This window comes from Monodelphis domestica, chromosome X, assembly GCF_027887165.1.
Source record: "Monodelphis domestica isolate mMonDom1 chromosome X, mMonDom1.pri, whole genome shotgun sequence".
NCBI classification, from domain to species: Eukaryota; Metazoa; Chordata; class Mammalia; order Didelphimorphia; family Didelphidae; genus Monodelphis; species Monodelphis domestica.
The window spans coordinates 48947423-49019511 of NC_077235.1; the positions used below are offsets into that span (position 1 = coordinate 48947423).

At 38.9% G+C, this 72089-nt stretch overlaps 1 protein-coding gene across 1 annotated transcript; it reads right to left on the reverse strand.

Moving 5' to 3' along the window:
• Positions 1-24096: 24096 nt before the first annotated feature.
• PHF6 (PHD finger protein 6) lies at positions 24097-59391 on the reverse strand. Its single transcript, XM_001364034.4, has 11 exons — positions 59126-59391; positions 54804-54987; positions 54502-54603; positions 42331-42464; positions 42022-42065; positions 34268-34437; positions 33963-34106; positions 33106-33210; positions 29863-29996; positions 27583-27712; positions 24097-27287 (listed from the first exon to the last, which is right to left on the reverse strand). Exons 2-10 carry the CDS (start codon positions 54939-54941, stop codon positions 27583-27585), a joined length of 1101 nt encoding a protein of 366 aa, XP_001364071.1. The 5' UTR covers positions 54942-54987; positions 59126-59391; the 3' UTR covers positions 24097-27287.
• Between the last annotated feature and the right edge of the window lie 12698 nt (positions 59392-72089).

Sequence of the window (72089 nt, forward strand, 5' to 3'; positions counted from 1 at the left end):
CAGTAGAATTGCTTGTCAGCTCCAGGAGGGCAGAGGGACAAGGGGAGGGAGAGAACGTGAATCATGTAACCATGGAACAGATTTAAAAATAAATACATTTAAAAAATTAAAATGCATAAAACAGAACAAAAGAAAGCACAAAGAGGATGTGGATTTAATAGATAATTTAATATTAATATTAAATATTAATAATATTTAGAAATCTCTTTTTTTAAACCTTTACCTTCCATCTTAGAATCGATTCTAAGTATTGGTTCAGAGGCAGAAGAGCAGTAAAAGGCTAGGCATTTGGAGTTAATAAGTGACTTGCCCAGAGTCACACAGCTAAGAAGTATCTGAGACCAGATTTGAACCCAGGACCTCCCATCTCTAGGCCTGGCTCTCTATCCACTGAGCCACACAGCTGCCCCTTAATATATGCTTTTCTAAAGCCAAATATATGAAATGTAGACTCACAGTTTCACATACAATCCTATTTTTCTGTACTTCTGTGTATATGGAAATGCTCTTTTTTTTAGGAGGAGGCATTTAAGTTCAAAATTTTTAAAAAGCCTCCACAATTTTGCTCCAATTGACTTTTCCAGTCTTATTTCCTCTTACTACCCCTTTGCTGATTCTATGAATCATTAGCTGTCTCTGAGAGACAACATTCCATTCTCTCTTTTGTGTATTCACACAAATCTTGCCCGTGTCCAGAATTTGCTCTCTCTTCATCTCCACCTTTCAGAAAGTTTACCCTCATTCTGTGGCACTTTGGATGCCATCATTTGGGAAGACTTTCTTGATCCTGATGTCATCCCCCTTCCCAAATGATTTTTTATTTATTTATCTGCATATATGTTGCCCCGCTAGAATGTAGGCCTTTTGAGGAAAGAGATTGTTAGGCTTTGCATGTAATAAATAATATAATGAATAAAAATAAAATAATACACATAACAAATTATATATAATACAGATAATAAAGAAATAACAATTCAGCCCAAACTTTATTACCTGTTTTTTAAGTAGCAAAGTCAGAATTATTGGACTCTTTCTTTCGTGAGGCTAACGTAGGGCTTTAAATGGGTCTGATTATTGACCTTTTCCACCTAAGACCAAATAAATATAAAGGTCACTTTCACTCTAAGAGATGATGGATCAGGCTTAAGTATTCCCATCCCCCTCCTAGGGAGTCAGCTGTCTCTGTCAAATCTGGGCTCTGCCAGATGTGCTCCTTGGTCAGGTCACTAGATCTCTTAGCAGCTGCCACATGCAAATGACTTGCCAAGCTTCATATGACTCTCTTGAGGTCCTAATTCTAAGCAAAATATATCAAGTAGACCAAGTAAACGAGTATCTATATTTTGAAGAGCATAATTCTGAGAATGACATACAAGATGCCCGCTTTTTATGTCCATTTGATGTATGTTAAATTAGGAAAGAGTGAAAGCGAAGGGCCATAGACTTCTCCACCAGTTTCTTCCCTTCATCTGACATCTTGGCCATGGAAATGTGTACAATTTCCCACGGGTTCAAGCTACGGGTGCTCCCTTGATCTCCATCACTTTGCTCCACCTTTCAGTCTTGAGAAGGCAGTGCTACTTCATGGAGGAGCTGAGTAGAAGCTGTACCAAGTGTCCAGGTCACAAAGTCTGGAAAATATCTTAGAGGTCACCTAGCCCTACCTTGAACGCTCAACAACATCCCTTACAAGTGGTCGTTCAGTCTTTGCTTGAACCCATCCAGTGATGAGGAACTGGCTGCTTAGGGAGGCAGCCCACTGTATTACTGGCTAGTTCTTCCTATTATCAAGCTGATATCTGCCTGGCTATAACCCATCAATCCGAATTCTGCTTTCTAGTACATCACGGAATAAATTGAACCCCTCTTTCACATTAAGCCTTTTGCTAAGAAATAATCATGAGCTCCCTTTAGTTGTCTTTTTGCCAGGCTACACGTTTCCCTCAACTACTCATCATCTGGCAGTTTCTAGGGCCCTCTCCATTTGGTTGCTATCATATGGACATACTTGAGTTTGGCATTTAAATACTGGCAGGATCTATGATGATGATCCTCTCCACCAAAATAGATTGCAAACCTATAACAAGGGTTTTTGATCTTCTTGTGTCACAAACCTGTTTGTCGGTCTGCCTGGTAAAGTTTATGAAGCCTTTCTTAGTATCATGTTTTTAAATGCAGAAAAGAAAATAAATAGGATTAGAAAAGTAGCCAATTATATCGCAGCACAGTGATCAAAATATTCAAAAGATAATTTCACAGACCTCTAGTTATGAATCCCTGCTATATAAATATAAATAACCGGGTTGATGATGTTTAGGAGCTGTCATAGCTGAAAAAACCATCACTATGGCCACCTTGGTGTCCGTTTGCCTTTCATTTTTGTCTTTGGTTCCCAGAGAAAGTCACTGTACCTTGCAGATAGTAAGTGCTTTTTTAGGTTCTATTCTACTTGATTCAAAGTGAAGTGAATATCCTAGCTTCACTCTCTAAGCAAGGCTGGCTTTGTTTACATCTTCAGGGTGTTAGGGATAGGGATAGGGTGTTTCTTTTCTAATGCTATCATCCTGAGGCCCCATTTCTGGTGTTTTCTTCTCACTGTTAATCACCAGTGACTAGTGTCACAGTTTCCTTTGACCAATTAACATCATTTTGTTTTTGCAAAGGGATATTTACTTCAAAGATATAACAATAACACGTCTCCACCAACACTTTGGGGGTGTACTCTCCTCTGTACCACTTCAGTCCATGAGGACAATGTGTTCAGACTTAACATTATTCCTACAAAGCACAGGTCCCGCCATGTTCACCACAAAATTCTGCATTGCTGCTAGATGAGCTCTTGCCTCAGCTATCACTGGGCTGGGTCCCAGAGTTTGCTCCTCACTCTTCAAGGCCTCCAAACTAGACACACATGAACTCTAATACTGGACCTCTCCTGGCTTTCCAAAACTCACAAAGGAACTTGAAGCCGCCAATCTCCACCTAACACGAAAGAACAAACACTGAGGAAAAGAACCACAGCCCATATTCACTGGCCACATGTTGGTTTAGGATGGGGAGGGCCTTCTTCCCTTACAGTATTGCTTTTCTTTTCTCACCAGGGGGGACAAAGTCAGATCAAAAGAAGGGGCAGGCTCTATTTGACAAATATCTTTTGAACGCATACAGTTCTTTTATTCATTTATTTATTTTACTTCTTCCATCCCTTTATTTTTTGGAGAGAAACTACATTCTACAACTTCTACACCTTATGCCTTCCAGAATTTCTACTGTCATCGTCTGGTTTCCTTTTCTGACTAAACCAACTTATTTTTATTTGAAGGAGAAGCCAAACACCTTTTGGACAATGTTAAATTTAACCTGTACCCAATAGAAAACACTTTCTTAAGTAGAGAGAGCTTTATGTGTTTCTCAGCAAGATAGGAGAGCATTTAAGCACTGGGGCGAAGGTCCAACTACCCCTATGCTGAGTGAATTCTGGCTGTCAGTAAGTGAATTTTCAGAAGTTTAGTAAGCATATTTAAAGCTCAGTTTACTTTCACATTATACTGAATGCTGCTAGTTCAGGGCATTTAAATACTGAAATCATCTTCTGACATGTCTGAAGCAGAATTTTCTTAACTCACTTGGATATGACCACTTTTAAACTCTCATCCCAATCTCTTGGATAACACAATGCCAACAAATAATCTAGACTATTAAATCAGTTAAATGTCGAATCATTTAAAACTATAAAAATCAGCAACAAAACAAATTTATCATTTAACTATTATAACAACATTTACACAGCACTTTCAAGTCAATGCATATAGTTCTGGCTACACGGTTACACCCAATTAAATGTTATCACATGATTAGCAGAATGAAATTAGTTATAGAAAGTCTATTCCAAAGACCATGCGAGGAAGGACTGTGCTAACTGGCCAGTCCTGTTCCAAAAGGATTCCCATGATCTGACAGAGCATATTCACAGTTGGTTCCCTGCATAGATTTTATTCAAATGTACAAGGACAGAGAAACGTTAGTCCCCAAATGACATTAAGTTGGATGAACTCTTCTGAAGAGCTCCCCTGGCCCTGAGACCCTTCTAAATCCCAGATATGTTACTGTTGGTGCCAGGAGTTTGCTCCACAAAGGGTGGACCTTTTATTAGAGTTGAGGAACTTGCCCTTTTGGAAGGGTAAACAGCTAAATAGGGATGCTATACTAAGCATCACATGCAAAGGAGGCTTAGCTGGAGCTCCACCTGATCCATCCAGGTAGTGTTAATCCCACAGTATTTTCTCCCCACTGGGTTTCAAGTACCAGGCATTTTCCAAGGGTTGGGCAATATGAAGAAACCACCATGGCTCCCAACCTGCACCTGCTCCTACAACAGCCCTTAATAGATCTTTGTTTAACAAAAGTGTTCCTTAGTATCAAGGGCCTGGAAATTCAAGAAGCATAGATTTGTATACTGCTTCATATCAAGGGCTATATAAGTTGTCAGTTTAATTTTTAGAGCCTTGGCTGGAATTGGAGAAAGAGAACCTAGCCAAAATGTTTTTGCGAACTGGTTTTTGATACAAGGTATTTACAAAGGGCTAACCAGGAGACTTGAGCATAAAATTACCTTTTGGAAGGGCCAAAGAGAAAATTATTAGAATTTTCCTATAGGAAAATTTACATCACCACCTTCCCTTTTTTAAAAAATCCTCACCTTCTGTCTTAGAATCAATACTGTGTATTGGCTCCAAGGCAGGAGAGTGGTAAGGGCTAGGCAGTGGGGGTTAAGTGACTTGCCCAGGGTCACACAGCTGGGAAGTGCCTGAGGTCAGATTTCAACACAGGACCTCTGGTCTCTGGGCCTGGCTTTCAATCCACTGAGCCACCCAGCTGCCCCCAACCACTTTCCCTTTTAATGGTCATGTTTTCATTCTTTACAAAAAGATGGCTTTCAGTTTCTTTTCTTAGACTACTATCCAATAGTCTATCGTGTGGAGGAAACACTTCGGAAATTTAAGTTGTCTCCAGATTTCATATGTGCTAAGTACTCAGACTTCAAGGACTTATACTTTGTCCTTTTTGTTGAACAATTAATTGTGTTGCTATTTGTGCTAAATGATGTCTATTGATATCACTTTGTTGGCTAGAATAATCAAAAGCATCTATATGTGTCTAAGTCCGGATCCATGGTTGGAACTGACTTCCACTGAAGAGTATAAAATATCAATTTTCATATCAATGATACTTTTCTTTCTTATACAGGAAGTCAATGATTAATAGCAAAGGACAAAATGTCTCACAATGGTTCCTAAACATTTCAGGGTTGGGCATCACCTTATAAAAAAAAGTACTAGCTCTAACATTGATAAAGCATTTTAAAGTTTGCGATCCTCCCAGTAACCCTGTGAAAAAGGTATTATTTTTATCCTACATTTTTATTGATGAGGAAACTGAGGCACGGATGGGTTTATTGACTTGCCCAGGGTTACTTACATAGGTGGTAGATATTTGAGGCAGGTTTGAACTCATCTTTCTGACTTGTTTCGGCAGTAGAGTTTCAATCCTAAACCTCATTTTAACACTTCCTATATACAACTCTTACAAACTAGACAAATTTATAAAGTTGTTCCCTTAATACGAGAGTTTTTAACTTGGGGTCCTTGAATTTGGTTTTTTTTTCTCTACAGTAATGTTTTATTTCTTTCCTAATTACATGTAAAAACAGTTTTGGGCATTCGTTTTCTGACATTTTGAGCTCATTTAAATGTTTTAAGTATATTTCAATAAATTGTAATGGCCTTTCTTTATAATATCATGTTTTATTTTATACATTAAAAAAGTTATTCTGAGATGAGGTCTAAAGGCTTCTCCAGATTACCAAAGTGATTCAGGATTCCAAACAAGGGATTATTTTGTAATTTAATGGCCATTCTTTATACCAACTAAGCAGTATAGAATTTAACATTTGTTGAGCAGCTAGAATTTTCTTGAGAAGTAGGACTCCAACTGGGGTTGCATTTTTACACTCTGTAGGAGGGAGAGGTCACCCCAGTGTGCCCCAGCCTGCAGATGCCATTACAGGCATTGCCTTAAGCCTCCTGCTTCTGCCTGACATTTTCCCTATCTAAAATGAATGGAAATCTTCTAATCTTCCTCTTTCTTACAATTGCTGCCTCAGACCCTCTCACTCCTTGACCTGCCCTCTCTGTTGCCTTTTGGGCAGGGAGAAGGAGATGAAATGCCTGAGAAAAACTCTGCTGGAGGACTGTAAGGGAGATTTTTAAGTGGACTACAGAAACTCTCGCCCCCATCCCAGCAAATTTTAAGAAAACATTCTTCTTTTTTCCTCAGTTCCCCAACCGTGAATTCATGGAGATGAGAGCTCAAAGAAATATTTTCTGCTAATGCTAAATCAAAATTCAATTTATAACCTATGCCTGCTATGCAAAAGTTAAATATAGGTCTCTTCACTGAGGGCGTAGTGGAAAGAACAGTGGCGAAAGAGTCAGGCTACGGAATCTGGGACTAATTACTTGCGTGCCACAATTTCTACTTCTGAAAAACAGGTAAACAATCCTTTTACTATCTAATAGAAAAGCACCCCAGAAGCCCCAAAGTACTCTGTAAAAATGAGCTATATAAACCTCCGTAAAGAATAGGAATATTTGGAAGTCAGCTTCTCTAGTGAGCCATTTATACAGATATCTTTATTTTATTTTTTAATTGAACATTTTAATTTAATTAGTTAATTTAGAATGTTTCCATGGTTACATGATTCATGTTCCTTCCTTCCCCTCCTCCCACCCCCTCCCACATCCGATGCACAATTCCACTGGGTGTTACATGTGTTATTGATCCAGAGCCATTTCCATATTATTGATATTTGCACTGGGGTGATCGCTTAGAGTCTACATCCTCCATCATATCCCCATCAACTCATATCTTTGAATACAGTAGAATACAGAGTTTGTCACCTATCATTTTTTTTCAAATTGAATTAATTTATTAATCAATTTAGAACATTATTCCTTGGTTACAATAATCACATTATTTCCCTCCCTCCCCTCCACCCACTCTTCCTGCAGCCAATGTGTAATTTCATTGGGTATTACTTGTGTCCTTGATCAGAACCTATTTTCATGTTGATGTTTGCATTAGGATGTTAATTTAGAATCTCCATCCCCAGTCATATCCCCTCGACCCATGTAATCAAGCAGTTGTTTTTCTTCTGTGTTCTTACTCCCACAGTTTTTCCTCTGAATGTGGGTAGTGTTCTTTCTTGTAGATCCCTCCAAGTTGTTCAGGATCACTGCATCGCCACTAATGGAGAAGTCCATTACATTAGATTATACCACAGTGTATCAGTCTCTGTGCACAATGTTCTCCTGGTTCTGCTCCTCTCACTCTGCATCACTTCCTATCATTTTTTTTAACCTTCACTTTCCATTTTAGAATCAATACTGTGTATTGGTTCCAAGGCAGAAGAGTGGTAAGGGCTAGGCAATGGGGGTCAAGTGACTTGCCCAGGGTCACACAGCTGAGAAATGTCTGAGGCCAGATTTGAACCCAGGACCTCCCATCTCTAGGCTTGGCTCTCAATCCACCGAGCCACCCAGCTGCCCCCCAAATTAGGAACCCTTCCCGTCAGGGAAGTGAACCCCGGTCTCCTACATGACAGGCTGGGATACTCACCATTATACTAAAGAGAAAGGTCTATCATTTTAAGATATGAAGCATTCAGAAAACAGTCACAAAATGAATAAAGATTCATTTGGGGGAGAACTAGGAAAAATGCTGAATTAGGAGGGTGCGAAATTATCTCCAAAGCCACTCCTTTTTTTCTTCTTCTGAAAATCTTTCCTTCTGTCTTAGAATTGATACTGATTGATTCCAAAGCAGAAAAGTGTTAAAGGCTGGGCAACTGGGATTAAGTGACTTGCCCAGGGCCATGGCTAGGAAGCTTCTGAGGCCAGATTTGAACTGAGGACCTCCTGTCTCCAGGCTTACCACTCTATCCACTGAGCCACCTAGCTGACCCCATCCCATTATCCTTGAATTAGAATTATGTTCACTATAGAATGGGTGATTATATATATATATATATATATATATATATATTTATATTTTTAGATCTTTGTTGATGACTTTCTTGGGGGCATAAACTGGGTAATGGGATTGCTAGGTCAAAAAGTTAGATAGCTTAGTCACTTATGTTGTGTATTTTTAAATAGACATTCCAAAGAATTAGATCAACTGAGAGCTCCACAGTCAGTGTGCTAATAGCTGGGCTTCCCATAGCCTCTACAAGAAGGCGGCAAACCTCAGGTTTGTTTTAATTTGCATTTCTCTTACTATTAGTGATTTAGAGCATGCTGGGTGTCCCCAAAGTCTTAGTGACTTTATATATAAATATAAATGCTAATATATATTCTATATATTTGTTATATGTCATGTATATATATATTTTATATGTCATATATTATATATAAAGCCTATATAAATGGCTTACTAGAAATTAAACTTTTTCATGGTTCACTGATCCCTTTTTTAATATAATTTTTATTTTATTAAAAAATTTTTTTCCATGGTAACATGATTCATGTTCTCTCCCTCCCCTTTTCCCTCTCCCTGCCAGGAACTGACAAGCAATCCCACTGGGTTATACATGTATCATCATTCAGAACCTAAGAAATAAAAAAAAAAATTTAAAGAGGGTCTGATTCTTCTTTTATTTATTAATTTTTTTAATTTGGAAAATTTTATAAATTTTATTTAATTAATTCAGAATATTTTCCCATGATTACATGATCCATGTTTTTTCCCTTCCCTTCCCCCACCCCCTGCAGTAGCCAACATGCAATTCCACTGGGTTTTACATGTCATTGTTCAAAATCCATTTGCATATTATTCATATTTGCAATAGATCTTTTAATGCCAAAACCCTAATCATATCCCCATTGAACCACATGATTGATCATATGTTTTTCTTCTGTGTTTCTGCCCCCACAGTTCTTCCCCTGAATGTGGACAGTGTTCTTTCTCCCGAGTCCCTCAGAATTGTCCTGGATCACTGCATTGTCACTAATGGAGAAGTCCATTACAATCGATTGTGCCACAGTGTATCAGTCTCTGTGTACAATGTTCTCCTGGTTCTGCTCCTCTCACTCTGCATCACTTCCTGGAGGTCGTTCTGGTCTCCATGGAATTCCTCCACTTTATTATTCCTTTTAGCACTATACTATTCCATCACCAACATATACCACAGTTTGCTCAGCCATTCCCCAATTGATGGGCATCCCCTCATATTCCAATTTTTGGCCACCACAAAGAGCGCAGCTATGAATATTTTTGTACAAGTCTTTGTGTCCATTATCTCTTTGGGGTACAGACCCAGCAGTGCTATGGCTGGGTCAAAGGGTAGATATTCTTTTGTCGCCCTTTGGGCATAGTTCCAAATTGCCCTCCAGAATGGTTGGATCAATTCACAACTCCACCAGCAATGCATTAATGTCCCTACTTTGCCACATCCCCATCAACATTCATTACTTTTCTTTGCTGTCATGTTAGCCAATCTGCTAGGTGTGAGGTGATACCTCAGAGTTGTTTTGATTTGCATCTCTCTGATTATAAGAGATTTAGAACACTTTTTCATGTGCTTGTTAATAGTCTTGATTTCTTTGGCTGAGAACTGCCTATCCATGTCCCTTGCCCATTTATCAATTGGAGAATGGCTTGATTTTTTGTACAATTCATTTAGCTCTTTGTAAATTTGAGTAATTAAACCTTTGTCAGAGGTTTTTGTTAGGAAGATTGTTTCCCAATTTGAGCAATCTAAATTTTTAATGTTAGCTAAGACTTTGGGGACACCCTGCATATACAACCAAGAGCCATTCCCCAATAGATGAGGGGGCAAAGGACAAAAGTAGGCTTCAAAATAATACAAACTATAAATAATAATCAATATACATATTGATTATATATAATATAAATATATATATAATATATATATAAATATAAATAAATATCAAGAACATGCTCCAAAACACTAGTAACAAGGGGAATGCAAATTAAAACAATTCTGAGATTTCATTTTGCATGTTGCCAATAAACTAATAAGGCTTAAAAATGCCCTAAGACTTTTCAACATCCCACGTTCATGCTAATTTCCTGTATATCTTATATATTGATTTTTTCAGCAATATTTAGCGCAAGTATTTTCCAACATGATAATATTTCTTCTTATTATATCTATTGATTTTCATACACACAAAACTTTAAGCATTTTTATATCATCAACAGATTTAGTCTTTTATATACTTTCCGCTATCCCTTGTTTGGTTAAGAATCCCCACCCCACCCCATCCCTGGCTATGGCCATAAAAGGTTCCTTTTCCTCTAATTTTTTAGGTGAATTTTTATATTCATTTGAACTTATTATGGCAAATGTTTTAAGAAGTTGAGCTAAATTTCAGTTCTGCCAAACTGCTGTCCGGTTTTCCCAGTTCTTGTCAAATGAGTCTATAAAACACTCGGCAACTATTATTTTAAATCCTCACCTTCTGTCTTAGAATCAATACTGTGTATTGGTTCCAGGGCAGAAGAGTGGTCAGGGCTAGACAGTGGGGGTTAAGGGACTTGCCCAGGGTCACAGAGTTAAGAAGTATCTGAGACCAGACTTGAACTTAGCACATCCTGTCTCCAGGCCTGTCTCTCTATCCACTGAGTCACTCAGCTGCCCCTGGGCTGTTATTTTCGATTGTTTCTAAAACTTTTTGCTTATCTAGTTTGTTCCAGTGATCTATCTTTCTATTTCTTTTTTTTTTTTAACTTTCACCTTCTGTCTTAGAGTCAATACTGTGTATTCGTTCTAAGGCAGAAGAGTGGTAAGGACTAGGCAACAGAGGTTAAGTGACTTGCCCAGGGTCACACAGCTGGGAAGTGTCTGAGGCCAGATTTGAACTAGGACCTCCGGTCTCTAGGCTTGGCTCTCAATCCACTGAGTCACCCAACTGCCTGCTTCTATTTCTTATTATCAGGCTCTTGTGAAAAGTCCTCTTCATCATTCCTTATGGCTCAGTAATGCTGCATTACATTAATATACCATAACAATGATTTATTATATGCGTTTTGATGAATTCTTGTCTTGCAAAAATTTATTCTCTCACTTTTATACTTTCCCTCCATTGATTAATTTAAAAAAGAAAAAGAAATCTTTATGAGGAATGTGCATAAACCAGCAGAACTGATTTCCACATCAGCCATGGCCAAGAATATATATCTCATTCTTCATGCTAAGTCCTCTTCTCTCTGGCAGGAGGTACGAGGTGTGCTCCATTTTCAGCCCTCTAGAATCATGGTTTGTAATTACATCACTTTGATGTCTTTCAAAGTTGTATTTCTTCATAAAGCTTTGTCATCAATATAAATCTTTCTCCTACTTCTGCTCATTTCACTCTGCATCAGTTCAGATATCTTCTGAGGCTTTTGTGAAAATGTCCTTTTCATTATTTCTTATGCCATAATATTCCACTGCACTCATAGACCATATTTTGTTTCATCATTCCCTAATAGGTAGATATCCCCTTCATTTCCAATTTTTTTAATGCGATGAAAAGAGGTACTATAAATAATTTTGTATATGGGTACTTTTTGTCTTAAATATTTTTTTGAGGTATGGACTTAGTGGTGACATTGTCAGATCAAAGGGCATAGAGCAGTTTAGTGACTATTGGGGCTAGTTCCGAATTGCTTTCTAGAATGGCCGGCCCAATTCACAGCTCCACTAACAGTGCATTAGTATGCCTATTTTCCTGCAGTCCCTCCAATATTTGCCATTTTCCTTTTCTCATCTTTGCTAATCTGATGGGTATAAGGTGGGACATCAGGGTTGCCTTTATTTGTATTTCTCTATTTATTCATGATTTAGAGCATTTTTTCATGTGGCTGTAGCAATTCTTCCTTAGAAAACTGGCTATTCATATGCTTTGGCTGTTTATCCATTAGAGAATGGCTTTCAGTCTTACCAACTCGAATCATTTCCTAAAATATCTATCAGAAAAAGTTACTGCAAAGCATCCCCCCCAGTTACCTACTTCATTTATATTTTGTTTGTGCAGAACCTTTTAAATTTTGCACAATGAAAATTGTCCATTTTATCTTTTGTTATTCTCTCTATCCCTTGCTTGGTCTTTACCTTTCCGTTTTTTAACCAGTACAAATTAATGTTGCTGTTGTTCAGTCTTTTCGGTCACATCTGACTTTTTGTGACCCCTTTTGGGGTTTTCTTAGAAAAGATACTGGAGTAATTTGCCATTTCCTTCTCCAGATCATTTCATAGGAAAATGAGGCAAACAGGGTTAAGCAACTTTCCTAGGATCGCCCAGTTAGTAAGTGTCTGAGACCAGGCATGAACTCAGGTCTTCCTGACTCCAGGCCCAGTGCTCTATCCACTGTGCCACCTGGCTGTGTATGGGTATTCAAGGAGGACTGGCACATCTAGTGTGAGGGCTTGTTGAGCCCTTTTAAGGGCTATGCATCCACCTTTGGAATCTACCTGGAATTTAATTCTCTGCTGTGGTTCCAAGAAGCTGTAACATGCATAGTGGTCACCCTATGGTAAGCTGTCTTGGAATATGGGCTAAACAAGGTTGAGGGTAATGAATGAGCCTTAAACCCATCAATGAGTTGGGGGTGGGGTCTATCCTAAGCATGTGAAGACTTCCTCTGGAGGAAAGGGTGGATGAGAACAATTTGTTCCAAAAGCCACATAGTAGGCACACTATGGAGAGCATAGCTAGCCATTGAAGAAGCCAAAGTCATGCATTTCATCTAGGGCCATTTTGACTTTTGTCCTGCCACTAGACTTGGATGACTGGAAGAGAGAGTTAAGCTAATGACTTTGGGCAACTCTGTCTCACTTCAATCCAATTCAGGTCGAAGACAAGACATCATCCAGGGGTATCATTAGCTCTCTTCTAAAACAAAGGACAAACAAACAACAACAAAATAATGCTTATGTTTACTACTTTATAATATAGTTGGAAGTCTGGTAATGCTATATCCCTTTTTTTAACCCCTTACCATCTGTCTTAGAATCAATACTGTATATTGGTTTCAAGGTAGAAGAGTGGTAAGAGCTACGCAATGGGGGTCAAGTGACTTGCCCAGAGTCACAGTGAGGAAGTGTCTGAGGAAAGATTGGAATCCAGGACCTTCCATCTCTAGGTCTGTATCCCTTTCAATCATACTTTTTTCCTAATGTTTTCCCTTGAAATTCTAGACCTTTTATAGGATGGGTATTTCTTGAATTATCTAACAGGCTCTGCCAAGGAGGGGGTGGCGCATCTACCTTCCCAACAATTTGCTTCCTTCCCCTCCTCTCTACCAGTCATCCTGAGTAAGAGAGCAAGACCACTTGCATAAGGCAAGCAGATTCTCTCTCCATCTGCCACCTACTATTATCCCTATGGTTCTTCTTATTTCTCTCCATATGACTGTAATAATCACAGGCCATTTAGTAGAAAACTATCTCCTGTCTCCTCCTTTTGTTTTCTCATCACCCCCCTCCCCTCCAACTCCACTCAAGTCACAATCCACAGTAACCAATAGAATTTCCATTTCACAGAGAATTAATTACCCTTCACCTTGGGCCTCTTTCACTCATACTCTGTCACCCTTCACGGAGACCCTACTTCCCTCTGATGACAATGCATCTCTACCTATTTTCTCCAGCACTGGCTGGACTGCTCTCTTCCTCTCTGTCTTACACCATGGTCTAGGAGGAACATCACAATACTATTGGTTCCCCACTACTACTTCTGGATTCTCCTTTTGCCTATGTCAGTAACCTTTCCTCTTTTGAAGTCCACACAATTAAACTTTTCAACCCATTCAAAATTATAGTAGTAGTACACTGACCCCAAGTTGTATACCAATTCCCTTCTTTCCTAAGGAGTTTACTACTTAACTCACCATTTTCCTTTCCTCCTACTCTTATTTATATCAGGGGACTTTTATACGTAGTAGATGGTCTTTCCAACTTCCTAACCTTCCATTTACTTAACCTTTTAAAGCCCCATGACCTATTCCTTTATTCCACCTCAGTCACACATGGGCATGCATGGTCATACACTAGATCTGGAGATTACTTTCAAATGTTCCACTTCCCTAATTAGAAACTCAGACATTCCCTTATCTGACCATAACCTCCTATCATTCCACCTCTCCCTATCCTTCCCTCCTCCTCCACCTGTTCTCCCCTGTCACTGAGATATCTATTCTCTCCACCACTCAGTATTTTCTCAAGCCATTGCCCCTGCCCTGACTCTCTCCAAACTAAAGTCAGTAGTTTGTTGTTCCAACTCTACCCTCTACTTTGCTCTTGAATCCCTTAATCCTTTGTTCTGTTATCTCTCTTCTTTGTCAAATTTTGGCCCTAGATTATGCCTGTCTTTGGCCACTGCCACTTCTACTCATGAGCCACTGAATGAAGATGGAAGAAAGAACAAAATCCTCCTTGCTTGGATATATTACAAATTCATGTTCTCTAAACAAGACTGGGCCCTCACTGCAGCAAGGCAGTTCTTTTATTCCTTGATTATCTATTTAACTCTATATAGAAGCTATTTCATACAGTTTCTTCCATCCTGAAGCCCCCTACTTCTCTTCCTTACTCCTTTTCTCTCAACTGAGAACCTTGACTCTTTATTGAAAAAAAAAAAACTGAAGTCATTCAATGTGAGCTCCCTTTTTGCTCATTTTCTTTATCTCAGAACCCCTTGATACTCTCCTTTTCTCCCAGTTGCTTACAGAAAGGTGGTTTTACTCCTTTACACATATTCTTGAGCCTATTCCCATTCATCTGCTCTAGAAGATTGCATCCTCAATCATCTCCCCTCTCTAGGCCCCTTGAATCTCCAGCCTTTATGAACTGGTTTCTTGTTTGCCTTAGAGCATGCCCATCTCCCTCATCCTTAAAAAAAACCCTTCAGTAGGCCCTTCAAGCCTCCAAGCTATCATCCTGTCTCGCCAATATTTCTCATTCAAACTCCTTGAAAAAGTTATCTACATTCACTGCCAGTACTTCCTCTCTTCTTACTCCTCAACCCTTTCTAATCTGACTTTAAACCTAATCATCTAACTGAAAATGTTCTCTGCAAAGTTACTGATATTAATCAATGTTCAAATCGAATGATCTTTTTTCAGTCCTAATCCTTATTGATCTTCCTGCTGCATTTGATGCTGTTGACCATCTTCTCTACCTGGATACTTTATCTTTTCTAGGTTTTTGTTACACTCTTCTTTGCTGGTTTGCCTCCTACCTGACTGACCACTCTTCAGTCTTGTTTCCTGGCTCATTGTCCACATCACATTCCCTCATTGTGGGTGTCCCCCAAGGTTCTCTCCTGGGTTGTCTTTTCTCTTCATATTCTTCTTTTCCTCCTTCATACTTTTCTCTTAATAACCTCATTAGCTCTCATGGGGTTAAGTATCATCTCCTTAAACTCAAAGTTTCTAAAGCTGAACTCATTATCTTTGCTCCTAAACCATTGTCTCTTCCTGCCTTTTGTATTTCTGTCTAAGGCACAACCATCCTTCCAGTTTCTTGGGGCTTGTGATCTTGGCATTATCCTGTACCCTTCACTCTCCCTCACCACATATATTTAATCAGTGGTCAAATTTTAGTATTCCTACCTTCATGATATCTCTCAAATTCAACCCTTTCTCTCCATTCACATATTATCTCTCACTGTAATTGAGGTCTACATCACCTCTCACTTAGATTATTGCATCAGCCTCCTATTTGTTCTCTCTGACTCAAATCTCATTACTCCACCATTATCCTCACACTGCTATCAAAGTCATTTTCCTTAAGGTCAGATCTGACTATGTCATTCCTTCACTCAGTTAACTCAAGTGGCTTATTGCCTCTAGGATAAAATAGTCTAGCTTAAAAAAAAACCCTAATGGTCAAAGGATACGAATAAGCAATTTTTGGATGAAGAAATCAAAGCTATCTATAGTTATGTGAAAAAATGTTCTAAATCCCTCTTGATTAGAGAAATGCAAATTAAAACAGCTCTGAGTTACCACCTCACACCTAGCAGATTGGCCAATATGACAGTAAAGGAAAAGGATAAATGTTGGAGGCGATTTGGCAAAATTGGGACACTAATACACTGCTGGTGGAGTTGTGAATTGATCCAACCATTATGGAAGGCAATTTGTAACTATGCCCAAAGGGCTTTAAAACAATGCATATCCTTTTATCCAGTAATAACACTACTAGGTCTGTATCGCAAAGAGATAAAAAAATGGGAAAAGACTTACTTGTACAAAAATATTAATAGCTGCCTTTTTTGTGGTGGCAAAAAATTGGAAAATGAGGGGATGTCCATCAATTGGGGAGTGGCTGAACAAATTGTGGTATATGTTGGTGATGGAATACTATTGTGATATAAGGAATAATGAGATGAACAGGAAGATTTCAGAAAGAGCTGGAAAGACCTCCATGAACAGATGCAGAGTGAAATAAGCAGAATCAGGAGAACTTGTTATACACAGTAACTGACTGTGAACCAATCAAATGTGATTGACTTTGCTATTAACAACAACACAATGATCCAGGACAATTCTGAGGGATTTATGAAAAAGAATGCTCTCCACTTCCAGAGAAAGAATTACTGATGTCAAAATGCAGATCAAAGCATACTATTTTTCACTTGTTTATTTGGGTTTATGTTTTGGGGTTTTGGTTTTATATAAGATCATTTACTTACAAAAACGAACAATATGGATTGCAAGATAATGCACGAATAATCCAGATCAAATAACCTGCCAGTACCAGGAAGGGGAAGGGAAAGAAGGGAAGGGAGGGAAGGAGATAAGTTGGGTCATACAACTCATGAAAACTTATGTGGAAATTTATTACATATAATTGGCAAATAAAAAAGTATGGGAAAAAACCCTTACCTTCCTTAATGGACTCTCTCAGGCTCTGTGATCCAGCCAAACTGGCCTCCTCTTCTAGTCCTCACACATGCCACTTCAACTCCCATCTCCATGCATTTGCCCTAGTCATCTCTTGTGCCCAGAATGCAGTTCTGCATCACTTGTGCACAGAGTCTCTCCTTTCGATCCATCTTAAAATAGATACTGTGTATTGGTTCCAAGGCCAAAGAGTGGTAAGGGCTAGGCAATGGGGATTAAGGGACTTGCCCAGGGTCACACAGCTAGGAAGTGTCTGGGGTCAAATTGGACCTGACTATCCACTAAGCCACCTAGCTGCCCTCTCCCTTTTCTTTCTTTAAGGCACAGTTCAGATACCATCTCCTGGATGATGCCTTTCCTGATACCCCCAATTACTAGTACCCTTCTTCCAGACTACCTTGTCTCTATTTAGTGTTTGTATAGATGTGTATTTATTAACTCTCTATATGTACAAGTTGTCTTCTTTGTTAGAATGCAAGCCTTTTGCCAGTAGCTATTGTTTCATTCCTTAAAATACTAGTATCTACTGTGCTTAGTATGGAGCCTGGCACATAGTAGGTGCTTAATAAATGCTTGTTGATTGAAGATAGCATTATCCTTTGCTTGTTTTATAAGTACATAGCCCAAACTAAGTGAATAAAAGAAACTTTAAAAAAGGCCAATAAATGAAAATGCTCTTTAGAGGAAATGGATTTTTTCCTGGGCATTTGGCTTTGCTAAAATCTTTTGCTGAAAAGTGAAAAATTTCACCAGCCAACGTGTTTTGAAGAAATCCCATTATTTTTTAAAGTGACCAGTTGTTAGAGGTAATGGTAACCTTAGGAATAAGAAATATCGCCCCACACAAGAGGGTCATTTGATCCTTTGACTGGAACAGTACATAGCACTCACTTCAAATGTACTGAACAGTTGACCACATTTAATTTTGCACGTATGGAGCAAAGAGTCTATATGGGCTAAGGAACAGCTGCTGGGTAATTTGTTCCACTTCAGGAGGGAGGGGGAAGGGAAATGCTCCAGCAGCTCCCTGCTGCCAAACCTTAAAATATTGCTGTTAATAATAAATAGGAGAGAAAACCTTTTAACCTTAACCCTTTCATAGACAGAAACGAAGGCTTCAAGACTTAAAAATGTATTCTAGTTCCTAGAGCACTGACTAGTTTGGAGGTTTAAAGCATTATATTTTCCCTTGCTGAAGTAGTGGATTCAAGAGCCAGATCTGGAGTCAGGAGGACCTGAGTTCAAATTTGACCTCAGACATTTCCTAGTTGTGTAACCTTGGGCAAGTCACCCCTTTGGGGGCCATCTGCTGAAACCTATGGCCTCCTCAGAATCATGTTTTTCAATAATTAAAGGAAATGTGAAATTTCAGTTAAAGGTTAATGAAAAGAAAGATGTAAAATTTTGCCCTTCCAGGTACATGTACGCCGTAAAATTTATTTGCAGACCCCGGGGCCCTAGAATTCTTGCTCTAGTCTGAATATTTATGGGGTGCGGACCCATTATTGGAAAACTATTGATAAGAGTCCTGATCGCAGTATTGGAACTGAAGTTTTGTTGAATTAAGACCTTTGAAGAAATGGGTTTATCTTCTCTGGTATTTGGTTAAATGAAAACAGAGTAAGTCCCTTATGTGCCTCAGTAGTGAGGGTGTCCTTTCATTACAACCCATGGCCAGAGGGAGACAGGCAGGGTCGTAATAACAGATGAACAGCAGAATTGAGTTACTGGCTGGTCCACTGGCTACATATTGCACACATGGTTGAAAATCTAGTGATTATTATCTAATAATAATATTTCCAAAGCGCTTCCTATGTGCCAGGCACTGTGCCAAGTGCTTTACAATTAGCATCTCATTTGATCTCATAACTCTGGGAGGGAAGTGCTAGAGTCACTATCCCTATTTTACAGATGAAAAAACAGAGGCAAACAGATAAAATGACTTGCCCAACAAGTATATATGGCCACATTTGAACTCAGGTCTTCCTGAATCCAGTCCCAGCATGGTGCCACTGGGCTTAATTTCCTTAGGCTGGGTCTTTGTACCAACAAATGTACTTGTGGCCAGGCTCATCCAAACCAGTTTGGTAGGGAGCTGGTAGAGTTTGTGCTCCACAGGCGTACACTTAAAGAAACCCAGGAAGAGGCACTGAAATCGGATCCTTTAAAAGGCAAGCTGAATCAGCACACTGGACAGGCTGAGAAAGCTGTTCCCCTCCTAGAGATGGCCCAACTTCTCTAAGAAGAGCCATCAAACTTTTGGTCAACTGCAAAATGGGGGAAATGAGTTAGATGACTTCTATGATCTCTTTGAAATCCAAGATGCTTTGGAATATGCCTTTATTGACCAACGCTGACTTTAAAGAAAAGTAGATCTTCCAGTAGGTCGAATCAACGAGCATTTATTAAGCACCTACAACATGCCCCAAACCCTGACCTCCTTGCTAGAGATACAAAGAAAGGTAAAAATTGTACCTGCTCAGTAGAAGTTACCTATGGATAGGGGAAGATTTCATGAACAGACAAGAGACAGAGAGGCTCATAGGAGATAAAAAGGATAATTCTGACTGTAAAATAAAAAAAAATCTCTACTAAAAAAACTAGTGCATCTAAAGTTAAAAAAGCAGGAAATTTGGGAGGCAGCTGGGTGGCTCAGTGGATTGAGTCAGGCCCAGAGATGGGAGGTCCTGGGTTCAAATCTGATCTCAGACACTTCCCAGCTGTGTGACCCTGGGCAAGTCACTTGCCTTGGCCTAGCCCTCACCACTCTTCTGCCTTAGAACCAATATCCAGTATTGATTCTAAGATGGAAAGTGAGGGTTAAAAAAAAGGCAGGAAATTTGGAAAAAATCTGCAGCCAGTTTCTCTGATAAAGGCACTATTTCTAAAATATAGAGAACTGAGTCAAATGTATAAGAATAAGAACCATTCTCTAATTGATAGTCAAAAGGATATGAACAAGCAGTTTACAGAGGAAGAAATCAAAGTTATCAACAGCTAACTGAAAAAATGCTCTAATTAATAATTTGAGAAGTGCAAATGAAGACAACTCCGAGGTACCACCTCACACCCATCAGATTAAGATGGAAAATGACAAACGCTGAAGGAGACACGAGAAAAAGGGCACACCAATGTATTGTTGGGGGAGCTGTGAATTTGTCCAATCACTCTGGAAAGAAATTTGGAAAATATTATTGAACTGTGCATACCCAGCAATACTATTACTTGAGTTATAACCCAAGGAGACCAAAGAAAGAGGAAAATACCCCATATGTACAAAAATATTTAAAGTAGCTCTATTTGAGGTAGGAAAGAGTTGGAGACTGAAGGGTGGTGTCAATGTCAGGAGAGAAGGGGGCATATCTGAGAGGGTTTTTTTTAAATCCTCACCTTCCATCTTAGAATCAATACTGGGTATTGGTTCCCAGGTAGAAGAGTGGTAAGTGCTAGGCAGAGGGGGTTAAGGGACTTTCCCAGGGTCACACAGCTAGGAAGTATCTGAGGCCACATCTGAACCCAGGACCTCCTGTCTCTAGGCCTGGCTCTCAATCCATTGAGCCACCCAGGTACCTCCTCTTTCCTTTTTAAGAAATATTCTTACCTTCAGGCTTAGAATAAATATTGTATATTGGTTCCAAGAGAGGAGTGGTAAGGGCTAGGCCATGGGGGTTAAGGGACTTGCCCAGGGTCATACAGCTAGAAAGTATCAGAAGCTAGATTGGGAAGCCAGGACCTCCTGTCTCTCAATCCACTGAGCTACCTAGCTGCCCCGAGAGATGTTTTGAAAAGAGAACTGACAGGGTTTGGCACATGCTGGATATGGGGTGCAAATGAGAGTGAGGAATTGGGAACAACATCCAGGTTGTGAGCCTGGGAAGTAGGAGGATGGTGGTGCCCTGGAAAATGAGAGGGAAGTTTAGAAAGGGTGAGGGTTTAGCAGGAAAAAGATAACAAACTCAGTTTTAGACACGAGTTGAAGGTGTCTGTGGGACATTGACTTGATGGATAAAAATATATATTGACACACAGAGATTTTTAATGGGTAGTTGGTGACACAAGATCATACCATAGGAAAGAGACTTGGGGTTTTATATGCGTAGATCAGGGAATCATCTCGATCCAGAGGCCTAATAGTCAAATCCCTGGGAGCTGATATCACCCCATGAGATAGTATACAGGGAGAAGAGGGCTCAGGATAAGACTTATAGGCCACCCACAGTTATTGGGTATAACTTGGATGAATATCCAGCAAAAGAGACCAAGGAGTGCTCAGTCAGTCTGAAAGAAAAAGAGGAATGCAGTGTAAAAAAAAAATTCAGAGAAAATCTAAGAGAAAAGGGTGATCAACAATGCCAGCGGCCGTAGACAGCAATGATAATTTTGAGAAAGCAGTTTCAGTCAATTGATGATATCAGAAGCCAAACTGAAGAGTTTAGGAGAGCAAGGAGAGATAGTGAAGGCACTGAAGGTACAGGGCCTCCTTAAGGAGTTTGGCAATGAAAGGGAAGATAGTTAGCAGGAACGGTGGCATGATAGAAGAGACTGGGTGGGCCTGTTGGTAGCAGGGAAGCAGCCAGTAATCAGGGAGAGCATAAATATGAATGAATGATAATAATAGAGGGATGGTGTTTTTTTTTTAATTTCCAAATTAATTAATTACATCACAAATTTAATTATTTTTCCATGGTTACAGGATTCACGTTCTTTCCCGACCCCCTCCCAGAACCCATGAGCAATTCCCTTCGGTTTTACATGTATCATTGTTCAAAACCAATTTCCATACCATCAATATTTGCAGTAGAGTGTTAATTGAAAGTCTACATCCCCGGTCATATCCCCATTGAACCATATGATCAATTATGTTTTTCTTCTTCGTTCCTACTCCCAGTTCTTTCTCTGGATGCAGATAGCATTCTTTCTCATGAGTCTAGAGAGGGTGTTCTGCTGGAGAAAATGAAATGGAAATGGATAAAGGGTTTAAGAAGGGGTGTTTTGGGGGGCTGAAAAGTTTGGAAAAGCTGCTGTGGTGAGTGGAACCATGAATTCATTAGGGAGATGAAAAAGGCCACCTCTTTGGGAGACAGAGATGAAGGAGTGGGATATGACATCTGGGTGATGCGAGATGAAGATGGGAGAACAGGGAGTTTTCAAAGAATAGTCTTAATTTAAAAAGAGTGAAATATCAAGTTATCAATATTAGCTGAAGCGGAAAGAAGGGGTAAAAAGGTTTGGAAAAGCCATTGTAGTGAGTAGGATAGTGAACTAGGGAAGTATAAAAGGATGGCCTTGCTGCAGTGAGGGCCCAGTAGAGATTATGTCACATAAAGTTGTAATGGACTCAGCATGGTTTCATGATTTTTTCTACCTCCTTTCAGTAGTGTATGAATGGAATTAGAGGAGCTAATGGAGGCTGAGGTTTAGCAAAGCATGATCAGGGAAGAAAAAGAGAGAAAAGGTATATAAAGGATAGTGTAGAATTGAGCCTGATCACCAAGGGGCTGATAAGAAAAGGATAATACTGTAGCCAGTGCCAAGGGTAATGGCCTGGGAAAACTGAAGGGTGTAGGGATTGGAGGGCAAAAAGTGCAGGGGCTTGTAAGATATAGAGAAATATGGAACGATAAAAATTATGATCAGATAAAGGAATTTCAGTGTTCATGAACAAAGAAGTGAAACACTTGTGGGCCACAGAGAGATCAAGGCTATGACTATGTGTAGCTGAGGTGAGGTGGTGGAGTGGGTCATTGGAAATGAGTAATTGGTGAAATAAAATGTTTGATGGAGCATCACTATTTATGTCAAAGTCCCCTAATATGAGGACAGGAGTTTGGGTGGAGGCGCTTGAACTCACTGAGGAAGAAATAACGTCCTGGGACTTGGTCATTTTGGCTACTAGAATCTTGATTGGGTGATAAATATGGACTGAATGAGCTTCAGAGAAAGAGAGGTTGTTGAGTGATGGTGGTGGAGGGAGAGTCTAAAAGTGGCAATGGAGTATTTTGATCCTCCCCCAACAATCAGTAAGTTGATAAGTATGAATGAGTAAGTCCTGAAAAGGGCAGCCAGGGCTGCTAGGTCAGTAAGAGAGAGTAAGAATTCTTTGAGAACTAGAAAAGAGAAGGAAGATGAAAGGAAAGGGTTTAAGATGAAAACAGATTTGTCAACTATGGAGTGGTAGGGGTAAGCAGACTCGTAGTGGGTCATTGAGGGACTAGGACTAAAGGAGATGGAAATAAGGGAAGGAATAGGTGATAGGAAATGGGGTTTGAGCAATGGCCACTGGGGGATTCAGAATCACTGGGATGAGGAAAACGTGATGGAGTGAGACTATGCTAACTATTGAGGAATGAGTTCAGGCACATCACGAGTGAGTAGAGAGAAGGCCATTGAAGGAGGCAAGTAATTAGACAGTAGGCTCATTCAGAGTTGGCTTTAAAAAAAAAGAAAAAAAAACACTCAGCTGTTTAACTACCCATATTTTGACTGCTCATTAAAATAAGATCAAAATAAGATTTTCACACAAAACATCAAGAAATTTTCAAGCATTAAAGCATACCAGCACACAGCAAGACACTGTCATGTTCTTATGTTAATTAGGACCAGTTCTGTATAATTTGTAGCCTTGATCAAATGAGTGTACACCTCCTTGGGTCAGTCAGCAAGGACAGGTGGGGGAAGAATCAGGGGAAACATGAGGGAGAGCCTAAAACATTTGTTCCCTATCTGAAATTCTGTCCCCAAGAACACCCAGTTAGTATATCTAAATCCATGCAATGACAGGCCAAGATGTAACGGAAGTTAGGAGATGGGGAGAGCAAAGTGAGGTAGGAGGGGGACCTTCCCTATGTTTTCAAAAGAAATAAAAACACTTTATTTGGTCCAAAATGATAGGATTCTAATGCTGATGGATAGAGAAAGAGCAGTCAATTTTTCAATAGTGCTTTCTTTACATTCTTAACCGTTGATTTTTCCTTCCTCCCACACACGGTTAGCAACCAATTATTGAACTCCATCTCACCATAGAATAATGCATGACTAAGAGGAATTCGGCACACAATGGCTCATAGAACTAACCCATAAGCTTCATTATATGCTCTCATAAAAAAGACATATGCCAATAAGAAAGTTTTAACTCATTTATTGAATATATGCAAGAATACCAATAAAAAGAAACTAATACTGCAAACTACAATTTCAGAAATAAATTCCAACAGAACAAGAACAAAATATACATAGCATAGTGGAGAGGAATGTTTTTGTTTGTTTGAAACCCCATAACACATTCCTTGTCTTAGTATTTATGGAAGATGTACGTGAGAGCAAAAGCTACAGGCTGTGGTCTAAACAAACTTCAGTGCTTTCCAAAAAGCACCGTGCCAGGATCCTCTCTACTTTATTTTGAGATAAGATTGATATTTCGCTGCAGATGATTTCATGTGCATCTATTTATGTATACAAAGGTTGACTCAATGGAAGATCTATATTCTTATTTGCCTAGTAATATAATGCACTCCTGAGCAAGAAATGACTGAAATCTTGAAATTATTAGAGATCTTGGAAATAAATGATTTTCAGTTGTGGTCTTTAAAATTGTGAGATGAAAGTAAAAGACACCCATTAAATTGTTTTCTTTTCCAGGAACAAATAGATCTCATTTAAAGTACAGAAACTCAAGTCTATCTTTCTACTATAAAGAACTTTCTTTACTAACATTTCTGGTAAGGCAGTAAATGCTCCAGAATAATCTTCAATATATGCTTGCAAAGATTACACTGTTTAAAAAAAAAGAAAAAGGAAAAAAAGACACTTTAAAATTCCAAGCTAAAATACGCATAAAAGACAGTAATGGCAGTATTGTTTGCTTTTAAAATTATATCGATGCTGTATACTGATCAAATAATTTTCATGCTTAATAAAAGTACAGTTAAGGACATAGGAGATGTATAGTAAATACACTGCTGAGGTACATTTCTCTAAATATTGACACCACAATGTAATTACTACCCAGAAGATGATATTGGGAACATAAGTACTGTACAATTTTTACATTGTAAGGCACTTTGACTCAGCATATGACAAAAATATGAAGAGAATTAGAATATTGTAGGTTTATGACCCAAAGTGATTTTTCATGTGACCTTAAATTACATTTCGTTACAAATGAAAAATCATTTAGCCGAATCATCACACCACAGTGAAAGAATAGGTAGCCAGCCACTTGTTCTGTCAACCAAAGGTAAAGTGCTATTCTGGTTGCTAGTGGCACAGAATGGGTTGAAGAAACCCACACACACACTTCAATTTCACTAAAGACCAAATCCAGCAATTAACACCGAGAGTATTGAAAGTCCTTGTTTATACAATAATTATATTAGACTGGCCAGAATACCCCAAACACCTTGCATTTTCCTTAATTCAAAGCAATACAGTAGTTGTCCAGAAATGAAGGTGTTCTGTTCCATGGGTAAGCCATGCCTGTGGCACACAATATAAAAAAGGGATCTAGACACAGTGATTTCAAGATTTAGATTAATCCATTTTCAAGCTGTTGTAAGAAACTGAAGTCCAGATCTTTTAGGGGAAAAGTCACATACCTTGGTAAACAATTATCTAGAGATCTGTCATTGCAATTCAAGTCATGTTTAATTTGAAAATCATATTTACAAAAAAAAAATCAATGGCATATTTAGGAACAAAAACATTTAGAACCTACTAAAGTTACATTATCCTTCTAGAAGAAAAAAAAGAAAAAGACAGACGGCTGACTCATCATAATTGGGTCCCTTGTTTTAAGTATATGCGTGAAAATATAATCGACAAACGTGGCTTTCAAATACTAACAGTAAAAAAGCAACAGAATCTTAAACACAGTGTAAGTTTTCACCTGTTACATAAAAAAGAACTGTTTATATCAGCTGCAGAATAATCTTCTCAATGTACAGTCAAGTTGTCAATGAATCTTGCTTGTCGGTTTGCTTCAAATGTAGAAAGTCAGAATTCCTACCTTGCTACTGAGGTGCTATGGTAGTATCAGGCAGACCACAAAGGTTTTTTGGTTTTATTAGAAAGAAATATACTCATGTGCTTCAATCAGTAAATGCAAGAAGCTATCCTTATCGCTCATTAGAAGGGTCAGTGGAAAAATACTCTGTTAAAAGAACCGAGCAGTTAGCCACTGATTAACCCCAACCGAAGGAACCACCAATCAGGAGCACACGGAGCCAGCCCTACACACACAAGATAACAGTAGGGCTGGAAAATCAAAGTGATGACTCAAAAAAGTCAAAAATGTCAACTATGGTTTCTAAAATAGTGGTCACATAATCAAAAGAAATACTGCTGCTTTATGAAAAGAGTCTTTATTATTCCTATAGCACACAAGACCTACTTTCATACTTGGGACCAATTTGTGAAGTGTTCCATACAACAGGGCACTTGAGAGGTGTGGGTTTCAGACACGGTGGCTAAATTCCTCAGTGAATAATGACCCTCTAAATTTCAAGGAGGTTTAATTTGCCGCTTCCATAGGTTAGTATAAAGATTTCAACCACTTTTGCCCAAAACTCTTGGTATATTTTGGAAAGAAGAAAGGTATATGGGCAAGGGGGTAGGGAAGGGGAGGCCTGGAAGGGGAGGCAAGGGGAGTTAGAAAAAAAGAAAATACACACAGCCCTTTGGCGTAAGCACTGGAGCTCACCAGTTGCTTGGAGTCCATGCTGGTAAGTGGGAACAACTTCAACTGGAACAAACTGAAAAATCTTTATTTAGCACACTTTGTGGTAAAGAAAAATTCTTTTATGCATGTGCTTTCCAAGCAAAGAGAGGAAGAACAGGAGGCCATCTTCCTTTGGAGCCTCGATTTTGTTTGCGTGTGGAGAAATCACAAAACTCATAATTAACTGTGCTGTCACCCCTGGCCACGTCTGCAATGTGAAGTACAATTGGCTTCAACTTTTTCTTGATACTGAATCCACTAAACATTTTACACATTCCAGATCTTAGAAGTTTATTCAGTCCAGAAATAGTTCATTTCAATGTCTGCCTTAACTTTTGACACTGTACATATCATTGAGTGTTTCTATTTTTTTTTTCCAGACACTGCAGACTACAAACTACATAATATCAACAAGTAAAACTCTGCCACTTATTGAAGGCTCACACACATGAACATCTCAGGCAGCTCAATGAAGGATCTAATAGCGTCAGGCAGTAGAAAGTTCCTAACCCTTTCTGATTTTAGAAAACAGTGAAAAAGAATAGTAGTTATGGATGTCTTATTCATTCCCAGTTTTCTAACTCTCTGTCCCTTGAACCTGTTCAAAAGATGATGAAAACAATTGTAAATTTAAAATAGAGAAAATAGGGGAAAAAAGTGTATCTTACAGAATTTGACATTACATCTACATTTATTGATAAAATGGCTCATTTGCTCTCTTTTAAAACCGTTACAAAATCAGCTAAGGTTACAAAACCTTCCTCAGTTCTACAGGGTTTTCTAACGACATGCTGTCAACTAAACACATTAGTACTGTTGGAGCTACTGGCATTTAGTCATATCAGTAATGCCCTGAATGGCGGGTATCTCTGTATCAGGAATAACTTCCATACCTAGTTTCCATTGAGTTGCTGCTGAGGGAAGCCACTATGATCACTTCCTATTTTCCCCCGGCTTTTGCTTTCTCGTTCTTCATCTTCTTCATCTCGCTCATCATTTCCACTATGGTTTTTACAGTATAGTCTGAAGCAACAAAAACAATGAGGAAAAGTTCATCAGGAAACAAAGTTAGATGAATTGGGAGAGAACTTGCTTCCTATTGTTTAGTACCCATGATATGTTAGTCCTAGTAGTTGAAGATGACTTGCCCTTTTACACTGGTGAAGGCACTCAGAAATGGGACACATCGGGGGCAGCTGGGTAGCTCAGTGGATTGGGAGCCAGGCCTAGAGCCAGGAAGTCCTAGGTTCAAATCTGGCCTCAGACACTTCCCAGCTGTGTGACCCTGGGCAAGTCATTTGGGCAAGTCATCCCCATTGCCTAGCCCTTACTGCTCTTCTGCCTTGGAGCCAATACACAGTATTGACTCCAAGATGGAAGGTAAGGGTTTAAAAAAAAAAAGAAATGGGACACATCAATTACATGGATGCTTGTATGCCTTTCAGATAGTACTATATGAGCTGTTTCCATTATGCCCAGCAGTTTATCAAGTGACAGCTCAAATTTTATTCTTTGAATATCAGTATGGCAATGAGTTTCGAAGCAAATTTGGATAATTTCCTTCTTTAAAATACTTGCTAAGCTGATTTGGCCTGCTTCCCATGTAACCCTGACAAGATGATTCTTTGTTCCAATGAGTATTCTCCCACCCCAAACAAGTAAAGGGATGGTCTGAGGGTAGTCTTTAAGGCCAATTGCACAAAGGAAGTATATGAGGCCTTCAAGGTGGCAATATTACACAGTTCATCGAATGCTCTACTACGGCTGGTTATGCGCCGAGATAAAGGATGATCCTAAAGGACAAGCTTATAAATACAAAATCTTAGTAAGGAGATAAAGCAAAAAGCAAAACAACATAAAAGACTCCACTTACCAAATTGCTCTGCAGAGATAGAACTTATTAGTTACTTATGTGCTCAATCAAAGATGAGTTACATTTCCTCATAATTCAAGATAGAGATAAAAGGTTGGGGAAGGAGTTGATTTACCTAGTGTAACTCATTACAATATTTTTTTTTTCTTAAAAACTATAAATATGTATATATTTTTATGAACTTTTAGTAGCCACTAAAGAAATAATGCCCCCTAAATGCTACACCTTGGGAACTAGAAAACACTCCAAATTCTAAAATGGAGTCAGGATAGAAATTTCACCTAGGTATCTCAAGACACTGCTTCATTCTTAAAATCCTTGATATAGATATAAAGCTCCTGTCATCTCCCCTACTTCAACCTGGGATACACCTACCCTTCCGCCCATCCTACAAAACTCCTCTTGTATCCTGGTTTTCTTCTGGGATCTAAACTTTTTCTGTGAAAAACAGAATTCAGAATTCATTTAAAGAACACAGTAGGCTTTTGGAACCCAGTACGAATGTGGGATCAAAAAGGGGACAGGCAATTTGGAGCTCCTAGTGCCCCGTTTTGAAATCAAACTGGAATAAATTTGGCCAACTGACCCAAAGGAATCGATACAGATGCGCCACAGCACTATTTTCATCAGTAATTCTAGTAGATCAAGTAAACAAAGATTATGTTCTACTAAGAGGAATAAAATACCCAATACATTCTAAGTTTCCATGTTAACCGTCAACATTATAAACAGAGCAATTTTGTGAGCAAGAATTGGACCCGGATAGGTGACCCTAACAACCTACTTGCCTGAATCTCCTGCTTCCCTGGCTGTCAGATACTGAATCAACAGGGGGCAGTTACAAGCCAAGTTTTTGCAAGTAAGAACATACTTGATATCTCTCAGAAGCAAACCATCAATCAGGTTGTTTGATGAAAAGATGACAGCTAAGTCTACTGTGGATAGTATAGGGCAGAAATCAGGGCAGTGAAGGAATGCCCCCTTTTCCCTATCTGTGGGCAAAGCAGCTACACAAAAATCAGATGGAATAGGTAGGTGACAATATGGAAACCCACCATCAGAACACAGGCCCAGCAATGCCATTAGACCCAGAGAAAACAGTGTAATCTCATGCCCAGATGGAACTCTTTCCCCAGGTGGGTGGAGCCAGAGTAGAAATGGCCTGTGTAGCCACCTCTGGTTTTGTGCTACTGATGCTATGGAGAATGAGGCCAGTAGCATCAGGTGAGGTGATCCTTTGAAGCACAATTATTTTTTTTGGTGACATCTAAAAGAAAAATCAAGAACTGTAATTTCTTACTTGTAAATCCCTCGTGACATATTTTCAATATATTTAGCTTTGTCTTGCACTCCACAGTGGTAATGGTAAGTCTTGACACAAGCTTTTATTTCACATCCAATGGTAGCACCGGGCTGGCTACAAAGTGTACACTTCTGTTACCAGGAATAGAGAGGAGTACCCATAAGTAGGCTTGACAGTTTACACATAAAACCAATACACACAATAAGAAATCACTGCATGGAAAAAAAAGGAATAACGCCTTACCCACAGCCATAAAAGTCACAAGTAACTCAACTCTAAGATGTCACTATCTACTTATTAAATAAACTAGTGAAAGAAATGGAAATGATAAATAAACTTCAACATTGAAACAAGTAAGGAAGTGAGGATACTGCTGTGATGGAGATGATCCTAACAGCAAAAAAAGTGTGCAAAATGAGGAACAACCCAATTGCTCAACAACAGGCAAATGGTTAAGCAAATTATTATGAGGGAGGAATACTGGAAAACTGGTTTTTATAAAACAAGAGAGGGGTCTTGTTTCAATTCACTGTCATTTCCTTCCTTCCTTCTTTCCTTCCTTCCTTTTTCTTTCTAACCTTTACCTTCTGTCTCAGAACCAATAGTATGTATTGGTTTCAAGGCAGAAGAGCAGTAAGGGCTAGGCAGTGGAAGTTAAGTGACTTGCCCAGGGTCATAATAGCTAGGAAGTATCTGAGGCCAAATCTGAACTCAGGACCTCCTGTTTCTAGGCCTGGCTCTCAATCCACTGAGCCACCTAGCTGCCCCCCCCCCCCCCCACCCGCCGTAATTTTCTGATGATGCCTTTTTCCTTTGGGAGAAGGGTAGCTTTGGGTTGTGTCCCATACCTGGTAGGCAAATTATGTCAATATGGAACACAAAAGAAGCATTTACATTTATTCAATAAACATCCTTTTAACATAACTGTAAAGAGTGTAGGAGAACTGGGAGTGACAGTAGTAGTTTAATGTTCATTAAGGCTACCTTTGTAATAATTATTGTAATAATTTTGTTTGTAATAAATAATGATATTTTTTGTAATAAATAAAACTAAAAAATTAATGTCAAAATTTAAAGGCTTATATGCTTTTTAAAGAAAGCACCATAGTTTTCAGACTCAACATTAATTTTAATTTACAGTTCTGGCATGGCATTTTTTGTGCAAATGACATTTTAAACACTCTGCAAAATGAGAATAATACGTTTTACACTATTTATCTTACAAGGTTGTTGGGAGGAAACTCTTTTGTAGGCATAGCAGACAGAGGGCCGGCAGCTCTAGATTCCCCCCGCCCCTAACATGGTTGTTAGTGGCTGTGCTAGCCTGGCCAGGTCCCTTCATAGCTAAGTGCTTGAGGCAATTTTCTATCTAAGATTAGAAAGTTGCGAAGGTGTTGACCTGCACTGGAAGACAGTGTCCTCACCTGGAAATGAAAATTATAGGTCCAGTCCTCCCTACTATTATTGCTGCAATTTTAAGCCATATTTCATTTTGATAAATGTCACCAACACTTTAAATACATTTCAAATAATGAAACATTTACTAAAAAGCCAGGTTGCATTCATTTCTTACAGAAATACTGTCACTCAAAAGATCTGCCCCCTCAAACATGCGTCATTCAATGGCACATGGAAAAAATTAATAATACCCAGGAAAAGGCATTATATCACATGCCCCTCCCCCAAATACTAAGTTGTATCATGTAGAGACAAAGACTACTTCATCATAAAGGAGGTTCACATCTAGAAGATTAGTCAAAAAATCACTATGGTGACCTGATTCTAAGATGAATCAATGACAAAGTCAAGAATTCTCACATAAACTCTCCTATATCCTATCACTTTGCTTTTAAGAAATATTACTACTTGGTCTGAGGCATCTTGGACAACATAAGTGATAGAATGCCAGTCTTGGAGCCAACAAGTCCTGCCAATGGCAGATACTGGCAGAGCCATCACAGGAAAGGCACAACATCTCAGGGCCCCAAAGAACATTTGAAGTTACAGATATATTGCCAATCTGCATCTGCGGAGTGATTTTTTTCTTACAAGGAATTCCCTACACCAATGAAATCAATCCAGACCACCTTCCTTTCTCCTCCCCAATTAACTGGGCCATTTAACATGTTTTAGTTTCTCTTTTTCTGTATGTTCAAAATAGCTACTCTAGAGCAAGGGTTTTTAGTCTTGTTTGTTATGGATGGACTCCCTTTGGCAAACAGTTTGATGAACCCTATGGATCCCTTCTCAGAATCATGTTTTTAAATGCATAAAACATAATACATAGGATTACAAAGAAGACCCATCATAGTGTAAGAGTTATCAAAATTTTAAAAAAGAAGAGCTCAAAGATCTCTGGCTAAGAACTCTTGATCTAAATCATAAATTCAATACAACAATATTTTTAGAGATAAGTTTCAATCTAAAGCAAAGTCTGGGGGGCAGCTGGGTGGCTCAGTGGATTGAGAGCCAGGCTTAGAGATGGGAGCTCCTAGGTTCCAATCTGGCCTCAGACACTTCCCAGGTGTGTGACCCTGGGCAAGTCACTTGACCCCCATTGCCTAGCCCTTACTACCCTTGTGCCTTGGAACCAATACACAGTATTGATTCCAAGACGGAAGGCAAGGGTTTAAAAAAAAAAGTCTGTGTGTCTTCTATAATTCAGAATAACCAGAAGCACTAATGGAAGCAGTAACTCATAAACATATGAAAGTTACAGATAAGAATAAGCAAGTAAACACATCCAACTTATTAGGAATTCATTATATATTTTTAAATGTGTTAAAGGCATATTTCTTGAACATAATGACAAATTCAGGCTATTCGTATGTATGTACTTAAAATGGATGCCTCCTAGGGGTCAATAAGCTTGTTTTACACATCTGAAAAAAACAAACCCATACAACTTAAATAACAGTTAGAAACACTTGAGATTGCACTGAATGGGTTAGTTCATGGTCATTGCACACAGAATAACCTGAAATCAATCAACCACAGTTCTTCTAATGGCACTGCTCAGTACAGAATTTATGCTAAAAGGAAGTAGTCAATGCCATCCACTTATTAACTCCTCAAATAGGTCAATGTCATCTGTCTACAAAAATGTACTTTATATGGAGCAACTTCACATACGAGTTTGATTTCAATGCCAGGATGAATCTGAAATATGTCCTAAATTAACAGCAAAAATATAAACAGCAAATACTATTGGTGTCAAAAGCAGAGTAGAAAAGAACATACCATCCGCTTTCCACGCTTAATCTCTTGAAGGACAGTTTTAATATCAAAATCACCAAATTCTGCTCTTGATGTTGTTGTGAGTTGAACTGTGCCAGAAGAGAATAACTAAAGGAAAAGAAATCCAGGGACATTAAAACCAGAACCTCTTTCTGATGAAGGGTAAGAAAAAGGCATAATAGATAAAGACATCCTATTTCTTTGGTTTACGGATAAAACAGGGGCATCTTAAGCAGTCTCACAGGCAGGCCTGCCAAATGGAAGATGAAGGACATAGCACTAAGGCTCATTTTGGCAAAAAGTAATATTTTGATTTGGAAATATTTTTAGGCTCTGAAGGGAACAGCCACGAGGCTTCATCTTTTCTCCACATCTGAAAGGCTTGACCAAATGACAAAACTCTCACCATAAATGATGTGAGTAGCTTGAAAAATGGATGATTTATTACTATGAGCTAATGATCCTTGGTCACTGTTAACACTGAGCTATAGTGCTTTTGGGACTGGAAGATGATGGTTACTGCAAATTCTGACTAAGGGAAATAAAGAGAAATATCCTCATAAGCTTAAAGTCCATTTAATTTCTGCAAGACTTAATGCTAAAGAATAGCCAGCTTAAAAAAAAAGTCTAATAGGAAAAAATCTTGTATTTGGCAACTAATCAAAAATAACTTGAAAATTCTATCAAATTCCTTAAACATACAATTTCATAGCAATTAATGTAATTTGTTTGATAGAAAGTCATAATTCCAGTCAGAATAGTTGAGCACCCAATCATTTTCCCTTCACCAAAAAAAAAAAAAGATTTCTTGAACATTTTAAGGACATATTTACAAACCACACTCAAGAAATCATGCTTACCATGCACTTATAATGGGCAGCTGCCTTTTTGGCATTAAATATATGAAGCTTTCCTCTTGCTTCATTCTCTTCTTCACCTACATGACAAAATCCACATTTAGGCCTGGTGTCACTGGGACTGCTTCTATGTGGAGATCTCTCTCTCTGAAAGATAACCCCGCCCCGGCAAAAAAAATTAATTAAAAAAAAAATCCATGTCAGTGACTCAAGCTTTTGCTAATTCATATTAGGACATCTTCTAAAATCATTAAACCATAATACCAAAAGTGATGAAATGAATAAGGATATACTTTTCTTCTACTTACATATGAACTGCTTTCTATTTCATCTGTGCCATGAGAAGATGTAGATCTATTATCTTCTGATTGCCCCTTTAAAATCATTTTTCTCGGCCTTCCTTTGCGACTCTTCTTTTTTCCCATGGGTGATGAAGGCTCCAGTTCATGCTCATTGATACCCTCTTCTACGTCAGTGGCTTAAAATTTAAGGAAAAGCATACATAAATCAATCTAGCAATAATGACTATTTGTCCTTAGAGTTTAAATTTTTCTTTAACATGCATTTGTTTTCTAGGAGAGGAACTAACTTTGAAATATTTCAAATCACCAAAAATCATCAAACATGCCAGAGGCATTTAACAAATGCAAAAGTTCTCATCTTATCGCATCCTCTTCCAAACATACTAGATAGAAAACACGTGTTTATGCTTTTATGGCCTAAAAACATAACTAAATATATAGTATTTTCAAATTCTACTGACAGTTAAGATGAAAAAAAAAAGATAACTTATAAATTTCTAGTTCCTAGAGTTCTTCTTCATACTTATTTATGAAATTAGATGCCTTCAATCCCAACACCGTACTTACCTAGATACTAATTTACATGAAAAAACCCTACATGATCGAGATGAAGGAAAAATAAGTATTGATATTATTTTAACAGGTGTAAAACTTATGTCTGCCAAAGAAGTGACTCTGACTGAATTCAGCAAACGAGGTTGCTTTCTTGATCAATCAAATCAAGTCAACTATTTATATGATATATGCATTCCTGACCCACTTTGAAAGGGGAAACAACAGCAGAAAATCTCAGTTGACAATGACCCACTCCCTCTCTCCCTCCCTCTCTCTCTATATATACATATAACATAAACTACTTAGAAAAACTGAAAAATACTAGATACGTAACTCTTATCCAGTTAGGTGTGGGTGAGAAATCAATTGATATTTTCCTAGGTAGTTTTTCAGTATTTCATAATTTTAGAGCTTCCTTCCTGGACTTAGATACCATTAAAGAATCATATCAATTCATTCATTCTTATATTTGAGTGTCTATTATATGTAAGATGTTAATTTATATTGAAAAAACCTGATAGATGGATGTAAAAGCATTTATTGGCCACTTACTATATGCGAAACACTGTGCTTGAAGAAAATTCACACTAACTGAAATGCTCACTTGTTTACTATTTGGCCTGTCAAAAATGCTTGTAAAAATGAATACATTTTAGAAAGAGCTTAGGCTACTGACCACTGAAATATTAAAAAAGTAAAGGAAGAAAAAGGAAAATTTGAGAGCATGGTTCCTGCAATCATTTTCTTTTCCACAGGTCACTGCTAATCTTGTCTTACCATTTCACTGATTAATTTCTTACTTAGAAGTGCAGTGACCTCTATTCTTGCAGATGCTAATCTCTTTCCAAATACTGAAAAAGTATCAGGTGTCAAGTGAGAGAAAGCTTAAGATGCTATGTACAACTGCATTTGTCTAAGAGACTATATTTCTGGACCTTACTGCAATAACAACTACTTATCCTTCATATTGAGTTCTTCTTGCCTTCTAGAAAACAAAGGTAACTCAATGATCCTTTTTTTACTAATTCATCTTCTCTTAGGTGGTTTTCAGTAATTAAGAGTATCTGTTTCATCTGTTTCGTGGTTCAAAAAGGACCAATGTAGTATAATGGTTTTTTTTCTTTTCTTTAACTATAAGCAACACGAGACATTAAGATTATCATCTTTAAATTTTGAACCAAATTCTTCCATTACTTACCTTTTCTGTGTGTTGAATTCCTATCAACTGAAGAAAGATCTCCTCGGGCCTGAAACACTTCGGCAACGGTTGCACCAGGAAAAACCTCAGTAGCCATGGCTACAAAGTCTATGGATTTTCCAAGAGTCCCTAGAGATACTCCCCAAGGTAGCAGTAGCTCTGACTGCCTTCTTAGCAGTAGCCACGACCTGAACAACACCAGCAGGGTGGTTGCCTTGGCCTTCTGAAAAAGCAGCAGGAGCTAGAGCAACAGCTGCTATGAGAAGACCCATTCCTGAGGGCTTGGCACAACCCAGGGGTACCCCCAGAGCAGCCAAACTCCAAATTCCTAATCACCAGCTCAGGGTAAAAATTCTTAACTAGTGACTAGGAAAGAACACAGGCCAGGGGTACTTACACAAGTATCTCAATTGTTCTCTATACCACCTGTTACAGGCCTAAGTACAAATAGCCATTTACTGAATGCATTTCTTTCTCTTGCTGCTGCCACACTATTCCAGTGACAGTACACAAGTTGAGAGGAAGCAATGTCCTTTCCTCTCTTCTCAATGTTCTAGCTCCTTTATGGGAAGGGGATCTCTCTAGTAACCACTGAACATGGATAGCATACTTCACAGTCTAGCATGTAGAGAGACTAGTCAGAAAGGAGAAAGAAATAATAGGACAAGCAAGCCATAAGGCAGCAGTGATTTCCACACTTCTGAACGTCATGGAAGCAACAGCAGCAGCTCACATTCATCCAGGGCTAGAAAGTAGACAAAATGCTTTCTTCACAATGCTCTCATGAGCCAGGTGTACATACAACTAAAATCCTCTGCATTTGAGAGATGAAGAAACTGAGACTCAAAGAGTTAGTAAAATGCCTTGCCCAGCTGGCAAACAGTAGAGTTGGGACTTGAATCTCACTCAAAATTGTAGCAGGCATAGCAATTATGGACAGTTACAAAGAGAGCAGGGGGAAATTTTTCACTAATTTGCTGGAAAATGTAGTTTTTCCTCCTTCAGCATGGCCCCAAAGACCTTGAGATTGTACTCTAACCTCCATGAGTCCCAGCTACCATTCTTTTTGATGCTCCAGAGAGCCTTGTGGTTTTTCCTATTGAACTAGGCCGCCTGGCTCTAGAGAGCGCCAATACAAACAGAATCTGTATTTACCTCCACAAGATTTACATAACTAGAAATAAGAGATAATTCAATCATTCATCCAACTGACTATACAGGATTACATTCAGAATTCCTAATTACTGTTCGTTTACACTGCTACAGTCTCTAATAAATTGAGCCTTGTTTTACATAAGCGAGAAGGGAAAATTCTGAGACCAACTCAATACTTTCATCTCTTTCTAGTAATTTCCTTGAGCCACCTTAAAAGGAAAATGAATGAAAAAGGCCTGTTAATTCTCACCTAGCACTCTTTATCAGTAGTCCTACATTTTGTCAGTGACCAATGAGTGGGCTGACAATTTTCGGGTGCTTATTGGAATAATTAGGTAAACTAATGTGATACTGAAGATGAACTTAAGGGTTAAGTGGACTCAAATATCTCATCGTTTTTTCCATTGCAAAGATGATATAAAATATCCTAACTTGGGTAAAACATTTCAAAATAACCATACATGAAGCTTAATTTCTGCCTGTTACTACCTAATGTGGATCATACAGATCAGCAGTGATAAAGATGGAACTTCTGAAATTATCTAAAGCTACTATAGGTGATGGAGGCCTTAAATGGTATAATAGAAGGATTAAAGTTAACACAGTTTAAAATAGGATTTGAGGACAGTGAGGTGGCTCAGTGGATAGAGAGCCAGGCCTGAAGATGAGAAGTCCTCGGTTTAAATCTGAACTCAGATACTTCCAAGTTGTGTGATCCTGGGCAAGTTCCTTGACCCCCAATGCCCAGCCTTTACCACTTTTCTGCTTTGGAACCAATACTTAGTATTGGTTCTAAGACAGAAGCTAAGGGTTTAAAAAAACAGAATTTGGTTTGTGATCAAGATCTATAGCAAATCCCCAGGGCGGGTAGTTTAAAGACAAGTATCTCTATGCTGGGTGACATTGCTTTTTTTTTTTGCCTCAACACAGGAATGACAGCACCTACCATCAAAGATGAGAAATTCATGATGTGATCTCCCTTCATTTACTAGTACAAAAGCCTGCACTGTCTACGCTTAGTGATATAAAATGAAAAGAGTGGCTAACTAAACAATCAGCATAGTTCAATGCACTCATTAACAGTGTCAGGTTCCCTGGAGCTGCTCAATAAATGTTCAATGGTTTTTAGCACTTTAATAAAGCACTAATAAAAAAAACATGACTATAATAAACCTGAGTTATTACCAAAATGGTTCCCGTCCCCCCCAACAGAGTAACACTGGCAAACAAACCACCATGATTATGGTACATGTTCTAGAGAGAAGGGCGTAAAATGATGAGAAAAGTAAGTGATATGATTGCTCTGAATAGCACTTTGATCTAAAAAAATCCTAGTAGTACACTGCATACTTTGGAATGTTGCTGCTCACTTTCAACAGTACGTATTACTTCTAAAAACAGGCTGGGTAGGCCTTTGGGGAAACTGTGAAATACCAGTAACAACAGGCTCAAATTTTGGTCTTTGTACTACTAGTGTCTTTTAAATGAGTAAGGTTTATAGAACTGATAGATATGAGTTTGCTCTTCATGATATCTCCCTAACACCTGGCCACCCAGGGCCCCTAACTGTGGCAGCTCATCCAGGCCTAGATTTCCCTCTTCTCTAGATCTCTCTTTCTCCCCCCACCCCAATCCAATCCATCATATTAGTTTAACTAATTATTGCAATCCAGAAGAGCCTTGCTATTCCCCCCCTCCCCCAATCAATACTAAGTATCGGTTCCAAGGCAGAAGAGCAGTAAGGGATGGGCATTTGGGGTTAAGTGACTTGCCTGGGGCCACTTTTCTAGGAAGTGTCTGAACACATTTGACTCCAGGCCTGGCTCTCTATCCACTGAACCACCAAGCTGCCCCAAGGGCTTTGCTTTTTTTCTGGCATGCACAGGTCAGTGGGTAGAAGTGGAAGAGGAGAGGTAATGACCTTCCCAGTCCTCTTGGCAGCCATCTGTAAAGCAGGCTATTCTTATGAATGGGTACTGACAAAGCAAACTGATGGTAGATCAAGTAAGTGAGATTTGGTAACCAGGCTTGGCATCAGAAAATATCTGGGACTAACATCCCAGAATGGCAGTTCAAAACTATCTCTGCTGTCCTAGGCCATAAGTGTGAGAAAATAGCTTTTACAAAGTTCTTCAATAGCTGACTCTTCAGGACGTAATTACAAAGCTTTACTATTTTAAAATTCAAATTCTATTAAGTGGAGGAATGAACATCGTCATCTGGTGAACTGACCTGATGTAAACTGGAATGGCCTACATAGGAGCCATCTGAAGTACTGGCAAAATATAGATCTCTCCAGCAGGGTATGTGGTTATGAAGCTAGGAAAGAAGGCTAGAGCCTTCCTAGATAAAGGCAGTACTTATTCATTCATGCTAGAGATCCCTGGAAACCAGAGTACAAAGTAGATTCTGTTTTCCTAGGAACAAATGTTATGTCATGGAAACAGTCAGATGAACCTTCATAAACCTGACTGCATCTTAAGCCTTGGTTATGTTTACTGTATTTGGGGGGTGGCGGCTCAAATCTAGCTTTAAAAGACACTTCCAGGCTGTGTGACCCTGGGTGAGTCACAATCCCCTAGCCCTTACCGCTCTTCTGTCTTAGGATCTATTCTTAAATAGAAGGTAAGAGTTGCTGTAACTGAAAAAAATCCATCACTCTATGGCCAACCTGGTGATGAGTCTCTCTTTCCAAAGTAAAATAGGCTAGGCCTGTACTTTTTGAAACTAAAAAATGAAGAACTTTATTATATGAAACCTAATATTCTTACCATAATAAACAGTAATTTGACTGTCTAACTAACAACAGTTTTTCTTGCTTTCTTGGAAAGTAGATAGATTTTGGGGAGGATGATAGGGATGGCTTAGGTCTTCCCTTACTAAAAAACAAAAGGCTGTTCAGGGAAGTCTGAATATATGCCTTCCTTTCCTCTTGCATAAATTTCTTGCTGCATAGAGGGGCATTCAAAATCATTCCTCAAACCTAAAATCTATTTTCCCTAAACAGTAAAACAAAACAAAAATGCTTCCTTCTTTTTTCATCACATGATGGCAACATCCCACATCAGCGAACCAAGAAATAAACCCATAAAAAGGTGAAAAGAGAACCAGACTCTATTAGGCAATGTCTCTGGTAAAATTCATAGCAGCAGCAAAAGGGGGTACTCCCTGTACTCATAACAAAAAAAGCTTTAAATTTCAATCCCAGCTTTAAATTGCTCATCCAGAGTCTACCCTGTGAGGAACAATTTATACAGGAGGCCCTGAGAACCAATACCGTTGAACCTCTGCAGATCTAAACAGTCAACATACTTCCTTATACCCATAAAAGTTAAAGTTGTTCTAAATCAAAGCAGACTTAGAATTTAACTGGCATATTTGCATTAAATTATAGTCATAAACAAACTGAACAAAATCAGCTGAGTCAATTTATGTCAGAAATTCCAAAGAGACAAGAATATTTCAATCACTTTGATTTGTGGTGACACATTCACTGGTGTTAGCACAGATTACTATCAGTTTTCTATATCAGTAATCGAAATGGTGAGAGGCAAAGAAGTATAGTGGATAAGGAGCTGGCCCTGGATTCAAGAAGTATTGGGGCCATGTTCCCCTGCACCTAGGCAAAGACTTGCTATGTGACTGACCCTGGGTAAATCATCTAATTTTTCAGAGCTACCAGGCAACATTTTGAGACTAAAAATTAAGAGATAAATTGTTGGACTGAAACTATTGAAATACTGGACTGAAACTAATGATATCCCAAGTCTGGAAACCCCCAAATCTAGATGGTTAAGAATAAAATTAAATAAAATCCTTGGTTAAACTTAAGAGTGTTTTATATTGACAACACAGAATAAATCAAAGCTATTGTTTCCCATGCCTTCCAAAAATCATGTGCAATTTGTCTAAGTACATAGAAATTCAACTACCCAGTTTTATGTAAACTTAAAAGGGACATTCAGTATTCAGTAAGGTCATTCATTTTCTACTGGATCATGCTGATGGTCAGCATGTTTTTTGTTTTTAACCCTTACCTTCTGTCTTAGAATTGATATAAATATCAGTTTCAAGGTAGAAGAGCAGTAAGGGGGGAGCAGCTGGGTAGTTCAGTGGATTGAGAGTCAGGCCTAGAGACAGGAGGTCCTAGGTTCAAATCTAGCCTCAGATACTTCCCAGCTGTGTGACCCTGAGCAAGTCACTTAACCTCCACTGCATAGCCCTTACTACTCTTCTGCCTTGGAACCAATACACACTATTGATTCCCAGAAGGAAGGTAAGGGTTTAAAAAAAAAAAAAGGAGTGGTAAGGGTAGGTAATTGAGACTAAGTGACTTGTTCAGGGTCACATAGGTAGAAAGTATGAGGTCAGATTTGAACCTAGATCCTCTTGACTCCAGGCCTGGTACTCTATCCACCAAACCACTTAGCTGCCCTGAATGTTTTTCTAATATCATAATGTGGTTTCAAATTAATAAGTTTGATAATCAAAAAATTATTTATCTTCTCAATCTCAACATTTTCTACAATTTAACTGAAGTATACAGTCAATGGTAATCCTAATGACTCCTTTAAAAACCTAATTCACTTACCTGCACTCATAAACCACCCACCAAGAAATTTCTTCCTAAAGAAAAGCATATCCCTTTTAATAAGAACCTTAAGACAGATGTATATTCAAGAATTCCCATCATTTCATTCTGTATGTTAAAAGAATGTATCCTAACTGTTTATTTAATTCTTCCAGCTTCATTTAGGATTTTCAGGTATTTCTTAACAATATGTATTAGTTCAATTCAATTCACCCAATTAATGCATCTTCTTGAAACCAGAAAATGGTTGAACATTTTTACCTTCAGAGTTATGTGGAGTTTTCTTGTGTTTTCGGCAATAAACCCTATAAAATGAAGCGGTTAAAAATTATCAAGTAAGCAAATGATATTTAGCTTATTTTTAATTCATAAAACTAGCAGCATGATTCACTCTTCACAGCCATGAGACTTAGGTTAAGAGCTGAGTAGCAAACTTCCTAGAGTTTTCCTCTGTGTAGTAAACACCGTATTGTTAAGGTATGCCCAGAGGACAAAAGGCGTGACTATATAGAGACTTTCAGATTTGGGGAGATTTCTTGACAAAGAGGGCAAACAGGAAAAAATAATTACATGTAAATTCCTTGTGAAGGTTTCTCTCGTATCTGAGCTTTGTCATGCAATGCGCAGTGGTAGTGATATGTCCTGCGACACGTTTTCACATCACAGCCAATTGTTGCTCCTGGACAATGGCATAAAGAGCACATCTAGACCAAAACACACAAAAAACAAACAACCCCCAGTGAACATTATTAGTGTAAGATCCACTGCAACCAGGACACGATTCAACTAGAGGCATGGCAATTTCCACCAAGGAAAACAGGTGAGTTCATGCAATATTCAGACTAATGATGTTATTTCCTTTCTTGATGAGTCCCTCCTGGAAATAATTTCCAATTCATCTCAGTTGTAAGGTCATTCTGTTTTCTAGTTAAGAAGGGGCAAAGTCTGCACTGATATTATGATGCTTCATATAGAAAGCAATAGGGTCAGAATGATAATGACTATAAAAGGGGGCTTATGTGCCACCCCACCCCAACTATCCCACAAGCAAGGATTCCTTTAGATTAGGAATTAGTCTTTTTTGTGCCATAGACCCCGTTAGCAGTCTCATGAAGTCCATGGAGCCCTCCCCAGAAAAATGTTTTAAAAGTGTGTAAGACAAGGAGGCAAATAGGTGGCTCAGTGCAGAGAGAGCCATATTAAGAGACAGAAGATCCTAGCTGTGTGACTTTGGGTAAGTCATTTCACCCACTGCTTACCTAGCCCTTACCACTTTTCTGTCTTAGAATCAATAATTCTAAGATGGAAGTTAAAAAATGTATAAGACAAAATACATGAGATTAATTTATTTAAAGGAAATCAATTACATAGAAACATAGTTATGGAAATGTTAAAAATAAAATGAAACAAGTTCCAAGGTCCCAGGTTAAGGACCCTTGCTCCAGATAAACAAAACTACACACAAAATAGTATGCAAGGAAAATTATCTTTTATCATAAAAATAACTTTTCTTATAGAAGAATGCAAACTTAATTCTATTGTAGGGCAAAAAACCCCATTAAAATGAAGGAGTATTCAGAAAAAGACATTAAAAAGGATGTGGAAACTTAGTAAGATCCAAGTTTTCAGGGGTGGCTATAGGAGGGTGGATTTAATATTTAATACCTCAAAGATATTTGGAGTTTAGTTAATTCCATGTATAATTAAACTTCTTCAGTTTCAACAGTCTGCAATATTTCATGCTCACATCACATATCAGGACAAAAGCATATAAATTTACATGGTTAATGATATCTCATTCTTCTGATCTGTGAATTCTTGACTTCTAACTGCCCCATTAAAACAAATGCTATTTGTTTTTTCTTTGAGAGTACAAAAATCCATTACAATTAATAAGTACTTTAGAACTTTGTTTTATTTTGAGAATACTTTTGACTAGATGAGTTTGTAGGCCATTTGAAATGTGGTATAATGGTAATATTTACAAAGCACTTACTATGTGCTGGCACAGTGCTAAGCACTCAGTAGGCCATATTTTGTGTCTTTGATGGTAAGATTTCTAGCTCAGAAAGTTCTTTCTATTCTTCTTAATTTGAATAAGAACATGCCTATCAATGTTGCTGCCATGCTGGCAGCTAGGTGGTGCTGCAGTGAATAAAGTGCTGGGTCTGAAGGCAAGATCTGAATTGAAATTCAGTCTCAGACTCTAATCAGCTGTATGACCCTAGACAAATCACTTAACTTCTACTTGCCTCAGTTTCCTCATCTGCAAAATTGGGATAATAACAGCATCTCCTTGTAGGGTTGTGATGAGGATTAAATGAGACAATAATTATAAAGTAGTTAACTCAGTGCCTGGCAAATAGTAGGTGCTGTATAAATGTTAGTTATCAGAACATATTTCAAAAAACTACTCCCTTAAGCCATTCCTGTGAACTAGAGATGATTATGTATTTAATAAAGCCTGTTTTCCAGTCTTCCCAAACTCTTATCCAATCTATCATTTTAAAACACATTAATGTGTTAATATATGTTATAATAAAACAATTCTTAATATAGGAAATTCCTAGAAATTTGGGAGCCATAGCATTAATGCTATACCAGGCCCTGTCACCAGTATTCAGGAAATGTTCTGTTTGCTAAAACACATGCAGAAACCTCAAAGGGTAACTCCAGAAATTCCATGGCGGGGGAGGCTTATGATTCCTGATGGTTTCTTCAGAAGGCAGCTAGTGAGTGTGGCAGTCAAATTGGTTTAGTCATGAGGTTTTGTAGGATCATAGAACTGAGAGCTAGCAGGGACCTTTATGGTCATCTAGTTCTAGGACCCATATTTTAGAGGGAGGAACTGAGGTCCACTGAGTGTAAATGACTTGTTCAAAGGTAGTAAGTAGCAGAGCCTGGATATAAACTGAGGTCCTCTGATGCCAAATCCAGCACTCCTTCCACTTCCTTACCATGGTGCTCATAGAAATTGTGACATCCTGAGCCATTATCATTTTGAGAAAATAAATTTTTTTGTTGACCTGCAAAAACAGGGAGGGTAATATAAAATGGGTGAAACATGGCAAGTGCTTTGAGTGTTTGTCTCTTTGTTGAAAATAATAAGAGAAGTAGAAAGCCTAAAATGTGCTCAACGATTTCACACATCCAACTCTGCCACAATTAAATGGTTTAAATTACTTGAAGCAAGTGAATGAAAAATCTGCTCCCTTTATTTGCTATTAATTTATCTTCTAGGACGAGGTTGATAATGATTTTGTTGAAATCTATGGAGACATTTTATTCAACCAGTGTTCGTGTGCACTGGTTTTATGCAGTATCCACAGTCAAGATTGGCAAAGAAACTGGAGAGCACACCAACAATTTTCTAAACTGTCTAGCCTACCCACAGCTGTTTAAAAGAAACAAACCAAAGGGGAAAAAATTTGAAATTTTCGATTTACATCTGCCAAAAGAGCTGCAAATGTGTTCGAGAAGAGCAATTGGGATCTGTATACATGTATTCCCAGTAAGTCATTTTACCCTGCTCAAAAGCTTGCAGCTACTACAATGGTCACCTGTGACAAGACCAAGTCCCAACTCCTTGGCCTGAGATACTAGGTCCTTCATGTTTAGCTCCAACCTTAACACTCACTACTTATACCTGTACAAGGTAAGTATCTGAGGTGCTCCACATTAATTGTTCTACTTGCTGTTCCTCGAATCTATCTTCTGCTCTGCTTGGTAATGGGAATGTCTAAGAAATCATATTAAATGACATTCCCCCCTTCTCTCAAAGTATACTCTCCTTCTCAAAAAGTATTTGTAAAGTATATAGCAGAGGCAGCTAGGTAGATCAGTGGATAGAGCACCAGGCCCAGAGTCAGAAGGACCTGGGTTCAAGTACAGCTTCAGATACTTTCTAGCTGTGTGACTCGAAGCAAGTCACTAACCCTGTTTGCTTAACCGATGTCCGTCTGTCTTAAGAGTTGTTACTAAGACATAAAGTAAGGGTTTAAAAAAAAAGAAGTATTTGCTAGTTATGTTTTTGGATTCTAAATGCCATTGAGTCAGTTTCCATTAAGCACAACTAACTGAGAACTCATTAGAAACTAGAATTACACGAAGCTAGGCCTTTCAATTTCATGTGAAAAATTATCTGTGAAATTCTAAGTCAGACAACCTGGGTTCAGATCCTAGCTTTGTCACTTGTTCTTACCTTGGGTAAGTCACTTATCCTCTCTAGTCCTTAGTTTCTTCCCAGTTAAATGAGAGGGCTAAATTAGATGGCCTATAAGGTCCCTTCTAGCTCTTAAGTCTATAATCCTATGAATTCTAATTATTTTAAAAAAGGAAGAAAGCATATATGATTTAAAAAAAACAACAAAATTAGGAGGTACTCATCATTAACCCAGTTTTTATTCTCACTAGACCTCTCAAAGCTCTCCTCTCTGTCTTCCTAGCTATTCTAAGTTATTTTCAGAAATCATAAAGGAATGTATCTTTTTAGAGTGGATAAGCAAAACACCAGCATTAAAAATGTGTTAAAAATCAAAACAAGAAAAGCTCCACTTGACACTCTATAATTTATAATTTTTTATTTTTTAAATTTTATTTAGTTGATTAAGAAAAATTTTCCATGGTTACATGATTCATGTTCTTTCTCTCCCCCACTCCCGTAGTCAATGTGCAAATCCACTGGGTTTTACATGTGTCACTGATCAAGACCTATTTCCATATTACCGATATTTGATGCTCTATAACATAAACTAAGTCAATCGACCTCAATGTTACTCCAACCCTAAAAACTCACTCTTCTATACCCTGTACCTTTTAAGACCCTATATACTCCAAAACAATAATCAAGGAGTTTGTTAACAGGGACCAGCTGGACTTGTAATGACTCTCTCTATAAAAAAGGGAAGTGAGCGTTTTCTGAATGAACCTGGGATGAGTTAAGTTACTTACTTTACATGTCACCAAACTGCTGCAGTATTTCTCCAAAGTGACAAGATAGCTAGAAAAGGAAAGGCTGAAGAAACTTGCGAACCTTAATATTCCCAACATTTGGCCCTCAAAAAATGTCTTTTTTCCCCCTTGACTTCTCCTTCAAGTTACTAAGTTTGCTTCTCTTTCAAATTTTTCAAGCAAGCAAGCTACAGTAAAATTGGAATTAATCAGAATCTTCAATTAATTGGAATTGTCAAGGGCAGAGAGATTAAAAAGGAGAACATTACAATTAAAAACAGACTTTCAGGATCTACAGCAGAGATATTCAGGTCAGTTTCCTACTCCTCATATAACTAAAGCTATAGCAATAGCAATGAGACATGATGTTAAAAATGATAAGACCAAGGCTCTTCATGATTCTTAACCAGAGAACAAAAGTTCACTGTAATGTACTTATTAGGATAGGAATAGAGATGAATATTTCTTAGAAAGCTTTGCAATACAGAGTTAAAACACCAATCTGTGCTTAACTTTCAGTTAACCAGAGCACAGTACTACTACTCTATCATCTCCTTCTCTAAGTGTCAATTTCCATCCTAACTTTTCAATAGGGAGCATCCCTCATGGCCCCAATTAATTGGTTTTCCTGCCCCACGTCTTCTCCTATCTTCCACACGATCTGTCACACAGCTGCCAAAACAATCTTCCTACACATGGGGTCTGACCATATAGCACTTTTGCTTAAAACCTTGAGTTATTCTAACATTGGCATTCGAAGATCCTCATTATAAGACTCCCAACCTACCTTTCTAGAGTTAATTGCAAACTCCTCAGCATGTCATCTATGTTTCAGCCAAACAAGGCTGTGCTCATCCATTCCCTGATCTCATTCTGCCCTTTCTTGTCTCTGTACTATGCTGTCTGCATTCCTAGAATGGCATATCTCCTATATTTTTATCTTTTTCTCAAGGCCCAGCTTGGATGTCACTTCTTCCATAAAATCTTCCCAGATTACCTCTAAGTGATCACTCCCTTCTGGTACCACTCATGACAATCTGTTTATCCTTTTATGTTTCTTATATATTAACTGCGATTGATAATTAGTATATTTGTCATATCTTCTGCCCCCTCCTCGCCTCCATTAGATCATAAGCTCTGGGAGGAAAGGGCTTTTGCCTGGTTTCATCTTTGCAGTCCAAGTGTCCAACACAATCCAGTGCACACAGAAGATGCTTAAGAAGTGCATGGAAGATTTTTTACAAAAGCAAGCATGAAATACTCTCCTCATCTCCAGAGGGCACAATTGCAGCAAATAGCTATAAATTACAGAAAAGGGGCATTACTTGGGCTGTACATAATAAGAAACTTCTATATAATGAAGAATATGCAATAATGGGAAAACCACAATCTCAGTTCCCAGAAATATTTAAGAATACCATAGACAATCATTTTATCTAGATTTGATCCATTCAATTTATGCCTAGAGGCAAGGGGGCAGAATTGAACCACCTTTTGAGCTACTTTTTTGTTCTTGAATTCTAAGATTCTGTGCTTTTTCTCATCTTGATAACCAGAATGTTATTTGTATAAGGCAGACAAAATAATGATCCTATCACTTAGCTTCATCTAGGGGGAAAATGTACTTCCGACATGCTGCTGAGGCATTAGTAGAAAATAAGTTTTACCATCTTCCTCTGAAACCCTCATCTCTAAGCCAGGGTCAGAATGTCAGAATGGCATTTCTAGGCGACTGTCACCTCGGCTAGAGAATAATACTGAAGAATGCACAACTCACCAAGAAATCTGAAAGTTTCTAAGTCCATTGTTTGGAATTTAGAATGAATTTCCTATCAAAGCAATACTGTTCTGGTAAGGTTCTTAGACCAGCCCTCAAAAGTCCATTTAACGCAGAGCATCTAATATATTTTGAGGAAGCCTGGACCTATGATTTCATTTGTATGAGCAACTTCTGGTATGGAAAATGCTTTCATTGATACTAATAAGCAACATGCCCATAACTTCTAGCCTTAGTTATATGGTTCAAGAACACATTTTCCACCCCAGATAGCCCTTGCAGAAAGATAATAATTAATAACAGCTTGCTTGCTGTTTTTACCTTTCAGAGATTCAGTGACTCTACTTGCCTCCTTACTTCTTACTACCTCACTCCTTACTCTCCTAGGCAGTAGGATGAGGGATCATCCTGAAGCTACTAAGTAGCTCAGTTCTGGGTATGGAATCAGGAAGACCAGACTTCAGAAAAATACTGTGTGACTCTGGGCAAATCACTTAAATATGTCTGTTTCAGTTTCCTCAATTGTAAAACGGGGAGAATAACAGCACCTACTTCCCAGGGTTGTTATGAGAATTAAATGAAATAATATGAATAAAGCAATTAGCACAGGGCCCAGCACATAGTAGGAACTTAATAAATTCTTATTTCCCCTTTCCCTTCACTCCAGCTTCATACCTTTGCTGGCACAATTCATGGCCTGGGTCAGGTCCCTCAGATGGGGGCAGTGTGGAAGGGGAGAATACAGAATACACTAGAGAAAGTGAGCATAAGAGACGGATCTCTCGGAGTAAATCTATGTTACACTGACTTGCTAACACTACCTTTTATTTGGATTGGCCTGCTGCCTGCTTGGCTTTTCAGTGTCAGAGGTATACTTGGGGGATAAATGTCTTTGGATAGACAAAAGACCACCTACATATTCAAGATACTACCAAATTTGGAGGGCTCCCTAAGTACGGGTCATCAGAAAGAATCATAGAACTAGAAGATACCTTAGGGACCTTAGGAAATTGCCTAGTTTAGAGGTTCTTAACCTGAAGTCTATGTACTTGTTTTAGTAATATTTTGCTAACCTTATTTCAGTAAGATCGGTCTCCTATGTAGTTTATGCATTTAAAAACCTTCTGAGGAGTTCATAGGCTTTACCAGACTGCCAAAGGGCTCCATGATGCACACCCCCAATCTAGTCCTTATTTTATATAAATCAGGAAATGGGCCTTGAAAAGTGAAATAAGTTACAGGAGGTCATGCAGTGACAAAGCTGGGATTAAAAGCAAGGCCTGTCAAACCCTAGTCCAGAGATCTTTGCACTCCCTGGTTGCTCCTTAAGAGATTGCCACTAGGCTTTGTCAGTGATAATGAATACTAGGAAGGAATGGGGAGAACACAGGGTAGGGAAACCTGGCCTCAGGATTTCTTCTTTCCTCTTTGCTTGCTTTAGAGACCCTAACCAGCACTGGGTACCAGATACCAAATTGTAGTGGAAGGAGTGCTAGATTTCGAATCAAAGGACTGGTGTGTATGGTCTAGAATAACAGAGAAGGAAAATGGGGGCATCCCAAACATCAGCACCTGAGAAGGAAGGGAAGTTACTCTGGGCCAGCCATTCTTAAGGTACATAAGGGCCTTGTGTAAGCTGGCAGACAGAAGTCAGGGGCTTCCATAAAGCTCTGTCCCTCTTAAGCTTCAGTCACTTTTGCCTACTCTGGGAACCCATCTATCTTCTTCCTTTCCCAAAGGTGCCTAAGCAATTCAACCAAAAAATCAACCAACAAGCCTGCACCTGGTGGTGCAGACTGTTTTAGAAAGCAGCTAAAGCTCAAAAGCCTTTGTTCTTTTCCAGAGGTAATTGCTTTCAACTGGCACCCATGCGCCTAGAAACACAGATGAACAGGCAGCCTGCTGTGCTGACAATAGACATGAGATGAACAGGCAGCCTGCTGTGCTGACAATAGACATGCTCACATGGTAAAATGTCTCACACACAAAAAAGTCAACTTGGGGGGGGGCTGGGGGAGAGGAAGCTGCTGTTTATCCAGTGGATCAATTACACAGATGCTCCATCTTTCTGACTGATTTTGGCCTCTTTACTGCATACTGAAGACTAAACAAAGCAAGTGTAGTTAGTCAATTTTGCTACTTACTACCACTTCGGTGGAAGTAAAAAGAGACTTACAACAGTTGCTTGAGAAATGACTATTGAATTACAAAAGAGAAGGGTATGCAGGAGAAATATTTTATTCTTACCACATATAGGCTCAACAGGACTTAGTGATATTCAGATACCTGTGATATTATATAAAAATCAACCAACAAACATTTATTAAGCACCTACTACATGCCAGACACTGTCAGGGGTTGAGGCTGCAAAGACAAAACCCCAACAGTTCATGCCCTTAAGAAACTTATATACTAGCAGGGGAAACATGTACAACTCAGCAAATGCCAGCAAAGAGCAGGGTGGGAGCTAGAAATCAAGAAAGGCCTTTAGGAGGAGGAAGTTACTTGAGTTGAGCTTTGAAGGAATCTAGTGAGATTGTAAGAGGCAGAGGTGAGATGTGGATATATTGCAGGCATTGGAAATGGAGTGTTATGTTTGAGGAGTAAGTAGCCCAATTTGGCTGGACTGTGGAGTGTGTGAAGGGAGCAAGTATAAGCCTGGCAATCTAGGGGAGAGCAGGACTTGGAAGGACTTTAAATGCCAAACAAAGGAATTCATATGTGATCCTAGAGGCAACAGGGAGCAAGTAGACCTTTCTGAGCAGGAAAATCAGGCCTATGCCTCAGGAATAGCATTTCTGTTGAGAATGGATTAGAGAGAGGAGAGCTGAGAGGCAGAAGAGGACTGTAATAGTCTAGATGAGAGGCGATGAAGGTTTGGTCTAAGGTGGTAGCTGTGTGAGCAGAGAAGTGAATGGATGCTAGAGATTTTGTGGGGGTAGAATCAATAAGAGTTGAATGAAAACCAGAATAGCCTTTAAAAGGTAATAATACCCCCACCTTTTATGCAGCACCAAATAGTCATCATCACAATATATTTGCTTAGTAGGCAGTAGGCAGTCAATCAACAAGCATTCTTTATAGCACTTACTATGTGCCAGGTACTCTGCTAAGCCCTGGAGGGACAAAGAAAGACTCAAGACTATCCCTTTTCCCAAGGAGCTCACATTATAGTGGGGGAGACTGCAAATTATGTACCAAAAAGTATATGTGTGATAAATAGAGAAAAATCTCTAAGTGAAGGCACTTGAGTTAAAGGAGGTCTTGAGGACGGTGTGATTTTAGCTGAGGCTTGAAAGAAGTCAGGAGGCAGAGATGGGGAAGGAGAGAGTGGCAAGCATGGGAGACACGCTGGGAGTCAGGAAATGGAGTGTTTGAAGACTAGCAAAGAGGTCAGTGTCTCTGGATTACACAGTATATGTGGAAAGAATTTAAACTGGTAAGGTAGGAAGAAGCCTGCTAATGAAGAACATTATTTTTTTTCAAACCCTTACCTTCCAACTTAAAATCTGTACTAAGTATCTTTTCTAAGAATTAATTCAAAGGCAGAAGAGCAGTAAGGGCTAGGCAGTTGGAGTTAAGTGACTTGCCCAGCGTATCTGAGGTCAAATTTGAACCCAGGACCGCTGGACTCCAGTCCTGGTGTTCTAGCCATTGTACTACCTAGCTGCCCCTTAATGAAGAGCTTTAAAAAACAACAGAGGATTTTATATCTTATCCTGGAGATAAGAGGGAGTCATTGAAGTTTACAGAGAAGGCAGTGACACGGTTAGTAACATCCTCCATTTACATCCAAAGGGCAGAAATTTAATGACTTATCCAAGGTTACAAAGTGAGTCAGGAACAGAGCTCACATTAGGACTCACACCTCTTGACAAATAGCACAGGACTTGCAAAGGCTTACTTATTTAGCCTGTGATATCACATCCCCAAAGTCAATAAGAATATTCTTCCTTCTGTCTCATGAAAAGATAAAGGGGTTTAAAAAATAATGGCCCACTCCTCTAAGAACCTCCTCCTGGCATCTATTTCATATGGTATAATGTCAAGACCCTTATATCAATTCAAACAATATACAAGATTGTAGCTCTGTTGTCTTTAAGAACCTCTGATGTCCACAGAGAGGCTCAACAAGCTAAAATTCTTGTTCAACTTACCCGCAGTGAAACACATCATTCCTCTATTAACAATGATTGGAATGCAATGCCTACTTCAGCAGCATAAGGGTTCCTGGAGTTAAAATAAAGTTGTGGCAACCTAGTATTGGCGATGGAAGAGGAATCATCACAAGTCAGTAGTTATGTCCATTTTCTGGAAACATAGACGATGGTAACAAAGAAATGCTGAAGTAATGCCATTTGAGGTTCATATGTGTTCGAGTAAATAGCAGTGTTAATTGTAGCTGAATGTGAATGAAGGATAAAGAGTGTGGCTATACTTCAGTGTATCATCTTTTTAAGTTAACTTGTAGTGGAAGTCATTATAAAATAAACTCACTGTGAAGCTTTCCATTAAACTCTAAAAGTTTGGAGGTGTCATAAGAGAAATAGAAGCCTTTTCATGTTCTTTATTTAGATTCTGAAAAAGATATTAGAGGATACCCTAGACCACTCTTCTGTGGTCTTGACCTTTCAAATTGAAATGATATCGAGACAGAGAAGTGCCTTCAATAATTCAATGAGCAAAGGGGAAACAAGGAACAAGATGAAACTGCCCTCAAGGAGCTGATATTCTACTAAAAGACAAAACATGTACACAGATAACATAAAACAATCTCACAGCATGGAGGATAACAACTAGGCAGATTCAAAAGGCCTTGAATAGGAGGTGGCACTGGAGCTAAGCCTTGAAGGGAGCCAAGGATCCCAAAAAGCTGAGGGGAAGCAAGGGAAACATTCTAAACAAGAGGGCCAGCCTGTGGAAAGGCACTGGGATGGGAAAGATGGAATGTCATGTACAGGAAATAGCAACGGGCCAGTCTAGTTAGAACACAGGGTGTATGTATGTGGGGGAGTAATGTGAAATCAGGCTGGAAAGCAAGGCTGGAGCCAGCCCATGAAGGGTGTTAAATGTCAGAAGATCTTGCATTTTATTCAAAAGGCAATAGGAAACCACTGAAGCTTCTTGAGCAGGGGAGTGACATGGGCAGAGCAGAGATTCAGGAACCCTATTTAGCAGCAGTGTGTAAGATGGACTGGAAAGGGACACTAGAAAGGAACATTCAAAAATTTTACTTTCAATAAACATATTTTAGTAAAGAGTCTAACCCAAGAAATATTCAAATGAGAAAGAAGATCTTTTGAAGAAAAATTTCAAAATTAAAAAAGAAATGTCTTGGAAATGTTTCATCATTTCAGAAATTTTCAATGCGATAACACTACTTTCCTAGAGTAGTGTACAACAGCAACTTCCTAGTCATGTTACTGATAGCAAAAACTGCTAGTTTACTATGCTAGTATTGCTTCGGTGAAATTTCCACAAAGTACCCCAGATATTATTAAAATCTCAAATAGCTAACTTCACAAATATTACTTAATATACTCCATCACCAGAAAATCATACCTTTTTAAATTCAACGATAAACATCTTCTTGGTAAAGTTATATTATCTCTCTCATCTGATTTGATCACAATAATTTTAGATCAAAATGCATCAGCATTTCATGATGGGGAAAAAAGAAATCACACACGGACCACTTGTTTGGTATAAAAAAATTTTGCACATTCCACCAAACTAATCAGCTAATTTATAAATGTATTTAGTCTACTTCCAAATTCTTATTCTTTCTGTGAAAACAGGAAAACTATACCAATCTGAATAAGCTGTGTGTGTGTGTGTGTGTGTGTACACACACACACATATTTCATGCCCTTTTGGCCTATGTTATTCATTAAATCTTGAGTTTCAATAGCCCACAGACAGGTGGCATTTTTAAAGGGCATATCAGAACTAGCACATAATTTACCACATATGAAATGAGCAAATTTCATCTTTGGCAGTCCATACTGACTTACCAGTTTAGTGCCTCTTTTTATTTCCTTCTGAACATCTTCGATAGAAAATCCACCAAGACTCTCATTATCAGAATGTGAGGTCACCAATGCAGACGAAAAAAGCTATAAGTTATACAAAAGACAACATTTTAAAAGATTCTTAAATTAAGACATTACAGTAAAACCCAAATATGGAAAAAATTTCTAATCAAAATAGTGTGTTGTCAGTCATATGACTTCCATAAAGAGTTAGTTGAGATTTAAAAACTAATTAATATTCTCCTAGTCTAATGAATGGCTTCTTTTTGTGTTACTGTACTTACCATACATTTGTGATGTGCTGCCACCTTCTGGTTTTCAGATATCAATAACTGTCCACATTCTTTGTCTCTATTAGATTTACAAAAGCCACATTTGCGCTGTCTTGTAGACCCTTTTTTCTGTCCAACTGAGCTTGACATGATTTTTAAATTGCCTTTAGAATGCCACTTTAAGTCTCAAAAAATGCTACAGAGAATAAAAAAGGCAACAACTGTTCATTTCATCTTAAAATTGCCTCCTTGTCTAAATTCTTTTGTATTTGCCACATAATTTTTTAAAAACCACTCATTTTGAGAAATCTGTCTAATATATACATAAATTTGTACTGAAGCACAAGATGAGACCACAATCAAAAGGAACTACAAATGAACACTTCCCAGATAAAGTTTATAGGAAAAGCTCCTAAACTACAATTTAAGAAGAGAATCTTTCATTTAACCCAATGGAAATTGGAAAACATCATAATTATATGCACAACATCTGTAGTTGACTTATATGTGTATGATGTAAAAATTAAATGTCTTTTGATGGAAGTAGTAAATTTTTAAAATTTAGGTGCTCCTGGGAGGAAAAAAAAAAAGAATTTCAGGTCATAGTATACAATGACAACCAAAAAAAAAGTATAATTGAGTAACATTCTATACTTATAATAGTTAGAAGGGAGTTAAGTTTCACATCTCAATAAAACAATAAATTTTTTTCTTTATATACTTTGAGAGATAAGGAAGCAAGTCACTGTGATATTAATTAGAAACTATTTTTAAAAGGTGTGAGGTGAAATGGTACAAGGATAGAGATCTATAATTTTACAGGAAGAGAGACCAGCTGAGCCTTCACTTATGATTACACTGTGAAAAAGAGATTAACGGTAAACATCTCATTACTCTTTTTCCCAAAAAGGGTCTTCATTATGCTATGATTATTACATGGTTACTAATCATAACAACTTTCCTGCAATTATTTTGTTAATAACTGAAATTTTCAATTCTAAAGAAATATCTTGAATATTTACTTTATAAGTTACTTTTACACCACTGTATTTTTTTTCCCCTATGGCAAAGGAAAATTTAAATTAATAATACTAGGCTAAAAAATTTAGGATTTTAGAACTTGCTAATTTGTACATCAATACTGTAATCTCTTTCAGTGACTCACAACTTTGTTGTTAATTAGGTAGACCTTAGAGGTAAAATATGACAGTGACCTAAATGCAGAAAACTCGACAGTAATACATGGAAAAATTTTCTAAATGAATCTTAATTTTAATTAAAATAAAATAATGATAGTAAGAGGCATACTTAGAAACAAAGGAAAGAGGGTGGAAAGTATCCCATTTAGAGGCACAACTTCATTATGAAAAAAAGCATTCAAGGGAAGTATTGACTTTGACTTACATTAATTTCCTACAATCTCAAATCCAAAAGAATGTATATTTTTACATCCAACTGAATGGTTCAGGTCCCATAGGTTGCTGATACATAGCATATTCTATAAAATTTCATTCAAATTTTTTCTTTTAAAAATAATTACCATTACTATATCTTATCCTTTGTTGAAGAGTACTTGCCTACCTGTGAGAATAAGAGAACTATTTTTTGGGGGGAAGAGCAAACTTACTTTAATAAACTTTGTAGCATTTTCCAACATCATAAAAATTAAACTATTATACCAAATGTTAAAGTATGCCAGAGAAATACATGTTTTCTTCTGATTTCCTTTAGTTCTCCTTTATATTTGAAACTTAAAAGGAACTAATAGTTTCTGTTTCAGGAGTTTAATCTAACTTACTACCATCACAATTTAAAAAATGATATTCCTAACGATTTATGAAAATGCTTTATTCATGGTACCATCTATATACTTTGAAACTGATGGAAATCAGTCCTAAAATAAAAAAGACAGAAAAGAGAAACAAAAGAAGTATTTGCACATTTGCTCCTGCAAGTATGTGTATAGCTGCTTTCCCCTGTTTGGGTGTAGCTGCCACAATCCTAAGATTATCTATCATAGAGAAATATGCAAAACATCAAAATTCAGAAATTTCCCCAAGAGTTTCCATCTAATGGTCAAATTCCAGATTAATTTTTTTTCATCCTAAGCAAGCATTCTAAAACCACCATCCTGTATTCTCCACAGTACCCTCCCAAAGAAAGAATGCTACATTATAGATAGATCTAATCTGGATCATAGACATCTTTGTTGAATTTAATTTTTAAAGTAGTTTCTATAAATTCCCAGCACTAGCTATAAAAGTAGCTTGTGACAAATAAAAAATTACTTTGGGTTGTGAGGAAGAAGATTTGGAATTGATATTAGAAACAAGTGAATTCTTTTTATGCTAAAAAAAGTAACTTATCTACTCTTGAAAAACCTCATTTATGAAGGGGTCAATTTCTTTATTATAGTATCGGACTACAATGTCTTAAAGAATAAACTGATGGCATAAATTCATTTGATATAAAAATATTTATAGGTAAAAGAGCACAAGCTAAAACTAATCTGGATCCAGAAGGATAAAAACAAGCAAAGTATGGATCAAACCAATTAAGCCATTTTTCTGAAATATGAAATAAGTGGGATTTTCCACCTTAACTTTAATAATGCTTATGTTCATTAAAATTTTTGTAGCCACCTTGTAAAACCCAAAAAGGAGTTTATTGAGGAAACAATGACTCCCCAGTAATATACCATAAAATATAGATTTTTGAGCTTATAGCACTACATTTGTGATCCCAAACTAGGAAGATTTGGGGGGTTTGCCAAGAACCTATATTAAAGGGCTCATAGCCAGATGGGAATTTATTTTTAGTCTAAAAAGCTTTGTGTGTATATGCATACAAAGCTCAAAGTTGGATGCTCTCACCCTGTGACAGCCTTTTTCCTTAAAAGTTTCGTTTTTCAATGGCCTTTTAACTGTTTTGCCTTATAACTGTTTATTGCAAAACATCATTTAAATGTCTGGAAAATAATTAAGAGCTAGATCAGAGTGAAGCAAATCAATGCTTTTGTGATTTCCCTAGATCATTGTGTAGCACCCTGGTACCGCAAGTAACCCACACAGCAAGCAGAGCATTCAGGAGCACAGCATCAGTTCATTCAGTGCCTGAGAGAGAATCACATTCAGGCTATTGATTTTCAGTGAAATTCACCAAACGTTTTTTTGGACTTTTACCATATGATTTTTGGATCCAGATGAATTAGAAGTCTCATGAAAAATAAAGCTGTAGGGCAGATAGGTGAAAGCAACATGTAAACGTGATTGCAAGATTTTTCAACTACGGGGAAGTGGAATTCAGAGGAAACTTGTGGGTTCGAAAAAATGTGCTAAATGAATAAAATGCACCGGAAGGGCCTTTGAATTTGAAGGACTGGTAAGTAGCAGATTTTTCTGATGCAGCTGCTCAGAGGACAAGTTGGGGGATTTTCCAGTTATGAACCCAGAAATACAAAGAGAGCTGGCAGCAGTCCCAAATGTAGGACTGGGACTGACTCTCAAGGTAGTAAAGACCACCAAAAAGGGGGAGTGTGTGCGATTTTGGGGAGGAGACAACAATCACAATGTCTCACGCAGAGCAGGCGTTCAATAGTTATTTTTTGCCCGACTGGTCCACCCAGGGACAAAAAGAAACACTCAAAAGCACAAGGCTCCCAAACCGGGCATCTTTCACTCGAGGCTACTTACCTGGATAGCGGCCCCTTTCACTAATGACATCTCTGCCCACATTAGGGCCTCGAGGAACTCTCGAAAAGACTTGCTTTGAGTCCGCACCCTCCCCAAGCTCCCTGCTCCAGGCCCCCTCCTTCCCCACAGCTTCCCTCCAACTCCCCTAAAACGTGGGATGATCCCTGTCCCTTTTACAAAAGCCAGGACCTCCTAGCTGCACCCATGAAACTAGAGCCCCCCCCAATAGTTTCTTTTCATCTCTTCTTCCCCTGGGCCGTCCCCTCCCCCACCATCCTTTTGCACTCCCCGAAGACCAGGATTCTCCCCTTCACAAGCACCCAGAGACGCCCAGCTCTCCCCCCAAAAGGGTGAGACCCCTTGTGCCTGGGCACCCGTCCTCTCCACCCCCTGAAACGCCCCCTTCTCGCCTCCCGTCCCCCTGGCTGGGCCCCTCCTGCAAAAGGCCGCTAAAGCTCGGTCTCGGGGTCCTGCACAATGCGGCGGAGCCCACCATGAGTCCCCTCGCGGCAGGGGCAGGGGCGGCGGCCGCCATCCTCTTCCTCCTCCTCCTCCAACTCCCGGGAGCGGGACTTGGGGCCTCGGGGTAGGCACTGCCGGCGCGCGGGCGGGCCGGGGGGCAGGCGCGCGCGGGCAACTCACCGACTGGGCCCAGGGACCAGGCAGGGCCAGCAGAACGGGCAGAAGCGAACGGGACTGGGTTCGGGCGGCGGAACTCTTGTGGCGGCGGCTCGGGAGCAGTTCGAAGTCGCCGGAGGTTGTTTCCTTTCATTCGAGGAGAGACGGGGCTCCAGCCGAGCACCTAGAAGTCGCCCCCCCTTGCACGCAACCGACCCCGTATAGCGTAGGCACGTAACCGGAGCGCCGGGAACTCCGATTGGTCGCGGAGGCACCTCCTCCGGGGCCCGGTGGCGCGAACACGCATGCGCGGGAGGCGCGGCTCGGGCGGAGGCAGGGCTGGAACCCTCCCTTCTCTGCCGCTCCGCTGCTGCCGCGGCGCCTTGCTTGGGCCTGGGGGCGTTGCTTTGAGTCCGGCCCGGGAAGCCAGAGGAGAAAGGGAGGGAAAGCGAGCCCTTCCTCATTGGCGGCAGGGGGTGGGGGTAAGAAAGCCAGGCATGGGGCTGGAAGCCGTGTGGGGCGGAGGCGGGCCCTAGCATTCAAAGCATTTTCCCTTCCATTTTGTCCTTCTCCTCACACAGCATCTCTGCGGGGCCTCCTTTTGGGGGCCGCTTCCCACTGGGGAAATCGCCTTGCTTCAGGCTATCCCGCAGCTGAGGACAGAGCCCAGGTGGCCCAGGCTCCCCAGAGGCCCCATTGCTTCAGGGATCAGCCTCAGGGCCCCACAGGTTGAGACTTCGAGCCCGAGAAAGCCCCACAATGTCTTGTATCACTAAAGGTGGCAGGAAGGAAAAGGCTTTGAGGTTTTGGGGGTTTGGTTTGATTTCCTAGTAGCACTGGGGTTGGTTTGCCCTGGTATCATCCTGTGTTATCTGTTTAATATTTTCTTTCTTCTCCAGTTTGATGTTTAACACTAAACTAGAGGAGAAGACCCATGTCCTTTAAGTCCTGTACCGTGGCATTATTACATTAAACAGGAACAGGGGGGTTAGGAGTTTACAGTTCGAGAGCTGGACTGGCAAGAACTCCAGAGGTTTGCTTATGAACAAATATTAATCAAGGGCTTACTGTGTGCCCGCCACTGGGATGCTAGGGACACAAAGACAAAAGTGAAACAGCCCTTGCCCTTCAGAGAGCTTGAAAGGAAGAAACTGGGAGGCAAGAGTCAGAGTTTGAGAAGGAAGGGGGCCTCAGAGGCCATCGAGAATAACCATTTTGTTTTACACCGGCTTAGGAAATTTAATGTGATCTGGCCAATCACACCTTAAGGAATAAGTTGTACAGTCAAGATTTGAATTCAGGAATGCTGGCTCCAAATGCATAAGTTGCTTAAAGGAGCTGGAAGAAGTCAAACAAGTCTGTTAACCCAGTCCACTCCAAATTCTTGTTATCTAAACTCAACTGGGGCTTTACTACCACAAAGCAATCCTTTTTCTCTCCCCTAATTGGGTCTTTATCACATTCCCTGCGGTGGTTATTCAAAAACATCTTCACCTCCGACCTCCCAACACCAGTCCAGTTGAAGATCTCACCTCATACAGTTCTTTACCAAGAAAATAGAGGCCATTCATTAGGAGCTCCCTCTTCTTCCCTTTTCTACATCTCAAAACCCTTTGACATCATCCCCTATCCTCCCCTTTTCTCCAGTCTTTGATGAAGAGGCAATTTTTAACAACACAACGAATTCCTTTAAGTACCTTTGATCACCTCCCCTCCAGAATTCTTCTGCAAATTGCCCCCTCTCTAATCTTCTGTCCCTTCCTATTTACTCATTCCTGCCTTGAGCCTTACTGACAAGGCCAGATCTTCCCCATTCTTAAGAAACCCTCTCATGACCCTACTATACTCTCAAGTTATTGGCCTACTTCTTTCTTCCCTTTCACAGCCAAACTCCTAGTTGTCTGTTTTCCTTACCTCCACTTCTCTCATGCACTTCCCCCATCTTTTGCAGTCTGGCAACTGCTCTTTCCCAAGTTAACAAGTGACCATAACTTAACTGCCAGATCTGATGACCTTTTCTCAATCTTTATCTTCCATGATCTCTTTGTAGCATTGGGTACTGCCTACCACCCTCTCTCCTTCCAGGTACTACTTCTCTGTGGTTTTCAGACATTATTCTCTCTTGGATCTGCACCTTATTTGCAATTTGTAGTCTTAGGCAGATGCCTAGGCATTGGTAGAGGAAATCTTCCCTGGGGTGCTCCTATATTAATTCAATCACAGTTCTAGCCCTATCTCTATCCCATACAAGTTGTTTCCTCTAAAAGAATGAAAACTCCTTGAGGTCAAAGTCATTTGTCTTTGTATCCCCAGCTTGTAGTGTACTGCCTGCATATAGTAGGATATTAATAAATGCTTGTTTATTGGCTGGTGTTTCCATTATCTATACTGCTTGACAAATGCCTTTTGAGAATGAGATTAGACATGAATTATTGGATTGTTTGGGGCTATACCACCCCTTACATACACAGATCTGGTGTTATGGAAAGCAAGGGCAGCAGTCTTTAAGAAAAAAGACTAGAACATGTCTATGTTCAAAACATTCATAATACATTTGAAAACAGATTCAAAATATCTGTCCCTGAGTAGCAATTTCCACCAAGTTTTCACCCATGTGCCAATTTTGTGGTAGTGATGGCAGTATGCCTGAAGAGCTATGGTTCCCATGCAATGAATCACCTTTTTGATTTCTATAAAATTTTTTTCTGTTTGCTTACTGCTTGACTACTTTTATTCATTCTTTTCTCATGCAATGTGGGCCAGTATTGCTTAGAGGATTAAACTTGCAGTCAGAAAGGAAGGAAATAAACATTTATTATAGGCATCCATTATTATGTGCCAGATACTGTGCTAAATAAGCCCTTTACAAATATTGTCTCATTTTATCCTCACAACAAGCCCAGGAGGTCGATGTTATTGTTTCCCACATTTAACAGTTGAGCTAACTGAGGCAAACAGAGGTTTAGTGACTTGACTAGGGTCACACAGCTAAAAAGAATAATTGTCTGAGACTGTATTTGAGCTCAAGTCTTCCTGACTCTAGGCATGTGCTCTATCCACTTCAGTGTTTACCTGCCCCTGTTGTATGTGAGTTGTATGATCATAGGACAGACAGCCGCTTAGCCTTTTGGTGCCCCAAGTGACTCTCTTGAGACTGTAAGTTGCAAAGGAGTTTCCAATCTGTATCAGTGGAGGTAGCTTCTTATACCAGGGAGTTCTTCCATATTGATAAACTCACAGATTAGACAAAACAAAAACGAATAACCATACATATATCAAGCTTGTCCAACTGGGTAGTTGAAAGGGTTACAAACCACAGTAGAATCCCATAAGAAAAAGGCAAACTCCGTAGGAGTTAGGAGTGGAGGAAGATCAATAAATCCACTTTGTTTTCAGATTTGAATCAAATGCCATTTGACTTCAGGTTATATTTATTAACTCAATTGTCATCATTTAGATACCACTAATAGTAGTCATTTTGTGCTATCATGACTTGGTGTGCCCATTAAAAACTGTATGATGTAATTTTGAATGTGTTAATCTATTAGTTCCCTAGTTAACTTTCCACTGAGACTTTTTCAGATTCTTTTCTCTTTCTTAAAGTTCTAATTTCCACTTTCTTTCCCTCACTACAGGGGCCAATCCTGTTACCTTCTTCATCTCACCTTTCTCATCAGCTACACCAATAACTGCTGATCTGTTGCCATCAACAGGCAAGAGCTCTGGGAGTAGCAGCACATCACTGACTACCAGTCTAAATTGAGCCTAGTCTTTGCAGCTTCCATCTGAAGAAGCAACCCCTGTGGAGAAGGGGCCATCCATCCCCACCACTGCTACACACAGCTCAGTCAAACCAGCAACCCTGAGGGAGAGATAGGAGGCAGGGCAGTCAGACTTGCCAGGTAAGTCAGACCATGACTACCACCACCTTGACTATCATCTCATCTCAGATTCTGATGGAGACAGCCTTGGGAATAACAGTGCTTCCAACTCAGTGCCCTCAGCCACCATCCTGGGGAGCAACCCCTGGGGAGATACAACTTGGGAAGTGCTCCTACAGGTGCTCCAGCTACATTTACTAAAGTCCCTGAAAAGAAAGTTTTTGCCACCAAAGTCCTTGGCCTTGTCAAATGGACCAACATTAGAAACTGATATGCTTTTATTAGTGCAAACTATATAAAAGAAGAGGAGTTACCATCTGCTTTACTACTATACCTTAAGGACCTAGTAGACCTATTTTATCAGTCTCCATGGATTTTCTTATCATCTCAATGCTAGTGATTCTGAAATTTATGTATCCAGACCTAACCTCTCTGCAGAACCTTTAGTCTTGAATTTCTAGATGAATTTCTAGATGCTTATTGGACTCCTCAAACTTGAGGTCCTGTATAAATCTTAAACTCATCATGTCCAAAAACAAACTCATTTTTTCTCCTACTCCTCAATAAGCCACCCTTTCCTTCTTTATAACTTCCCTAATACTGTGGAGAGCACCACCATTCTCCTAGTCACCCAAGTTCATTTTCAGCTCCTCTTCTTATCCAACTCTTACTCAATTTGTTGCCAAGTCCTGTTGATTTTACTTTCATAGTATCTTTGATATACATACTCTTCCATCCTCTGACACTGCCCCCATGCTGGTGTAGGCCATCATCAAGTCTATTTCAACAGTCTGTTGGTTTCTCTGCAACCAGTATCTCCCACTTAGTCCATCCTCCACTCAGTTGTCAAATTGGTCTTCCTACAGTGCAGGTCCAACTTCATCAACCCCCCTACTCAGAAAACTCAATATCACTTCCATGATCAAATATAAGATCCTCTATTTGGTGTTTAAAGTCCTTTATAGCCCACTTTTCCATTTTTTAATACCTTACATTTCTTCCTACCTCCCCAACTCCCATCCCCCACTCTGGGCATTTCCCTTGGCTGTTCCCCATCCCTGGAATGCATTTCCCCCTTATCTCTGGCTCCTGACTTCCTCTAAGTTCCAACTAAAATCTCTCCTCATATAAGAAGCCTTTTGTGATTCCCTCTTAATTCCAGGATCTCCCCTGGGTTGTTTATTTGCAATTTATCCTGTATATATATCTTCTTTGTACACAGTTGTTTGCATGTTGTCATCCCCATTATAATGAGCTCCTTGAAAGTAGGAATTGTCTGACTTTCTTTGTATCTCTAGTACTTAGCACTGTACCTAGCACATAGTAGGCATTTAATAAACACTAGCTAATTAATTGCTTAACAAACATACATTATTTTACCATGTGGATTTCTATAGGTGACTACTTGTTTTGGTACTTGTAAAAGACCTTCTCCAAGCCAAAAACAGTAAAGAAAAAGGGGGAAAGCAATCAAGTTTCTTTTTTCATCTCAATAGTGTTCCAAAATATGTGGGGCTCCCCTCCAGGTGTTAAAGATCCCCTTCAGTTGAGAAACCAAATTGACTTGGCTTGGTACAAGTGTAATATTACTCACTGGTGCCTGAAGATTGGGTTCTATCCCTCTTCCTTTACCACCAAGGGGACTTCATGCTTTGGGATCAGTTGAGTATCAAATACTAACACTCAACACTAACATCAAGAAATTGGGGCACTTGTGTTCTCCTTTTCCCACTAAGGGGCTCTTCTGTTCTAGACTCACAGCCATAGCTAAAGTTAATAGTGGAAAATTCCTTTGGCTCTCTACTCTACAAGGTAGACAAAATTTCTTCAGGAATCCCTGAAACACAAAGGAAATTCAACTGGAGAGCCAACTCACTGGGAGAACTAAAGAGGAAAAAAAGCCTCTTTTCTTAGAAGAAAAGCCTGCTCCCTTTAGAGGTCCAAAAATAGATGGGACTGTCCTCACAGGAATTAAAAAGCTGGGGTCATTTGGAAGTTATCTCCTCATTCTTTGGTGAAAGACCAAACTGCTCTGGGTAAAATTTATTCTTTGATTCCCTTGAGCATATTGAGTATTTCTGGAGATCTAGATAGAACATCTCTAGGTGTCCCTTTCCACACAATGCGAACAAAGTGTCTTCAGAGATTGGTATCATAATAATCACTGGAAGTCCCAGCAAAACTTTCTTCTAGGTCTCCATATCATAAGGCAGCTGAATATTTCCCAAAGAATTCACAGGGCAATCCAAATGGAGTTGCCAACTCACCCAACAATAGGACAAATAATCTTAGTTCAAAAAGAAAGAACACAGAATCGTTTAATTCCTGAATATACGTGGGGCTCCTGAAAGGGATTAAGCATTTGAGGATGATAACTGGGAATTTCTAGACCAGGCAAACCTTCTCCTATGGACCTGTAGTTCATAAGAATTTTCCAATAAGACAAGCATTTATTTATTATTTATACCTCATTTAAAAAAATGAGCATTTAGGAACTATCATAGTATGTTCTAGACATGCTTCTGGTCCCAGTGTTTTGGGGATAAAAATTCCATACAATTCATATTAACTGTAATGTGTGAAAAAGTAGTTGCATGATCATAAACAAATGGGCACAATAATAAAATGGACATTAGTACACAACCATTCAAATATGCAAAGGATAGCTCAGAGGAAACGGTCTAACTTGTAAGAGAAACATCAGAAAATTGCTTGTTCACTTACAGTCTAAAACCAAGAAGAAAACTCCCCCTTCTTTCTCCTCCCTCACTAATTTTTCTTCAGGCTATCCCTATGAAATAGGGCTGTGTTGGCAAACCTATGGTACACATATGAGAGGGTGCTTTTCCCTTCCCCCTGTCCACATGAGTCTGAGGACATTTCTCACATCACCAGGCCCTCTGCCCAGCAGTCCAATGGGAGTGCTTCCTCCCTCCCATGTCCGGGGCAAGGAGTTCACATATGTTTGGGCACTTGGTCTCTAAAAGGTTCGCTATCACTGAGTATCCAAGGATGAGAGAATTCCAAGGACTCTCCAGGGGAAATGTGAGAGGCTCTCAAATTATTCTAGTTGAAGCCCCTGCAATATAACACCCACTTTGTGCTCCCACACCCCAAGTCACAGTTGCATTAGGAGGTTGGGACCTAGTATGATGGTTGTTTATTCTCTCTTATGATTCTAGGGGGGGTAATCATAAGAAGCTGGTTTTCTAGTGCTGTCAATCACAAGTTCCCAACTGGTATGTGTCCCATTAACTCGATGAGTTTTTAAATGTAATTTAATTTTTATTCTGAATTTAATGAGCAAAAAAGTGAACATTTCTATATACAAAGTAGAACAGAAAGTATTATAATGAAACCATGAATCTATTAAGCACAGCTTGCTTCAAATATATATGTATATAATAAACTCAATATGTTACTTCCTGAGCTTTCCTATTTCCTTGTTTCCCTCTGAACTTCCTTCTGTTATACATCTGTGTATTTTATTTTATTATTTTAAACATTATTTTATTTGGTCATTTCCAGGCATTATTCATTGGAGACAAAGATCATTTTCTCCCCCCCAACCCCCCCACCTATCCCATAGCCGACATGCGAATCCACTGGATATCACAAGTGTTCTTGATTCGAACCAATTTCCACGTTGTTGGTGTTTGCACCAGAGTGTTCATTTAGAGTTTCTCCTCAGTCATATCCCCTCAACCCCTGTAGTCTAGCAGTTGGTTTTCCTTGGTGTTTTTACTTCCACAGTTTGTCCTCTGCTTGTGGATAGTGTTTTTTCTCCTACATCCCTGCAGATTGTTCAGGGACACTGCATTGACACTAATGGAGAAGTCCATTACGTTCGATTGTACCACAGTGTGTCAGTCTCTGTGTACAATGTTTTCCTGGTTCTGCTCCTTTCGCTTTGCATCACTTCCTGGAGGTTGTTCCAGTCTCCATGGAATTCTTCCACTTTATTATTCCTTTTAGCACAATAGTATTCCATCACCAACAGATACCACAATTTGTTCAGCCATTCTCCAATTGAAGGGCATCCCCTCATTTTCCAATTTTTGGCCACCACAAAGAGCACAGATATAAATATTTTTGAACATGTCTTTTTCCTTATTATCTCTTTGGGGTACAAACCCAGAAGTGCTATGGCTGGATCAAAGGGTAGACATTCTTTTATTGCCCTTTGGGCATAGTTCCAAATTGCCCTCCAGAATGGTTGGATCAGTTCACAACCCCACCAGCAGTGAATTAGTGTCCCTACTTTGCTACATCCCCTCCAGCATTCATTACTTTTCTTTGCTGTCATGTTGGCCAATCTGCTAGGTGTGAGGTGATATCTCAGAGTTGTTTTAATTTCCATCTCTCTGATTATAAGAGATTGAGAACACTTTCTCATGTGCTTATTAATAGTTTTGATTTCTTTGGCTGAAAATTGCCTCTTCATGCCCCTTTCCCATTTATCAATTGGAGAATGGCTTGATTTTTTGTACAATTGATTTAGCTCTTTGTAAATTTGAGTAATTAAATCTTTGTCTGAGGTTTTTATGAGGATTGTTTCCCAATTTGTTGCTTTCCTTCTGATTTTGGTTACATTGGTTCTGTTTGTACAAAAGCTTTTTAATTTGATATAGTCCAAATTATTTATTTTGCATTTTGTGATTCTTTCTAAGTCTTGCTTGGTTTTAAAATATTTCCCTTCCCAAAGGTCTGACATGTATACTATTGTGTGTTTGCCTAATTTTCTTATAGTTTCCTTCTTTATATTCAAGTCATTCACCCATTTTGAATTTATCTTGGTGTAGGGTGTGAGGTGTTGATCTAAACCTAATCTTTCCCACACTGTCCTCCAATTTTCCCAGAAGTTTTTATGAAATAGTGGATTTTTGTCCCAAAAGCTGGGATCTTTGGGTTTGTCATATACTGTCTTGCTGAGTCTATTCCACTGATCCTCCTTTCTTTCTTTCTTTCTTTTTTTTTAATTTTATAATATTTTATTTGATCGTTTCCAAGCATTATTCATTAAAGACAAAGATCATTTTCTTTTCCTCCCCCCCTCCACCCCCAGTAGCCGATGCGTGATTCCACTGGGTATCACATATGTCTTGATTTGAACCCATTGCCATGTTGTTAGTATTTGCATTAGAGTGTTCATTTAGAGTCTCTCCTCTGTCATGTCCCCTCAACCTCTGTAGTTGGGCAGTTGCTTTTCCTTGGTTTGTCCTCTGCTTACGAATAGTGTTTTTTTTTCTCCTAGATCCCTGCAGATTGTTCAGGAACATTACACTGCCACTAATGGAAAAGTCCATTACATTCGATTATACCACAGTGTATTAGTCTCTGTGTACAATGTTCTCCTGGTTCTGCTCCTTTCGCTCTGCATCACTTCCTGGAGGTTGTTCCAGTCTCCATGGAATTTCTCCACTTTATTATTCCTTTTAGCACAATAGTATTCCATCACCAACATATACCACAATTTGCTTAGCCATTCCCCAATTGAAGGGCATCCCCTCGTTTTCCAATTTTTGGCCAAAACAAAGAGCGCAGCTATGAATATTTTTGTACAAGTCTTTTTCTCCATTATCTCTTTGGGGTACAGACCCAGCAGTGCTATGGCTGGATCAAATGGTAGATATTCTTTTGTCACCCTTTGGGCATGCCTGATCCTCCTTTCTGTCTCTTAGCCAGTACCAAATTGTTTTGATGATCATTCCTTAATAGTATAGAGATCTGGTACTGCAAGGCCCCCTTCCTTTGTATTTTTTTTTTCATTATTTCCCTGGATATCCTTGATCCTTTGTTCTTCCAAATGAACTTTGTTATGGATTTTTCTAAACCAGTAAAAAAATTTTTTGGAAGTTAAATGGGTATAGCACTAAATAGATAAATAAGTTTGGAAGGATGGTCATTTTTATTATATTGGCTCATCCTAACCATGAGCAGTTAATGTTTTTCCAATTGTTCAAGTCTAGTTTTAGTTGTGTGGAGAGTCGTTTGTAGTTGTGTTCATATAGTTCCTGTGTTTGTCTCGGGAGATAGATTCCTAAGTATTTTATTTTGTCTAAGGTGATTTTGAATGGGATTTTTCTTTCTAGTTCTTGCTGCTGAGCTGTGTTGGAGATATATAGAAATGCTGATGACTTATGCGGGTTTATTTTGTATCCTGTAACTTTGCTAAACTTGTTGATTATTTTGATTAGCTTTTTGGTTGAATCTCTAGGATTCTTTAAATAGACCATCATGTCATCCGCAAAGAGTGATAACTTGGTCTTCTCCTTGCCTATTTTAATGCCTTCAATTTCTTTTTCTTCTCTAATTGCTACTGCTAGTGTTTCTAGTACAATGTCAAATAATAGAGGTGATAATGGGCATCCTTCTTTCACTCCTGATCTTTTTTTTTTAGAGCATTTATTTTTTTTTATTTTTTAGCATTTTAAATAATTTTTTATTTGATCATTTCCAAGCATTATTCATTAAAGACAAAGATAATTTTCTTTTCCTCCCTCCCACCCCCCCATAGCTGACGCGTGATTCCACTGGGTATCACATGTGTTCTTGATTCAAACCCATTGTCATGTTGTTAGTATTTGCATTAGAGTGTTCATTTAGAGTCTCTCCTCTGTCATGTCCCCTCAACCTCTGTAGTTGGGCAGTTGCTTTTCCTTGGTTTGTCCTCTGCTTACGAATAGTGTTTTTTCTCCTAGATCCCTGCAGATTGTTCAGGGACATTACACCGCTACTAATGGAGAAGTCCATTACGTTCGATTATACCACAGTGTGTTTGTCTCTGTGTACAATGTTCTCCTGGTTCTGCTCCTCTCGCTCTGCATCACTTCCTGGAGGTCGTTCCAGTCTCCATGGAATTCTTCCACTTTATTATTCCTTTTAGCACAATAGTATTCCATCACCAACATATACCACAATTTGTTCAGCCATTTCCCAATTGAAGGGCATCCCCTCGTTTTCCAATTTTTGGCCACCACAAAGAGCGCAGCTATGAATATTCTTGTACAAGTCTTTTTCTCCATTATCTCTTTGGGGTATAAACCCAGCAGTGCTATGGCTAGATCAAAAGGTAGACATTCTTTTATCACCCTTTGGGCATAGTTCCAAATTGCCCTCCAGAATGGTTGGATCAGTTCACAACTCCACCAGCAATGAATTAATGTCCCTACTTTGCCACATCCCCTCCAGCATTCATTACTTTCCTTTGCTATCATGTTAGCCAATCTGCTAGGTGTGAAGTGATACCTCAGAGTTGTTTTGATTTGCATCTCTCTGATTATTAGAGATTTAGAACACTTCTTCATGTGCTTATTAATAGTTTTGATTTCTTTGGCTGAAAACTGCCTCTTCATGCCCCTTTCCCATTTATCAATTGGAGAATGGCTTGGATTTTTGTACAATAGATTTAGCTCTTTATAAATTTGAGTAATTAAACCTTTGTCAGAGGTTTTTATGAAGATTTTTTCCCAATTTGTTATTTCCCTTCTGATTTTAGTTACATTGGTTTTGTTTGTACAAAAGCTTTTTAATTTGATGTAGTTGAAATTATTTATTTTACATTTTGTGACTCTTTCTATGTCTTGCTTGGTTTTAAAGTCTTTCCCCTCCCAAAGGTCTGACATGTATACTATTCTGTGTTTACCCAATTTACTTATGGTTTCCTTCTTTATGTTTAAGTCATTCACTCATTTTGAATTGATCTTGGTGTAGGGTGTGAGGTGTTGATCAATTCCTAATCTTTCCCACACTGTCCTCCAATTTTCCCAGCAGTTTTTATTGAATAGTGGATTTTTGTCCCAAAAGCTGGGATCTTTGGGTTTATCGTATACTGTCTTGTTGAGGTCTCTTGCCCCCAGTCTATTCCACTGATCCTCCTTTCTGTCTCTTATCCAGTACCAAATTGTTTTGATGACTGCTGCTTTGTAATATAGTTTAAGGTCTGGGACTGCAAGGCCCCCATCATTTGTGTTTTTTTTTTTCATTATTTCCCTGGATATCCTTGATCTTTTGTTATTCCAGATGAACTTTGTTATGGTTTTTTCTAAATCAGTAAAGAAATATTTTGGGAGTTCCATGGGTATGGCACTAAATAGATAAATAAGTTTGGGTAGGATGGTCATTTTTAGAAATGCTGATGACTTATGTGGGTTTATTTTGTATCCTGTAACTTTGCTAAAGTTGTTGATTATTTCAATTAGCTTTTTGGTTGAATCTCTATGATTCTTTAAGTACATCATCATGTCATATGCAAAGAGTGATAACTTGGTCTCCTCCTTGCCTATTTTGATGCCTTCGATTTCTTTTTCTTTTCTAATTGCTACAGCTAGTGTTTCTAGTACAATGTCAAATAGTAGAGGTGATAATGGGCATCCTTGTTTCACTCCTGATCTTATTGGGAATGCTTCTAGTTTATCCCCATTGCAGATGATATTAGCTGATGGTTTTAGATATATACTGTTTATTATTTTTAGGAACGACCCTTCTATTCCTATGCTTTCTAGTGTTTTTAATAGGAATGGGTGTTGTATTTTATCAAAGGTTTTTTATGCGTCTATTGAGATAATCATGTGATTCTTGTTGGTTTGCTTGTCGATGTGGTCAATTATGTGGATGGTTTTCCTCATATTGAACCAGCCCTGCATCCCTGGTATAAATCTTACTTGATCATGGTGGACGACCCTTCTGATCACTTGCTGGAGTCTTTTTGCTAGTATCCTATTTAATATTTTTGCATCTATATTCATTAGGGAGATTGGTCTATAGTTTTCTTTCTCTGTTTTTGGCCTGCCTGGTTTTGGAATCAGTACCATGTTTGTGTCATAAAAGGAGTTTGGTAGAACTCCCTCTTTGCTTATTATGTCAAATAGTTTGTATAGTATTGGGATTAGCTGTTCTCTGAATGTTTGATAGAATTCACTGGTGAATCCATTGGGTCCTGGGGATTTTTTCTTAGGAAGTTCTTTGATGGCCTGTTGGATTTCATTTTCTGATATGGGATTATTTAAGAATTCTATTTCTTCTTGTGTTAGTCTAGGCAGTTTGTATTTTTGTATATATTCATCCATATCACCTAAATTGGTGTATTTATTGCCATATAATTGGGC

Bases quoted from the DNA above. Each gene is read 5' to 3' on its own strand.
- PHF6 (XM_001364034.4), bottom strand. From the start codon at position 54,941: ATGTCAAGCTCAGTTGGACAGAAAAAAGGGTCTACAAGACAGCGCAAA. The intron at 54,604-54,803 runs GTAAGTACAGTA...TATAACTTATAG, and splicing joins CAGCACATCACAAATGTATG to CTTTTTTCGTCTGCATTGGT. The intron at 42,066-42,330 runs GTAATTATTTTT...TTCATTTTATAG, and splicing joins CCTTCACAAGGAATTTACAT to GGTTTATTGCCGAAAACACA.